This window comes from Zea mays, chromosome 8 (genome assembly GCF_902167145.1).
Source record: "Zea mays cultivar B73 chromosome 8, Zm-B73-REFERENCE-NAM-5.0, whole genome shotgun sequence".
Classification (NCBI taxonomy): Eukaryota; Viridiplantae; Streptophyta; class Magnoliopsida; order Poales; family Poaceae; genus Zea; species Zea mays.
The window spans coordinates 12630089-12702177 of record NC_050103.1 but is presented as its reverse complement, the minus strand read 5'-3'; the positions used below and the strand labels follow the sequence as shown (position 1 = coordinate 12702177).

The 72089-nt window shown below is 45.7% G+C and overlaps 1 long non-coding RNA gene across 1 annotated transcript; it reads right to left on the bottom strand.

Annotated features, from left to right (window-relative positions):
- Window positions 1-40892: 40892 nt before the first annotated feature.
- Window positions 40893-43386, bottom strand: LOC103634792 (uncharacterized). Its single transcript, XR_002264407.3, has 4 exons — window positions 42915-43386; window positions 41682-42774; window positions 41378-41484; window positions 40893-41165 (listed from the first exon to the last, which is right to left on the bottom strand). It is a non-coding gene; the product is annotated as an uncharacterized lncRNA (long non-coding RNA).
- Between the last annotated feature and the right edge of the window lie 28703 nt (window positions 43387-72089).

Here is a 72089-nt window from a genome sequence, read left to right as displayed (position 1 = left end):
AGAACTTCTTCGGACGACATCTTGGTGTACCTAGGACTTTCACGAATATTGTTCACCAGATGTGGATCAAGTACCGTAAAGGACCTTAGCATTAGACGAACAACATCGTGGTCTGTCCATCGCGTGCTTCCGTAGCTCCTTATTTTATTGATGAGGGTCTTGAGCCGGTTGTATGTTTGGGTTGGCTCCTCGCCCCTTATCATCGCGAATCTTCCAAGCTTGCCCTCCACCAACTCCATTTTGGTGAGCAAGGTGACGTCGTTCCCCTCATGAGAGATCTTGAGGGTGTCCCAGATCTGCTTGGCATTGTCCAAGCCGCTCACCTTATGGTACTCGTCCCTGCACAAAGAGGCTAACAACACAGTAGTAGCTTGTGCATTTTTATGAATCTGTTCATTAATAAATATAGGACTATCCGAGCTATCAAATTTTTCATTCCATTCTCAACAATCTCCCATATGCTTGGATGGAGAGAGAACAAGTGACTACGCATTTTGTGACTCCAAAATCCGTAGTCCTCCCCATCAAAGTGTGGAGGTTTGCCAAGAGGGATGGAAAGCAAATGAGCATTTGAACTCTGAGGAATACGAGAGTAATCGAAAGAAAAATTCGAATTAATCGTCTTTCTTTTCTCGTAGTCGTTGTTGTCGTCCTTGTGGGAAGAAGTGGACTCGTTGCTGTCGTCGTAGTAGACGATCTCCTTGATGCGTCTCGTCTTCTTCTTCTTCCCATCTTTCCGTTTATGGCCCGAGCCCGAGTCGGTAGGCTTGTCATCCTTCGGCTCGTTGACGAAGGACTCCTTCTCCTTATTGTTGATCACGATTCCCTTCCCCTTAGGATCCATCTCTTCGGACGATTAGTCCCTTCGTGAAGAGAACGGCTCTGATACCAATTGAGAGCACCTAGAGGGGGGGTGAATAGGTGATCCTGTGAAACTTAAACTTAAGCCACCAAAATACTTGATTAGGCGTTAGCACAATAATGCCAAGTGGCTAGAGAGGAGTCTCAACAAAACACAATAACCACAAGAGATCAATCACAGAGATGGCACAGTGGTTTATCCCGTGGTTCGGCCAAGACCAACGCTTGTCTACTCCACGTTGTGGCGTCCCAACGGACGAGGGTTGCAATCAACCCCTCTCAAGCGGTCCAAAGACCCACTTGAATACCACGGTGTTTTGCTTGCTTTACTATATCCCGTTTGCGAGGAATCTCCACAACTTGGAGCCTCTCGCCCTTACACTTGAAGTTCACAAAGAAGCACTGAGTAAGGGAGGGATGAGCAACGCACACAAGACTCCATATCAGAATGTCAACACGCACACAAGTCGCAACAAGAGTTCGCAACACAACCCGATGAGTTCACAACTCAACTAGAGCTCTAGATGCTATCACGAATGAACAAATGCGCGAAATCGAAGTCTTGGTGCTTAGGAATGCTTAGTGTATGCTTGGTATTCTCCTCCATGCGCCTAGGGGTCCCTTTTATAGCCCCAAGGCAGCTAGGAGCCGTTGAGAGCATTCCAGGAAGGCAGATCTTGCCTTCTGTCGCCTCGCGCACCGGACAGTCTGGTGCACCACCGGACACTGTCCGGTGCGGATTTGTTTCCTTATTTGGCGAAGCCGATCGTTGTAGATTGAGAGCCGTTGGTGCACCGGACACTGTCCGGTGCACACCGGACAGTCCGGTGCCCCAATGTGACCGTTGGCTCGACCACGCGTCACGCGCGGAATCCTCGGCCGACCGTTGCCCCGGCTGACCGTTGGCTCACCGGACAGTCCGGTGCACCACCAGGCAGTCCGGTGAATTATAGTCGTACGCCGTTAATCATTTCCCGAGAGCGACGAGTTCGCCTGTGAACGGTTCACCGGACAGTCCGGTGCACCACCGGACAGTCCGGTGAATTATAGCCGTACACCGCCGTCGAAGTCCAGAGGGCAGCAAGTTCATCAGAGCCAGTCTGGCGCACCGGACATTGTCTGGTGCACCACCGGACACTGTCCGGTGCACCCAGACCGAGCTGACTTTGGCTGAACAGAGCCATCTCATTTCCAATTCAATTTTTCCTGTTTCCAGCACTTAGACACAATACATTAGTCCATAAAACAATGTACTAAGTCTAGAAACATACCTTTTGACATGATTTGCACTTTGTCCACCACTTTGCATAGATTAACACAAAAGCACTTGTGTTGGCACTCAATCACCAAAATACTTAGAAATGGCCCTAGGGCACATTTCCCTTTCAAGACCCAACATGTTGCATAAGTTGTTTATGTATCACTTGTTAATTATTCACTTTTAAATGTGGTTATTCACATGTACCAATGAGTAAAGGCAACACATATAGAGGAAATAATCTCGTTTCTTATGCTTTTTACAATTTGAGAATTACAAATCCTACCCCCCTTAAAAATAATCTCGTCCTCGAGATTTAGGAAGATCTAGGGAAAAGATGGGGAAAATCTATGCGAAGCTCTTCTTCTCTTTCCCAAGTAGCTTCATCCTCTCCATGGTGATTCCATTGTACCTTGCACATCTTTATCACCTTATTTCTTGTAACTCGAGTCAAAGTGTCCAGAATCTTGATTGGGTACTCAACATAAGTCAGATCATCTTGAACACTGAGGTCCTCCAGTGGTAGCTGCTCCTCAGGTACCCTGAGACATTTCTTCAGCTGAGACACATGGAACACATCATGTACATCTGACAGGTGATCGGGTAGTTCTAGCTGATATGCAACTTCTCCCACTCGCTTTAAGATCAAGAAAGGTCCAATAAAGCGAGGGGACAACTTTCCTTTAACTTTAAATCTCCTCATACCCCGAAGTGGTGACACCTTCAGATACACGTGATCACCCTCCTTAAACCCCAGTAGTCTTCTCCTATTATCAGCATAGCTCTTCTGCCTGGATTGTCCAATTCTCAAATTTTCTCTTATCATTCGAACTTGTTCTTTCTGCCTCTTGAATAAGTTTAGGCCCAAAGAACTGTCTTTCTCCAGTTTGATCCCAATACAGTGGTGTCATGCATTTTCTGCCATATAGAGCCTCAAATGGTGACATCTTCAAACTAGCCTGGTAGCTATTATTATAAGAGAACTCTGCATATGGTAAGCTCTTCTCCCAACTGCCACCATGCTTGAGAGCACAAGCTCTTAACATATCTTCCAGCACTTGATTTGTCCTCTCAGTCTGTTCATCAGTCTGAGGATGTGTAACGCCCCGAATTTTGCAGTTGAATTTTTTTTCTTTTCTTTACTCGCCAAAATTCGGGCGTTACCTTTTCCTTTTCTTTTTCCCCTCGCTAAACCTTGACCTTTTCCAAAGTTCTAGCGGGATTCGGTTTGGAATTCCCGTACGTATAAAAACCCTGAATACTTTATGTTGTTTGATGCACCATGCCGCCCTTGCATTTCTTTTGATTGCTTTGAAAGCGCAATTGCATTCATGTAGAAAGATCGGATTTCGAAAATGTGGAGAAGATCTTTTCTTTCTTTTTTCTCCCTCTCTTTTTCTCTCCTTTCTTTTTCTCTCTCTCCCGCGCCGTGGGCCGACCCCGGCCGGCCCAGCCGCCCCTGGCGCCCCCTTTGGGCCCAAAAAGCCCATGCCGCCCCCCCTTCCCTTTATTTTCCCCAAAACCCCCCAATCCCTCTCCCTCTCTCTCATTTTCTCTCCCTCTCCCTAAGCCGCCGCCCCTACCCCTGCCCTAAGCCGCCGCCGCCCCCTGCCCAACCGCCGCCCTCGGCCGCCCCTGCCGCCGGCCGCCCCTCGCCGTCGCGCCCCTCCCCGGTGAGCTCCCCCCTCCCCCTCTCCTCCCTCCCCCATCCCCTCTCCCCTTTCCCCATGGCCGGTTCGGCCGCCTCCCTGCCCGCCGGTTCGGCCGCCCCATGGCCGGCTCGGCCGCGCCGCCCCCTGCCCCGCCGGTTCGGCCGCCCCACGGCCGGCTCGGCCGCCCCCCGCGCCGCCCCCTGCCCCGCCGGTTCGGCCGCCCCACGGCCGGCTCGGCCGCCCCCTGCGCCGCCCCCTGCCCCGCCGGTTCGGCCGCCCCCTGCCCCGCCGGTTCGGCCGCCCCGCCCTCGCCAGCTCGGCCGCCCCTGCGCGCCCCGCCTAGGGCCGGTTCAACCGCCCCCCCCCTTCTGTTTTTTTTTTATTTTTTTTTTATTTTATTTTATTTACTTTCTGTGATCATAATTACTGTATTTTAAGTAGTCTAATCACTGTTTATGCTATGGGAAATAGGAAGTTTAATTTAAAATTCCGTTATGCTATTGATTCACGTAGTTAATTGTTTACCCTGTGCAATGTTGATCAACTAAAAGTGATTAGGTTTCCATCAGTATATATAAATATGTATAACAGAATTATTTTGTTAAAAACCAATTGTGTCATTAGTGCATAAGATTTAACCCCCTGCGAGACCTTTCCCGTTTCTTTCTAACCACAACAAATGCGTTATCGAATGTCATACTTGATGCATATTCGCTTTATTTGTTATCTTGTATGGTGTACTGTTCTTTTGTATTAAATATGTGGATGTATGTATGTATGTTTGCGCTCGCATAGAGAACGATCCGGTCGAAGAGCCCGAGGAATTCGCAGGAGAAGCCCCTGAGCAGCAGTCGTTTGGTGGAGGCAAGTGTCCTTTGACCTATCTATGTCCTATTCATTCTTTAATTCACCTCCCGCATTACACATTTATACCTAAGGATTGACTAGCTTTTGTTATCCATGTCCTTGTTTACCTATTTGGGTCGGATTATTACTACTTAGTCTGATGCTATTGCTCAACTCTAATCAATGAACATGATGTGATTATCTATGATACGCTGTTTTCCCGTTCTTCTTTATGATTATACTTGTGGTTTTCAAGGGGACTCGAGCGGTTTCTCGAGTGCCTCTCCGTAAGGACCTGTTCTATGGATGACCGCCCGGGAAAACAGTGCAACCATGAGGGTGGAATGGGGTGCCCTTAGCTGAATAATTAGAGGATCCGGGGTGTAGTTCACTTAGCCGTCGTGCCGTCAATGGGGCTCGGTGTATGCGGCTCGCTCTGCCAAGTTTGGGTTCGCCCCTTGGGGAGGAGTGCGGTGCATTTAGGAAACCTAACGGGTGGCTACAGCCCCGGGGAATCTTTGTAAAGGCTTCGTAGTGAATCCCTGGCCATTCACCTCGGGAGTGAATAAGGGTCTTGCAAGCCCGGGCCAGAGAGGGAATCACGGCTTGTGGGTAAAGTGCACAACCTCTGCAGAGTGTTATGAAACTGATATATCAGCCGTGCTCGCGGTTATGAGCGGCCAAGGGAGCTCCAGAGATTAGTGATACTTGATCAGAGACATTGTGGTACAGGTGGTTATGAGATTGATGGTTCTGGTTATGATTATGGTGCTGGTAAGTGGTATTCTTTCCGTTTGGAAAGGGTACATCGGGTTAATAACTTGGGTTAATGCTAAAACTTGGCTTTCTACTAGTAAGTAATAACCTGACCAACTAAAAGCAACTGCTTGACTTATCCCCACATAAAGCTAGTCCACTACAGCCAAACAGGATACTTGCTGAGTATGTTGATGTGTACTCACCCTTGCTCTACACACCAAACCCCCCCCAGGTTGTCAGCATTGCAACCACTGCTCAGGAGAAGATGAAGCTGTGGAAGGAGACTTCCAGGAGTTCCAAGATTACGACGAGTTCTAGGTGTGGGTTAGCGGCAACCCCCAGTCGGCTGCCTGTGAAGGCCGTGTTATCTACGTTTCTTTTCCGCACTTTGATTTATTGTAAGAACTATATGGACGTCTCAGACGTATGATGTAATCGACTATTTCCCTTATTAATACTATTTTGAGCACTGTGTGATGATGTCCATATTATGTAACTGCTGTGTACGTGAATAACTGATCCTGGCACGTACATGGTTCGCATTCGGTTTGCCTTCTAAAAACCGGGTGTGACATAAGTGGTATCAAAGCCGTGCTGACTGTAGGACCGCTAACCTAGAGTAGAATGGTCGTTCTAAGGATTATAGACCTCTGTCTCTTCCTTGACTTTGATATCCCTTCAAAAGTTGGTCCTACTGACCAAACCTATGTTCTACTATATATTATACCTTGCTGAAAATCATGTTTTATTCTAATCCTTCATCTATTCATGATTCATTATTTGCTGGTCATATTAATTCTGTTCTCACCCTTTTGCTTGCGATGTATTTTGTAGATGGCTCGACTTAGACACACTGCACGAAAGTCAGTCATCCCCTTCTTACCTTCCCGCCTTGCTGAGCGTCCGCTTCGCCGTCCTGTGGCCGGACAGTCCAGCCACTTGGAGAGACTGCACCACCGCCTGCGTGAGGAGCAGGAGCGTCGACGACAGGAGCAGCAGAGCTCTTCCTTCTCGCTCCACCAGGAGATAGAGTCTGTGAGGAGCTGCTCCCCTGTGCTTCCTCTGGAGCCGCCCCCTGCACCACCACTGGGCGCCCCAGCTTCTGGAGTAGCTGCTGGAGGAGACCCAGACGACGGAGGAGGCGACGACAGCTCGAGCCACGACACCGACTTCTCTGCTAACCCTGAGCCGGAAGAATGGGTTGCTCGACCCATCACTCGCGACGCTGCTCGCGGGTGTCACTTCCATGATGCGCTCGACACCCTGCTACGTCGGGCATTTGACCGGCATACTTGGTCCGTCGAGTATCGCTGTGTGGTCTACCAGCATAGTCGCGGGGTCTACCCGGACCGCTGGGAGGCAACTTGCTTGGTGCGCTGCCCGGAGGACAGTCTCCAGGGTGCAGAGGCCTGTTCAGAGCACTATTCTATCTCTGAGCGGGACTCAGCTGAGGCAGCCATGCAAGATGCTGCACGGCGTGCGCTTTCGCACTACTGCTCGGTTTTCGGTGGGGCAGCTGACGGTCTTGACCTGAAGTATTACCCCCGCCGTTCATCTGGCAGCACAGGAGGCGTGATTGTCTCACCTGTCGGTGAGGGCAATCCTAGGTTGAGCAGCACAGTCAACCTAGCCGCCGTGCTAAACACGGAGCTGGACCATGCACTAGACGAGCTGAGTAGGGCTCGTGCTGAGATCGCCCTGCTGCGGGCTGAGCGCGCGGAACGTCGTTTTCTGGACGGTGGTTCCCCCGCTCCCGTTGGGACTCAGCACCCGTACCGCTCACCTCAGCGTGGACACCAGTCTTATGGCAATCCCGCCTGCAAGACCAAGATAAACCTAGAACCATAGATCGTTAGAGTTGGATCTTGTAATTAATACGAAATAAATATATACATAGAAGCTTCAGTCTTAGCGTTAGTCTCGGTCTTAGTTAGTTTTAGTTAGACAGGGTAGTTTGCTATATCCTGTGCATTTATGTTTGTCATGATGAACTATGTTTGGTTTGGATCTTTGTAATGATTGTCACCAGAGTGTGGGTATCCCCTGCATTTTGGTTTGCATACTATGTCAATAAAGTTAGTTATATAGTTGGGAAACCCATTATTCTCCTTTCCTCTTTATCTGAGAAGCTGTGTGGTCTGTGTTGGAGATCAGTGAAGATGCTCATCTGTTCAGTGCTGTTGGAGAATTCTATACTCTTTTCTTATGCTGCAAGCTTTGCCAGATCAGTTCTGATGTGTGGTTGCGTTCTGCAGATGTCAGAGAACAGGCGTAGAGGAGGAAGGCGTGCTCAGCAGGAGCGAGCCGCTCCGCAGGATGAGGTGCCCCAGCAGCAGCACCTGCCGCCCCCGCCCCCGATGTCGATTGAGCAGATGTTTCTGATGCAGACTCAGGCAGTTCAAGCCATCGGTCAGACTCTGGTCGCCATTCAGCAGCAGCAGCAGCAGCAACAGCAGCAAGCACCACCCCAGCCTCAGATGCCTCAGATGCCTAGAGACAAGCGTGCTGAATTCATGAGAGGTCATCCACCAACGTTCGCTCATTCTTCTGACCCCATGGATGCTGAAGATTGGCTGCGCACTGTGGAGCGGGAGTTGCATACCGCTCAGTGCGATGACAGGGAGAAAGTTCTGTATGGTCCCCGTCTGTTGAGAGGAGCAGCCCAGTCATGGTGGGAGTCTTACCTCGCCACCCATGCCAACCCCGACACCATCACCTGGGAAGAATTCCGAGGTAGCTTTCGTCAGTACCATGTTCCTGCAGGTCTGATGACAGTGAAGAAGGAGGAGTTCCTGGCCCTTAAGCAAGGGTCATCGTCTGTCAGTGAGTATCGAGACAGGTTTCTGCAATTGTCTCGCTACGCTCCTGAAGATGTCAACACCGACGCCAAGCGGCAGTACCGTTTCCTGAGAGGCTTGGTTGACCCTCTGCAGTATCAGCTGATGAATCACACCTTCCCGACATTCCAGCACCTGATTGACAGAGCAATCATGACAGAAAGGAAGCGCAAGGAGATGGAAGATCGTAAGCGCAAGATCAGTGGACCCCAGCCTGGAAGCAGCAGCCGTCCTCGTTTCTCAGGCAATCAACCTCAGCAGTTCAGGCAGAACCAGCGTCCACCTCAGCAGCGTCAGCAGTATCAGCAGTTCCAAAGGCAGTACCCTCAGAATCAGTACCAGAACCGTCAGAGCAATCAGTCAGGAGGTCAGTTCCAAAAGCAGAATCAGCAAGCACCTCGTCTTCCTGCCCCAGCAAATCAGCAGAACAGTCAGGCAGCACCAGCTCAGGTTGGAAACAGGGCATGTTTCCACTGTGGAGAGCAAGGCCACTGGGTGATGCAATGTCCGAAGAAGGCAGCCCAGCAGCAGTCAGGCCCCAATGCCCCAGCAAAGCAGAATGTGCCTCAGCCTGGAGCAGGCAATCGCTCTCAGCAGCGCTATAATCATGGAAGATTGAATCACTTGGAGGCTGAAGCAGTTCAGGAGACCCCCGACATGACAGTAGGTATGTTCCCAGTCGATTCCCATATTGCAGAAGTGTTATTTGATACTGGAGCAACACATTCTTTCATTACTGCATCATGGGTAGAAGCACATAATCTTCCAACTACTACCATGTTAACCCCCATTCAAATTGACTCAGCCGGTGGTAGAATTCGAGCTGATAGCATTTGTTTAAATGTAAGTGTGGAAATAAGGGGGATAGCATTTCCTGCCAACCTTATAGTAATGGGTACTCAGGGAATAGATGTCATCCTAGGGATGAATTGGTTAGATAAGTATCAGGCAGTTATCAGTTGTGATAAAAGGACAATCAAGTTGGTGTCCCCACTAGGAGAGGAAGTGGTGACCGAGTTAGTCCCGCCTGAGCCAAAGAAAGGAAGTTGTTATCAGATGGCTGTCGATAGCAGTGAAGCAGACCCAATTGAAAGTATCAAGGTTGTGTCCGAGTTCCCAGATGTGTTTCCAAAGGATTTACCGGGTATGCCACCAGAGCGGAAAGTTGAGTTTGCTATAGAGCTTCTTCCTGGAACCGCCCCCATCTCTAAGAGAGCTTACAGAATATCTGGACCAGAGTTGGTTGAGCTTAAGAAGCAGATTGATGAGCTGTCAGAGAAAGGTTACATCCGGCCAAGCACCTCGCCTTGGGCCGCCCCTGTCTTGTTCGTAGAAAAGAAAGATGGCACCAAGAGGATGTGTATCGATTATCGAGCTTTGAATGAGGTCACGATCAAGAACAAGTATCCTTTGCCCAGAATAGAAGATCTGTTCGACCAGTTGAGAGGAGCCAGTGTGTTCTCCAAGATCGATCTGAGGTCAGGTTATCATCAGCTCAGGATCCGACCTTCGGACATTCCGAAGACGGCATTCATTACCAAGTATGGTTTATATGAGTTCACCGTGATGTCTTTTGGTTTGACCAATGCACCAGCATTCTTTATGAACTTGATGAACAGTGTATTCATGGATTATCTTGATAAGTTTGTGGTGGTATTCATTGATGACATTCTGGTTTATTCTCAAAGTGAAGAAGAGCATGCAGATCATTTGAGGATGGTATTGCAGAGATTGCGAGAGCACCAGTTGTATGCAAAGTTGAGCAAGTGTGAGTTCTGGATCAGTGAAGTCCTGTTCTTGGGTCACATAATCAACAAAGAAGGATTGGCTGTGGATCCGAAGAAAGTGGCAGACATTCTAAACTGGAAAGCGCCAACAGATGCTAGAGGAATCAAGAGTTTCATTGGAATGGCCGGATATTATCGGCGATTCATTGAAGGGTTTTCGAAGATTGCGAAGCCAATGACAGCGTTGCTAGGCAACAAAGTTGAGTTCAAGTGGACCCAGAAGTGCCAAGAGGCCTTTGAAGCGCTGAAAGAGAAGTTGACTACAGCGCCCGTCCTAGTCTTGCCCGATGTGCACAAGCCCTTCTCTGTGTACTGTGATGCTTGTTACACAGGTTTGGGATGTGTGTTGATGCAAGAGGGAAGAGTTGTGGCTTACTCGTCCCGACAGCTGAAGGTTCATGAGAAGAACTACCCAATCCATGATCTAGAGTTGGCAGCAGTGGTTCACGCACTGAAGACATGGAGGCACTATCTGTATGGACAGAAACGCGATGTTTACACAGACCACAAGAGTCTGAAGTACATATTCACTCAGTCAGAATTGAACATGAGGCAACGAAGATGGTTAGAATTGATCAAAGACTATGAGTTGGAGATTCATTACCATCCAGGCAAAGCAAACGTAGTGGCAGATGCTTTGAGCAGAAAGAGTCAAGTCAATCTGATGGTCGCTCATCCGATGCCTTATGAGTTGGCCAAGGAGTTTGACAGGTTGAGTCTCGGATTTCTGAACAATTCGCGAGGAGTCACAGTTGAGTTGGAACCTACCTTGGAGCGCGAAATCAAAGAAGCGCAGAAGAATGATGAAAAGATCAGTGAGATTCGGCGATTAATTCTAGATGGCAGAGGCAAAGACTTTCGAGAAGATGCAGAAGGTGTGGTATGGTTCAAAGACCGCTTGTGTGTTCCCAATGTCCAGTCCATTCGGGAGTTGATTCTCAAGGAAGCTCATGAGACAGCTTATTCGATTCACCCTGGCAGTGAGAAGATGTATCAGGATCTGAAGAAGAAATTCTGGTGGTACGGAATGAAAAGAGAAATCGCAGAGCATGTGGCTATGTGCGATAGTTGTCGAAGAATTAAGGCAGAGCACCAGAGACCTGCTGGATTGTTGCAACCGTTGCAGATCCCTCAGTGGAAATGGGATGAAATTGGTATGGATTTCATAGTCGGATTGCCTCGCACTCGAGCCGGCTACGATTCCATTTGGGTAGTAGTGGACCGTTTGACCAAGTCAGCCCACTTCATACCTGTCAAGACCAACTACAACAGTGCAGTATTGGCAGAATTGTATATGTCTCGGATCGTTTGTCTTCATGGTGTGCCAAAGAAGATAGTGTCAGACAGAGGAACGCAGTTCACCTCTCATTTCTGGCAGCAGTTGCATGAAGCCTTGGGCACGCATCTGAATTTCAGTTCAGCTTATCACCCGCAGACAGATGGCCAGACCGAAAGAACCAATCAAATTCTTGAAGATATGTTGAGAGCCTGTGCGTTGCAAGATCAGTCCGGATGGGACAAGCGATTGCCTTATGCGGAGTTTTCCTATAACAACAGTTATCAGGCCAGTTTGAAGATGTCACCATTTCAAGCGCTGTATGGAAGGAGTTGCAGAACTCCGTTGCAATGGGATCAGCCTGGAGAGAAGCAAGTGTTTGGGCCAGACATTCTGCTTGAAGCCGAAGAGAACATCAAGATGGTCCGAGAGAATCTGAAGATAGCGCAATCAAGGCAGCGAAGCTATGCAGACACAAGAAGAAGAGAGCTGAGTTTCGAAGTCGGAGACTTTGTTTATCTGAAAGTGTCACCGATCAGAGGAGTCAGAAGATTCGGAGTCAAAGGCAAGCTAGCACCCCGCTACATTGGTCCGTATCAAATTCTCTCAAAGCGTGGAGAAGTGGCTTATCAGCTCAGTTTGCCAGAGAATTTGTCTGCTGTGCATAATGTCTTTCATGTGTCTCAATTGAAGAAGTGCTTGCGTGTGCCAGAAGAGCAGTTGCCAGTGGAAGGTCTGGAAGTCCAGGAGGACTTGACCTATGTTGAGAAGCCAGCTCAGATCCTTGAGGTTGCAGACAGAGTCACCCGAAGGAAGACCATCAGAATGTGCAAAGTCAGATGGAATCACCACTCTGAGGAAGAAGCAACCTGGGAGCGTGAAGATGATCTGATGGCCAAGTACCCGGAGCTCTTTGCTAGCCAGCCCTGAATCTCGAGGGCGAGATTCTTTTAAGGGGGATAGGTTTGTAACGCCCCGAATTTTGCAGTTGAATTTTTTTTCTTTTCTTTACTCGCCAAAATTCGGGCGTTACCTTTTCCTTTTCTTTTTCCCCTCGCTAAACCTTGACCTTTTCCAAAGTTCTAGCGGGATTCGGTTTGGAATTCCCGTACGTATAAAAACCCTAAATACTTTATGTTGTTTGATGCACCATGCCGCCCTTGCATTTCTTTTGATTGCTTTGAAAGCGCAATTGCATTCATGTAGAAAGATCGGATTTCGAAAATGTGGAGAAGATCTTTTCTTTCTTTTTTCTCCCTCTCTTTTTCTCTCCTTTCTTTTTCTCTCTCTCCCGCGCCGTGGGCCGACCCCGGCCGGCCCAGCCGCCCCTGGCGCCCCCTTTGGGCCCAAAAAGCCCATGCCGCCCCCCCTTCCCTTTATTTTCCCCAAAACCCCCCAATCCCTCTCCCTCTCTCTCATTTTCTCTCCCTCTCCCTAAGCCGCCGCCCCTACCCCTGCCCTAAGCCGCCGCCGCCCCCTGCCCAACCGCCGCCCTCGGCCGCCCCTGCCGCCGGCCGCCCCTCGCCGTCGCGCCCCTCCCCGGTGAGCTCCCCCCTCCCCCTCTCCTCCCTCCCCCATCCCCTCTCCCCTTTCCCCATGGCCGGTTCGGCCGCCTCCCTGCCCGCCGGTTCGGCCGCCCCATGGCCGGCTCGGCCGCGCCGCCCCCTGCCCCGCCGGTTCGGCCGCCCCACGGCCGGCTCGGCCGCCCCCCCCGCGCCGCCCCCTGCCCCGCCGGTTCGGCCGCCCCACGGCCGGCTCGGCCGCCCCCTGCGCCGCCCCCTGCCCCGCCGGTTCGGCCGCCCCCTGCCCCGCCGGTTCGGCCGCCCCGCCCTCGCCAGCTCGGCCGCCCCTGCGCGCCCCGCCTAGGGCCGGTTCAACCGCCCTAGGGCCGGTTCAACCGCCCCCCCCCCCTTCTGTTTTTTTTTTTATTTTTTTTTATTTTATTTTATTTACTTTCTGTGATCATAATTACTGTATTTTAAGTAGTCTAATCACTGTTTATGCTATGGGAAATAGGAAGTTTAATTTAAAATTCCGTTATGCTATTGATTCACGTAGTTAATTGTTTACCCTGTGCAATGTTGATCAACTAAAAGTGATTAGGTTTCCATCAGTATATATAAATATGTATAACAGAATTATTTTGTTAAAAACCAATTGTGTCATTAGTGCATAAGATTTAACCCCCTGCGAGACCTTTCCCGTTTCTTTCTAACCACAACAAATGCGTTATCGAATGTCATACTTGATGCATATTCGCTTTATTTGTTATCTTGTATGGTGTACTGTTCTTTTGTATTAAATATGTGGATGTATGTATGTATGTTTGCGCTCGCATAGAGAACGATCCGGTCGAAGAGCCCGAGGAATTCGCAGGAGAAGCCCCTGAGCAGCAGTCGTTTGGTGGAGGCAAGTGTCCTTTGACCTATCTATGTCCTATTCATTCTTTAATTCACCTCCCGCATTACACATTTATACCTAAGGATTGACTAGCTTTTGTTATCCATGTCCTTGTTTACCTATTTGGGTCGGATTATTACTACTTAGTCTGATGCTATTGCTCAACTCTAATCAATGAACATGATGTGATTATCTATGATACGCTGTTTTCCCGTTCTTCTTTATGATTATACTTGTGGTTTTCAAGGGGACTCGAGCGGTTTCTCGAGTGCCTCTCCGTAAGGACCTGTTCTATGGATGACCGCCCGGGAAAACAGTGCAACCATGAGGGTGGAATGGGGTGCCCTTAGCTGAATAATTAGAGGATCCGGGGTGTAGTTCACTTAGCCGTCGTGCCGTCAATGGGGCTCGGTGTATGCGGCTCGCTCTGCCAAGTTTGGGTTCGCCCCTTGGGGAGGAGTGCGGTGCATTTAGGAAACCTAACGGGTGGCTACAGCCCCGGGGAATCTTTGTAAAGGCTTCGTAGTGAATCCCTGGCCATTCACCTCGGGAGTGAATAAGGGTCTTGCAAGCCCGGGCCAGAGAGGGAATCACGGCTTGTGGGTAAAGTGCACAACCTCTGCAGAGTGTTATGAAACTGATATATCAGCCGTGCTCGCGGTTATGAGCGGCCAAGGGAGCTCCAGAGATTAGTGATACTTGATCAGAGACATTGTGGTACAGGTGGTTATGAGATTGATGGTTCTGGTTATGATTATGGTGCTGGTAAGTGGTATTCTTTCCGTTTGGAAAGGGTACATCGGGTTAATAACTTGGGTTAATGCTAAAACTTGGCTTTCTACTAGTAAGTAATAACCTGACCAACTAAAAGCAACTGCTTGACTTATCCCCACATAAAGCTAGTCCACTACAGCCAAACAGGATACTTGCTGAGTATGTTGATGTGTACTCACCCTTGCTCTACACACCAAACCCCCCCCCCCAGGTTGTCAGCATTGCAACCACTGCTCAGGAGAAGATGAAGCTGTGGAAGGAGACTTCCAGGAGTTCCAAGATTACGACGAGTTCTAGGTGTGGGTTAGCGGCAACCCCCAGTCGGCTGCCTGTGAAGGCCGTGTTATCTACGTTTCTTTTCCGCACTTTGATTTATTGTAAGAACTATATGGACGTCTCAGACGTATGATGTAATCGACTATTTCCCTTATTAATACTATTTTGAGCACTGTGTGATGATGTCCATATTATGTAACTGCTGTGTACGTGAATAACTGATCCTGGCACGTACATGGTTCGCATTCGGTTTGCCTTCTAAAAACCGGGTGTGACAGGATGGTAGGCTGAGCTAAAATTCAACTTTGTATCCAAGCTCTCATGTAACTTCTTCCAAAACCGAGAAGTAAACTGTGATCCTCGATCAGACACAATCCTCTTAGGCACTCCATGTAGGCAAACTATCCGAGTCATATACAATTCTGCTAATTTGGCTCCCGTGTAATTAGTCCTCACTGGTATGAAATGAGCCACTTTTGTTAATCTGTCCACAATTACCCAAATAGAGTCATACCCAGCAGGGGTGCGGGGTAGTCCAACAATGAAATCCATACCAATTTCTTCCCATTTCCACTTGGGAATCTTAAGCGGGTGCAATAGTCCAGCGGGTCTTTGATGTTCGGCCTTGACTCTTTGACACACATCACACTTAGCCACATGTGCAGCAACATCTCTTTTCAGTCCATACCACCAATACTTTTGCTTCAAATCCTGATACATCTTAGTGCTACCAGGGTGGATAGAGTAATCAGAATCATGAGCTTCTTTCAATATAGTCTCACGAAGGCTTTCAATATCAGGAACACACATTCTGTCCTTGAACCATATAGTACCTTGCTCATTCTCCGTGAATTCCGGAACTCGACCTTCCGTAATCAGATCCTTAATCTCTTGGATTTTAGCATCACCAACCTGACCTTTACGAATCTCTTGCTCCAAGGTAGGTTCCAACTCGATGGTGACTCCTTCAGTGTGTGTAACAATTCCCAGGTTGAGTCTCTCAAAATCTTTTGCTAATTCATCGGGTAGCTGGACGACAAAAGCGGAGTGAACATGCTCCTTTCGACTCAAGGCATCTGCAACCAAATTCGCCTTGCCTGGATGATAGTGAATCTCCAAATCATAATCCTTAATGAGCTCCAACCAACGGCGTTGCCTAAGGTTGAGATCCTTCTGAGTGAATATATACTTCAAACTCTTATGATCCGTATATACTTGGCACTTAGTTCCCATAATGTAGTGTCTCCAAATCTTAAGAGCATGCACAACTGCTGCCAGCTCTAAGTCATGAGTGGGGTAGTTCAGTTCATGTTTCCTCAACTGACGAGACGCATAGGCGATCACGTGTCCTTCTTGCATAAGCACACATCCCAATCCTTGGCCACATGCATCACAATAAATATCAAATCCTTTCTGTAGATCTGGCATAATCAATACTGGTGGAGACATCAACCTCTTCTTTAATTGTTCAAAGCTTTCTTGGCATTTCTCATCCCACTTAAATTCTTTTCCTTTCTCCAGAAGCGATGTCATAGGCTTGGCAATCTTAGAGAATCCTTCAATAAATCTCAGATAATATCCTGCAAGCCCCAAGAAACTCTGAATCTTGGTAACTATAGTGGGCACTCTCCACTCCATTATCTCCTTCACCTTAGCAGGATCCACTGCTATTCCTCCATTAGAAATAATATGTCCAAGGAATGGCACCTTGTCAATCCAAAACTCACACTTGCTGAACTTAGCGTAGAGTTGATTATCTCGTAGCTTTTGTAGCACCAACCTTAGATGTTGTTCATGATCACTTTCACTCTTAGAATAGATAAGAATATCGTTGATGAACACCACGACGAATCTATCCAAATACTCCATAAACACCTTATTCATCAAATTCATGAAATAAGCTGGTGCATTGGTTAATCCAAACGACATAACAGTGAACTCATATAATCCATATCGGGTCGAGAAAGCTGTCTCGGGGATATCTGATGGTCTAATCTTCATCTGATGGTATCCCGATCGGAGATCAATCTTCGAGAATACCCTAGCACCTCTCATCTGATCAAATAAATCCTCAATACGGGGTAACAGATACTTGTTCTTCACTGTAACATCATTAAGAGATTTATAGTCCACACACATCCGTTGCGAACCATCCTTCTTCTGCACAAACAGCACTGGTGCTCCCCAAGGTGAGGAACTCGGACGAATGTACCCAGCCTCTTGTAACTCAGTTAACTGCTTCTTAAGTTCCTTCAACTCCTCTACGGACATCCTGTAAGGCCGTTTAGAAATAGGGGCAGTTCCAGGTAGAAGATCAATGACAAACTCAACTTCTCTATCAGGTGGCATCCCTGGTAACTCTTCTGGAAAGACATCCAGAAAATCTCTAACCACCCGGATGTTGTCACCAATGAACTCCTCAGGTATAAAGAACATTGCACGCTTGGATGAGGTGGTTACTGCAATATTAACTTGAAATGTTTCTCCTTTAGGACTAGTGAGCTCTATAGTACCTCTACCACATGCTATAATGACCCTTGCCTTCCTTAACCATGACATACCAAGAATCAGATCTATACTGCTGGCCTCTAATATTATAGCAGTAGCTCCAAATTCTCTTCCCATAATGGTTAATGTCAATCTACGTGTCATTTGATTTGCCTCAATAGGCCCTTTAGGTGTGATTACTATCATGGGTTTTCTCATATTTAGCAGTGGTATCTCATTTGTGTTGGCATAACGAGCAGACATGAATGAATGTGTAGCACCAGAATCAAATAATATGGTTGCAGGAATTGCATTAACATAAAACATACCAAGTACGATGTCCACACCATCAGGAGTAGCATCAACGCTGACTTGATTAACTCTGGCAATAGAATATCCCTTGCCAGGAGTCTGTTGCTTGTTCTTAGCTGGTGTACCAGAATTTCCCATTGGACAAGCATTAGCATAGTGCCCAATCTGACTGCACTTGAAGCATGTAGGGCCGGTCTTCTGTCCTGCAGACCTCGTCGGGGTGCTAGTGGGAGTGGCCTGACGAGTAGGAGGTGTACGTGGAGACCCCTGTGGAGCATACTGAACTGGGCGTGGTCCTCCTGGTCGAGTCGGTGTACCCTGTGGTGAAACGTAGCGGGGACGAACACTGCTGCTACCCTGTCCCTGTGAGATGGCCTTCCTCTTCAAATCACCCAGTTGAACACGCTTGTGTTCAATAGCAAGAGCCTTATCCAGCAGCCTTTGAAAGGATGGAAATGTGTGTGCAACCAGTGCATACTGTAGGGGTCCATTAAGTCCTTCAATAAAATGCTCCTGCTTTCTCTCATCCTCAACAACTTCCTCCGGAGCATATCTCGACAGCTGAATAAATTTATCTCTGTACTCGCTGACCTACATGTTGCCTTGCTTCAATGACAGAAACTCCTTCTTCTTGATCTTTATCATACCAGCTGGAATATGGTAGTTCCTGAACTGTGTACTGAACTCTGACCAAGTGATAGTATCAGCAGCATCATGGGCAGCAGTATAAGAATCCCACCAGTCAGCAGCAGGACCTGTCAGACGACCTGAGACATAAAGAACTTTCTCCCGGTCTGAGCATTGGGCGATGTTGAGCATCTTCTCAATTGACTTCAACCAATCATCTGCATCAAGTGGATCTGGCGAACTGGCGAAGGTTGGTGGCTTATGACTCATAAACTCCCGGTGCTTATCACGAGGTGGAACTGGTGGTGGTGGTGGGGGCAATGGTACTTGTTGCTGTTGTTGCTGTTGTTGAAGTTGTTGTTGCAGCTGCTGTTGTTGCACCCTTCTCTCCTGGCGCATCTCTTCTCTCTCCTGGCGCAACTCTTGGCGTATCTCTTCTCTTTCCTGACGCATCTCCTGGCGTTCTTGCTGCATCTGGGCACGCATATCTGCCATGGTGTCCACCATTTGCTACATCATACTCATCTGAGCAGCAACCAGTGGGTCAACTCCACCTGGTGGATGATTAGGAGGATTCATCTCTGCTGGTTGTGGCTGAGGTTGTCTATATATCCTTCGAGTGTGTCGATTAGGAGGCAAATCAATTCCACCACCCCTCCTGGTATTGACCATCTGAGTTAGATACATATGGTAAGAGAATGGTAGACAAGGCGAGTAATTACGAAGAATGTTATTTTGGGGGATTTGTTAGCTAAGCAGATTAATGTTTTACCTACCATAGCTAATTTATTACCTCATGGTGGCACATACTAAGATGTCCATATATACTATTTCAATCAATCAAAGAAGCAAATCAGACATTTTTCATCAGAACAATCAAACAACATTTTTAAATATAGGAAATAGTTTTGATTTTGTCTTAGGTTCCCTAACTCTTAAGAATGTCCTAGGGGTAAGGATTCCAAGGTGTGAAATCCATCTTGTCTTGGAGTAGAAAAGGCAAGAATGATCAGAGTAGAACCGTAGAAGGTGAGACAGGATCAAGATAAGTGTAGAAAGAATCAGAGTAAGGTAAGTATAGAATGAATCAGAATAAGATAAGTAGGTAAGGGTTTGTCCATTTCTATCTAGGTCTTGCCCTACAGTCAACATTTCCTCTGATACCACTTCTGTAACACCCGGGCTTTAAGGAACAAAGCCAGGTGCATCTCATACATGCGCCAAGAAGACAACATATATAATAACAGAGTGTATAGAGATAAATGTCACAATAAAATCAGAGTATTTATTACATAGCGGAAGTCTTGCAAAAATAAAATATGAATATCGCAGGAACTAAAATTTATCCTTGGCGCCAGAAAGCTGACTGGGAGACGCCACCTAGATCAAGTCGAAAGCCTCGGTATTAGGCGACTCCTCTTCGACAACCTGTTCTTCTCCTGTGGGGGGTTGTGAGACAGCAAGAGTGAGCTCACACATGTTCATCGCTCAACAAGTTGTGGGGAATAATGTGACATGAACTCACCAAAGGTGGGAGTTCATAAAGTGTAAGGCTGATCAATGAAATAAAGGCTGAAGCTGAGCATTGCTTTTATAAGTTGGTCAAAATTTTATTAGCACTTACTAAGTGTAAGTAAATACCAAACCATAGTAATAATAAGTAAAAGTAATAATAAAATAATCCCAAATGCAATGAAATGACAAATTAAGTTTAAGTTCCATAAGTTAATCATGTGAGTGTCCGAGCCACTCATGACCGTGAGCACGGCTAGTATACCAGTTTTACACTCTGCAGAGGTTGCGCATCTTTACCCACAAATCGTGTTACCCATTTGTCACGGAGTTGATCAGACTCCATACACCGCTACCAAGGAAGCGAGGCAGGGTACCACTACGAGGCCTTTACAAAGTTCCACTAGCTTCAGACTACCCGCTACAGTTTATAGGAAGCTCCAGTGCAGGAATCCCTCGCCTGACCGCCATCGCAGAAAAATCAACCCAAGGACCTCCCTACACTGACCACTCCCCTACTGCCCTTGCCCCTTTCGGGTAAGGTAGCCCTCCACTAGCTTTCCTAGTTAATCAGCCAAGGGCGTCCCATTAAACCCTTGTGGTAGCACTATTTTCCCGGATGGTTCTCCATGTTCCCATTAACATAATGATCTTATCATGAACATAAAATAATGAACAGATAACAAAAAGTGTAATCATGAGCACCTAGAGGGGAGGGTGAATAGGTGATCCTATGAAACTTAAAACTTAGGCCACAAAAACTTGGTTAAGCGTTAGCACAATAATCGCCAAGTGGCTAGAGAGGAGTCTTCAACAAAACACAATAACCAACAAGAGATCAATCACAGAGATGGCACAGTGGTTATCCCGTGGTTCGGCCAAGACCAACGCTTGCCTACTCCATGTTGTGGCGTCCCAACGGACGAGGGTTGCAATCAACCCCTCTCAAGCGATCCAAAGACCCACTTGAATACCACAGTGTTTTGCTTGCTTTTCTTAATCCCGTTCGCGAGGAATCTCCACAACTTGGAGCCTCTCGCCCTTACACTTGAAGTTCACAAAGAAGCACAGAGCAAGGGAGGGATTAGCAACTCACACAAGTCACAAAGATTACAGCAAATACGCACACACAAAACCCAGACTTAAGCTCAAAAGACTAGCACACTAGAACGGAGCTTAAATCACTAGAATGTCGATCAAGTGCGCAAGAACGGAGTGTGAGTGATCAAGAGTGCTCAAGGAATGCTTGGTTGTACTCCTCCATGCGCCTAGGGGTCCCTTTTATAGCCCCAAGGCAGCTAGGAGCCGTTGAGAGCAATCTTGGAAGGCAGATCTTGCCTTCTGTCGACTGGCGCACCGGACAGTCCGGTGCACCACCGGACACTGTCTGGTGCAGATATCCTTCCTTATTTGGCGAAGCCGACCGTTGGAGTCTGAGAGCCGTTGGCGCACCGGACACTGTCCGGTGCACACCGGACAGTCCAGTGCACCAATGTGACCGTTGGCTCGGCCACGCGTCACGCGCGGAATCCTCGGCCGACCATTGCCCCGGCTGACTGTTGACTCACCGGACAGTCCGGTGCACCACCGGACAGACCGGTGAATTTTAGCCGTACGCCGTTAATCGTCTCCCGAGAGCGACAAGTTCGCCTGTGAACGGCTCACCGGACAGTTCGGTGCACCACCGGACTGACCGGTGAATTTTAGCCGTACACCGTCGTCGAAGTCCCGAGAGCAGCCTGTTCGCCAAAGCCAGCCTAGCGCACCGGACACTGTCCGGTGAACCACCGGACAGTCTGGTGCACCCAGACTGAGCAGACCTTGGCTGAACAAAGCCATCTTATTTCCAATTCAATCTTTCCTGTTTTCAGCACTTAGACACAATACATTAGTCCATAAAACAATGTACTAAGTCTAGAAACATACCTTTTGACAAGATTTGCACTTTGTCCACCATTTTGCATAGATTAGCACAAAAACACTTGTGTGGGCACTCAATCACCAAAATACTTAGAAATGGCCCAAGGGCACATTTCCCTTTCAATCTCCCCCTTTTTGGTGATTTATGCCAACACAACATAAAGCAACTAGAACAAGTGCAATATCAAAGCAAATGAACACTCAATATTGTTTTGTTTCAATTTTGGCATATATGGATCATACTTTGCCACCACTTGGTTTGTTTTTGCAAATCAAACTCAAATTCCTATCTCTAAGTCAAATTCACTTGTAGAGACATAAAGAGAGGTATTCCAAAGGAAATTGATCAAGGATTTCTAAAACTCCCCCTTTTTCCCATAATCAACACTTCTCCCCACAAGAGGCCAACTTTTGACAAAAGAGACAATAAAAGAGTTTTGACAAACCAAAAGCTCTAATCTACTATTTTCAAAATTTCTCAAGTGGTAGCTGATCCATTTATTGCTTTGGCCTTTATTTTCTCCCTCTTTGGCATCAAGCACCAAAACGGGATCAATCTTGGCCCTTAAACTCCATTGCCTCACCAAAATCTTCAACTAAGAACATAAAGGCAATAAGAGTACATGAGATGAACTTGGAATACGTTACCCTCTCATCGGAGTGCAGTGGAAGTCTTTCACGGTCCAAGTCCACCTTTTCCCTTTCAAACCTCCTTTGAGACTAAATTAAGCAAACTCAAGCAAACAGTTAGTCTCAAAGGGTCAAGATGTAGCACAGCTCCCCCTAAATATGTGCATCATTTGCAACAAGGACTTATGAGGTCCAGGGAGTGTTTGTACAACTTGAGCACCACAAGTAAGCAACAAAATGCATAAGGAACATGATCAAAGGCATAAACACATGTATGCTATAAATCAATCCAAGTTCCGCGAATCTAGGACATTTAGCTCACTACGCAGCCTGCAAAAGGTCTTCTCATCTAAAGGCTTGGTAAAGATATCGGCTAGCTGGTTCTCGGTGCTAACATGAAACACTTCGATATCTCCCTTTTGCTAGTGGTCTCTCAAAAAGTGATGCCGGATGTCAATGTGCTTTGTGCGGCTGTGCTCAACAGGATTTTCCGCTATTCGGATAGCACTCTCATTGTCACATAGGAGTGGGACTTTGCTCAGATTGTAGCCAAAGTTCCGGAGGGTTTGCCTCATCCAAAGTAGTTGCGTGCAACACTGTCCTGCGGCAACGTACTCGGCCTCAGCGGTGGATAGGGCAACAGAAGTTTGTTTCTTAGAGTTCCACGACACCAGGGACCTTCCTAAGAATTGGCACGTCCCCGATGTACTCTTCCTATCGACCTTACATCCAGCATAGTCGGAATCTGAATATCCAATCAAGTCAAAGTTAGACCCCTTTGGATACCAGATCCCGAAGCAAGGCGTAGCGACTAAATATCGAAGAATTCGCTTCACAGCCACTAAGTGGCACTCCTTAGGATCAGATTGAAATCTAGCACACATGCATACGCTAAGCATAATATCCGATCTACTAGCACATAAATAAAGCAAAGAACCTATCATGGACCGGTATGCTTTTTGATCAACGGACTTACCTCCTTTGTTGAGGTCGGTGTGTCCGTCAGTTCCCATCGGCGTCTTTGCGGGCTTGGCGTCCTTCATCCCAAACCGCTTTAGCAAGTCTTGCGTGTACTTCGTTTGGGAAATGAAGGTGCCATCCTTGAGTTGCTTCACTTGGAACCCAAGGAAGTAGTTCAACTCGCCCATCATCGACATCTCGAATTTTTGCGTCATCACCCTGCTAAACTCTTCACAAGACTTTTGGTTAGTAGAACCAAATATTATGTCATCGACATAAATTTGGCACACAAAAAGATCACCATCGCAAGTCTTAGTGAAAAGAGTTGGATCGGCTTTCCCAACCTTGAAAGCATTAGCAATTAAGAAGTCTCTAAGGCATTCATACCATGCTCTTGGGGCTTGCTTAAGTCCATAGAGCGCCTTAGAGAGCTTACACACGTGGTCGGGGTACCGTTCATCCTCGAAGCCAGGGGGTTGCTCCACGTACACCTCCTCCTTGATCGGCCCGTTGAGGAAAGCGCTCTTCACATCCATTTGGTACAACCTGAAAGAATGGTGAGCGGCATATGCTAGCAAAATACGAATTGATTCTAGCCTAGCCACAGGAGCGAAAATCTCCTCAAAGTCCAAACCTGCGACTTGGGCATAATCTTTTGCCACAAGTTGAGCCTTGTTCCTTGTCACCACCCCGTGCTCGTCCTGTTTGTTGCGGAACACCCACTTGGTTCCCACAACATTTTGCTTGGGGCGAGGCACCAGTGTCCAAACTTCATTGCTCTTGAAGTTGTTTAGTTCCTCCTGCATGGCCAACACCCAGTCCGGATCCAGCAAGGCCTCTTCTACCCTGAAAGGCTCAATAGAAGAGACAAAGGAGTAATGCTCACAAAAATTAACTAATCTTGAACGAGTAGTTACTCCCTTGCTAATATCACCCAAAATTTGGTCGACGGGATGATTCCTTTGAATCGTCGCTCGAACTTGGGTTGGAGGTGCTTGAGGTGCTTCTTCCTCTTCAACTCAATCATCCTGTGCTCCCCCTTGATCATGCGCCTCTACTTGAGGTACCTGTTCGTCATCTTGGGTTGGGGGATGCACCATAGTTGAGGAAGACGGTTGATCTTGCTCCAATTGTTCCTGAGGCCGCACATCTCCAATCGCCATGGTGCGTATTGTGGCCGTTGGAACGTCTTCTTCATCTACATCATCAAGATCAACAACTTGCTCTCTTGGAGAGCCATTAGTCTCATCAAATACAACGTCGCTAGAGACTTCAACCAAACCCGATGATTTGTTGAAGACCCTATACGCCTTTGTATTTGAATCATAACCTAATAAAAACCCTTCTACAGCTTTGGGAGCAAATTTAGAAGTTCTACCTTTCTTCACAAGAATATAACACTTGCTCCCAAATACATGAAAATAAGACACATTGGGTTTGTTACCAGTTAGCAGCTCATATGAAGTCTTCTTGAGGAGGCGGTGAAGATAGACCCTGTTGATGGCGTGGCAAGCCGTGTTCACGGCTTCCGACCAAAAACGCTCGGGGGTCTTGAACTCTCCAAGCATAGTCCTCGCCATATCGATGAGCGTCCTGTTCTTCCTCTCTACCACACCATTTTGCTGAGGTGTGTAGGGAGCAGAGAACTCGTGCTTGATCCCCTCCTCCTCAAGGAACTCCTCCACTTGAAGATTCTTGAATTCGGACCCATTGTCGCTCCTTATCTTCTTCACCTTGAGCTCAAACTCATTTTGAGCTCTCCTGAGGAAGCGCTTGAGGGTTCCTTGGGTTTCAGATTTATCCTGCAAAAAGAATACCCAAGTGAAGCGGGAAAAATCATCAACTATAACAAGACCATACTTACTTCCTCCTATACTTAGATAGGCGACGGGTCCGAAGAGGTCCATATGAAGCATCTCCAAGGGTCTTGATGTGGTCATCACATTTTTGGTGTGATGAGAGCCTCCCACCTGTTTCCCTGCTTGACAAGCTGCACACGGTCTATCTTTTTCGAAATGTACATTAGTTAGACCTATCACGTGTTCTCCCTTTAGAAGCTTGTGGAGGTTCTTCATCCCCACATGTGCTAAGCGGCGATGCCACAACCAGCCCATGCAAGTCTTAGCCATTAAGCATGCATCTAGACCGGCCTCTTCTTTTGCAAAATCAACCAAATAAAGTTTGCCGTCTAGTACACCCTTAAAAGCTAGTGAACCATCACATCTTCTAAAGACAGACACATCTACATTTGTAAATAGACAATTATATCCCATTTTGCATAATTGACTTACAGATAACAAATTATATCCAAGCGACTCAACTAAAAACACATTAGAAATAGAGTGCTCAGATGAAATATCAATTTTACCTAACCCTTTTACCTTGCCTTGGTTCCCATCACCGAATATTATTGAATCTTGGGAATCCTTGTTCTTGACGTAGGAAGAGAACATCCTCTTTTCCCCCGTCATGTGGTTTGTGCATCCGCTGTCGATAATCCAGCTTGAACCCCCGGATGCATAAACCTGCAAGGCAAATTTAGGCTTGGTTCTTAGGTACCCAACTCTTGTTGGGTCCTACAAGGTTAGTCACAATTGTCTTAGGGACCCAAATGCAAGTCTTATCTCCCTTACATTTGGCCCCTAACTTCCTAGCAATCACCTTCTTATTTTTTTCTATAAATGGCAAAAGAAGCATTGCAAGCATGATATATCGTAGAAGGTTCATTAACTTTCCTAGGAATATTAACAACATTTCTCCTAGGCGTAATATGAACATCATTTTTCCTACCAACATTTCTATCATGCACGTAGGAAGAACTAGAAGCAAACATGGCATGAGAATCAAAAGCATCATATGCATTACAACTTCTATAAGTATTTCTAGTCTGTCTCCTATCATAGTTGAAAGGGAATTAGGCTTACACCTGGTTCCTAAATAATTTTGGTGGTTGAATTGCCCAACACAAATAATTGGACTAACTAGTTTGCTCTAGTGTACAAGTTATACAGGTGCCAAAGGTTCACACTTAGCCAATAAAAAGACCAAGTATTGGGTTCAACAAAAGAGCAAAGGGTCAACCGAAGGCACCTCTGGTCTGGCGCACCGGACTGTCCGGTGTGCCACCGGACATGTCCGGTGCACCAGAGGACTCCAACTCAAACTCGCCACCTTCGGGAAATTCCAGAGGCAACTCCGCTATAATTCACCGGACTGTCCGGTGTACACCGGACAGTGTCCGGTGCTCCAAGGAAGAGCGGCCTCAGGAACTCGCCAGCCTCGGGAATTCATTTCGGCTGCTCCGCTATAATTCACCGGACATGTCCGGTGTGCACCGGACTGTCCGGTGTAACAGCGGGGCAACGGCTACTTCAGGCGCCAACGGCTACCTGCAGCGCATTTATTGCGCGCCAGCGCGCGCAGAGGTCAGGCACGCCCATGCTGGCGCACCGGACACTCTACAATACATGTCCGGTGCGCCACCGGACATCCAGGTGGGCCCAGAAGTCAGAGCTCCAACGGTCGGAACCCAACGGCTTTGGTGACGTGGCTGTCGCACCGGACATGTCCGGTGTGCACCGGGCTGTCCGGTGCGCCATTCGACAGACAGCCTCACCAAACGGCTAGTTTGGTGGTTGGGGCTATAAATACCCCCAACCACCCCACATTCAAGTTATCCAAGTTTTCCCACTTCAACTACTTACAAGAGCTCTAGCATTAAATTCTAGACACACCAAAGTGATCAAATCCTCTCCAAACTCCACACAACGCCCTAGTGATTAGTGAGAGAGATTTGCTTGTGTTCTTTCGAGCTCTTGCGCTTGGATTGCTTTCTTTCTTCTCTGGTTCTTCATTGCGATCAAACTCACTTGTAATTGAGGCAAGAGACACCAATCTTGTGGTGGTCCTTGTGGGAACTTTGTGTTCCAAGTGATTGAGAAGAGAAAGCTCACTCGGTCCGAGGGACCGTTTGAGAGAGGGTAAGGGTTGAAAGAGACCCGGCCTTTGTGGCCTCCTCAACGGGGAGTAGGTTTGCGAGAACCGAACCTCGGTAAAACAAATCCACGTGTCTCACTCTTTATTTGCTTGCGATTTGTTTTGCACCCTCTCTCGCGGACTCTATTATATTTCTAACGCTAACTCGGCTTGTAGTTGTGATTATTTTTGAGAATTTCAGTTTCGCCCTATTCACCCCCCCTCTAGGCGACTTTCAATTGGTATCAGAGGACAATGCTTCATTAGAGCCTAACCGCTCGAAGTGATGTCGGGAGATCACACCAAGAGAGAGATGGAGACCGACGACAAGCCCACTACGAGCCACGGGAGCACTTCATCGGAAGAGTCCCGCACCAAGAGGAAGGAGAAGAAGAAGGACTCCTCCAAACGGAAGGAGAAAAGATCTTCTTCTTCACACCACAAAGAGAAGAAGGAAAAATCTTCTTCCCACAAGTCGCATCGGAAAGGCGACAAGCACAAGAGGATGAGGAAAGTGGTCTACTACGAGACCGACACTTCATCAACATCGACCTCCGACTCCGATGCGCCGTCTGTAACTTCTAAGTGCCAAGAGCGCAAGAAGTTTAGTAAGATCCCCTTACACTATCCTCGTACATCTAGACATACTCCATTACTTTCCGTTCCATTAGGCAAACCGCCAACCTTTGATGGCGAAGATTATGCTAGGTGGAGTGATTTAATGAAATTTCATCTAACCTCACTCCACAAAAGTATATGGAATGTTGTTGAGTTTGGAGCACAGGTACCATCCGTAGGGGATGAAGATTATGATACAGACGAAGTGGCCCAAATCGAGCACTTCAACTCCCAAGCCACAACCATACTTCTCGCCTCTCTAAGTAGAGAGGAATATAACAAAGTGCAAGGGTTGAAGAGTGCGAAGGAGATTTGAGACCTACTCAAGACCGCGCACAAGGGTGATGAACTCACCAAGATCACCAAGCGGGAAACGATCGAGGGGGAGCTCGGTCGTTTTCGTCTTCGCCAAGGGGAGGAGCCACAAGATATGTACAACCGGCTCAAAACCTTGGTGAACCAAGTGCGCAACCTCGGGAGCAAGAAGTGGGACGACCACGAGGTGGTTAAGGTTATTCTAAGATCTCTCATTTTCCTTAACCCCACTCAAGTTCAATTAATTCGTGGTAATCCTAGATACACACTAATGACTCCCGAGGAAGTAATCGAGAATTTTGTGAGCTTTGAATGTATGATTAAAGGCTCAAAGAAGATCAACGAGCTTGACGAACCCTCCACGTCCGAAGCACAACCGGTGGCATTTAAGGCGACGGAGGAGAAGGAGGAGTCTACACCGAGTAGACAACCAATTGACGCCTCCAAGCTCGACAATGAGGAGATGACTTTAATCATCAAAAGCTTTCGCCAAATCCTCAAGCAACGGAAGGGGAAGGATTACAAATCCCGTTCCAAGAAGGTTTGCTACAAGTGTGGTAAGCCTGGTCACTTTATTGCTAAGTGTCCATTATCAAGTGACAGTGACAGAGATAACGACAAGAAGGGCAACAGGAGAGAAAAGAAGAGGTACCACAAGAAGAAGGGTGGTGATGCCCACGTGTGCCGCGAGTGGAACTCCGACGAGAGCTCCACCGACTCCTCCGACGACGACGAGGACGCCGCCAACATCGCCGTCACCAAGGGACTCCTCTTCCCCAACGTCGGCCACAAGTGCCTCATGGCAAAGGACGGCAAAAGGAAGAAGGTTAAATCTAAATCCTCCACTAAATATGAGTCCTCTAGTGATGATAATGCTAGTGATGAGGAAAATAATTTGCGTACCCTTTTTGCCAACCTTAACATGGAACAAAAGGAAAAATTGAATGAATTAATTAGTGCTATATAGGAAAAGGATGACCTTTTGGATTCCCAAGAGGACTTCCTAATTAAGGAAAACAAGAAACATGTTAAGGTTAAGAATGCTTATGATCTTGAGGTAGAAAAATGTGAGAAATTATCTAGTGAGCTAAGCACATGCCATGACACTATTGCCAACCTTAGAAATGAAAATGCTAAATTAATTGCTAAGGTTGATTCTCATGTTTGTATTGATTCAACTTCCAATCCTAGAAATGATAATGTTGATTTACTTGCTAGGATTGATGAGTTAAATGTCTCTATTGCTAGCTTTAGAAATGAGAATGAGAAATTGATTGCTAAGGCTAAAGATCTTGATGTTTGCAATGTTACTATTTCTAACCTTAGAAGTGAAAATGATATATTACATGCTAAGGTTGTAGAATTAAAATCTTGCAAACCCTCTACATCTACTGTTGAGCATGTTTCTATTTGCACTAGATGTAGAGATGTTGATATTGATGCTATTCATGATCATATGACTTTAATTAAACAACAAAATGATCATATAGCAATATTAGATGCTAAAATTGCCGAGCATAACTTAGAAAATGAAAAATATAAATTTGCTAGAAGTATGCTCTATAATGGGAGACGCCCTGGCATCAAGGATGGCATTGGCTACCAAAGGGGAGACAATGTCAAACTTAGTGCCCCTCCTAAAAGATTGTCTAATTTTGTTAAGGGCAAGGCTCCCATGCCTCAGGATAACGAGGGTTACATTTTGTACCCTACCGGTTATCCCGAGAGCAAAATTAGGAGAATTCATTCTAGGAAGTCTCACTCTAGCCCTAACCATGCTTTTATGTATAAGGGTGAGACATCTAGCTCTAGGCAACCAACCCGTGCTAAGTTGCCTAGAAAGAAAACTCCTAGTGCATCAAATGATCATGACATTTCATTTAAGACTTTTGATGCATCTTATGTGCTTACTAACAAATCCGGCAAGGTAGTTGCCAAGTTTGTTGGGGGCAAACACAAGGGTTCCAAGACTTGTGTTTGGGTACCCAAAGTTCTTGTTTCTAATGCCAAAGGACCCAAAACCGTTTGGGTACCTAAAGTCAAGGACTAAAATTGTTTTGTAGGTTTATGCATCCGGGGGCTCAAGTTGGATACTCGACAGCGGGTGCACAAACCACATGACAGGGGAGAAGAAGATGTTCTCCTCATATGAGAAAACCAAGATCCCCAACGAGCTATCACATTCGGGGATGGAAATCAAGGTTTGGTCAAAGGATTGGGTAAAATTGCTATATCACCTGACCATACTATTTCCAATGTTTTTCTTGTAGATTCTTTAGATTACAATTTGCTTTCTGTTTCGCAATTATGTCAAATGGGCTACAACTGTCTATTTACTGATGTAGGTGTCACTGTCTTTAGAAGAAGTGATGATTCAATAGCATTTAAGGGAGTGTTAGAGGTCAGCTATACTTGGTAGATTTTGATAGAGCTGAACTCGACACTTGCTTGGTTGCTAAGACTAACTTGGGTTGGCTCTGGCACCGCCGACTAGCCCATGTTGGAATGAAGAATCTTCATAAGCTTCTAAAGGGAGAACACATTTTAGGACTAACAAATGTTCATTTTGAGAAAGACAGGATTTGTAGCGCATGCCAAGCAGGGAAGCAAGTTGGCACTCATCATCCACACAAGAACATCATGACAAGTGACAGGCCACTGGAGCTCCTACACATGGATTTATTCGGCCCGATCGCTTACATAAGCATCGGCGGGAGTAAGTACTGTCTAGTTATTGTGGATGATTATTCTCGCTTCACTTGGGTGTTCTTTTTGCAGGAAAAATCCCATACCCAAGAGACCTTAAAGGGATTCTTGAGACGGGCTCAAAACGAGTTCGGCTTAAGGATCAAGAAAATTAGAAGCGACAATGGGACGGAGTTCAAGAACTCTCAAATTGAAGGCTTCCTTGAGGAGGAGGGCATCAAGCATGAGTTCTCTTCTCCCTACACTCCACAACAAAATGGTGTAGTGGAGAGGAAGAATCGAACTCTATTGGACATGGCAAGAACCATGCTTGATGAGTACAAGACACCGGATCGGTTTTGGGCTGAGGCGGTCAACACCGCCTGCTACACCATCAACTGGTTATATCTACACCGAATCCTCAAGAAGACATCCTATGAACTCCTAACCGGTAAAAAGCCCAATATTTCATATTTTAGAGTTTTTGGTAGCAAATGCTTCATTCTTGTTAAAAGAGGTAGAAAATCTAAATTTGCTCCTAAAACTGTAGAAGGCTTTTTACTAGGATATGACTCAAACACAAGGGCATATAGAGTCTTTAACAAGTCCTCAGGACTAGTTGAAGTTTCTTGTGACGTTGTGTTTGATGAGACTAATGGCTCTCAAGTAGAGCAAGTTGATCTTGATGAGATAGGTGAAGAACAGGCTCCGTGCATCGCGCTAAGGAACATGTCCATTGGGGATGTGTGCCCTAAGGAATCCAAAGAGCCTCCACATGCACAAGATCAACCATCCTCCTCCACTCAAGCATCTCCACCAACCCAAAATGAGGACGAGGCTCAAGTTGATGAAGGAGAAGATCAAAATGATGAGCCACCTCAAGATGACGGCAATGATCAAGGGGGAGATGCAAACGATCAAGACAAGGAGGATGAAGAACCAAGGCCGCCACACCCAAGAGTCCACCAAGCAATCCAACGAGATCACCCCGTCGACACCATCCTCGGCGACATTCATAAGGAGGTAACCACTCGATCTCGTGTTGCACATTTTTGTGAGCATTACTCTTTTGTTTCCTCTATTAAGCCACACAGGGTAGAGGAAGCACTTCAAGATTCGGATTGGGTGATGGCGATGCAAGAGGAGCTCAACAATTTCACGAGGAACGAGGTATGGCATTTAGTTCCACGTCCTAACCAAAATGTTGTAGGAATCAAATGGGTCTTCCGCAACAAGCAAGATGAGCATGGTGTTGACAAGGAACAAAGCTCGACTCGTGGCCAAGGGGTATTCACAAGTCGAAGGTTTGGATTTTGGTGAAACCTATGCACTCGTAGCTAGGCTTGAGTCAATTCGTATATTATTGGCCTATGCTACTTACCATGGCTTCAAGCTTTATCAAATGGACGTGAAGAGTGCCTTCCTCAACGGACCAATCAAGGAGGAGGTCTATGTTGAGCAACCTCCCGGCTTTGAAGACAGTGAGTATCCTAACCATGTCTATAGGCTCTCTAAGGCGCTTTATGGGCTCAAGCAAGCCCCAAGAGCATGGTATGAATGCCTTAGAGATTTCCTTATTGCAAATGGCTTCAAAGTCGGCAAGGCCGATCCTACTTTATTTACTAAAACTCTTGACAATGATTTGTTTGTATGCCAAATTTATGTTGATGATATTATATTTGGGTCTACTAACGAATCTACATGTGAAGAATTTAGTAGGATCATGACACAAAAATTCAGATGTCTATGATGGGGGAGTTGAAGTATTTTCTAGGATTCCAAGTCAAGCAACTCCAAGAAGGCACCTTCATTAGCCAAACAAAGTATACTCAAGACATTCTAACCAAGTTTGGAATGAAGGATGCCAAGCCCATCAAGACACCCATGGGAACCAATGGGCATCTCGACCTCGACACGGGAGGTAAGTCCGTGGATCAAAAGGTATATCGGTCGATGATTGGTTCATTGCTTTATTTATGTGCATCTCGACCGGACATTATGCTTTCCGTTTGCATGTGTGCAAGATTCCAAGCCGACCCTAAGGAATCACACCTTACGGCCGTAAAACGAATCTTGAGATATTTGGCTTATACTCCTAAGTTTGGGCTTTGGTACCCTCAGGGATCCACATTTGATTTGATTGGTTATTCGGATGCCGATTGGGCGGGGTGTAAAATTAATAGGAAGAGCACATCGGGGACTTGCCAGTTCTTGGGAAGATCCTTGGTGTCTTGGGCTTCAAAGAAGCAAAATTCGGTCGCTCTTTCTACCGCCGAAGCCGAGTACATTGTTGCAGGCCATTGTTGCGCGCAATTGCTTTGGATGAGGCAAACCCTGTGGGACTATGGTTACAAATTAACCAAAGTTCCTCTTCTATGTGATAATGAGAGTGCAATCCGCATGGCGGATAATCCCGTTGAGCATAGCCGCACTAAACACATAGCCATTCGGTATCATTTTCTTAGGGATCACCAACAAAAGGGGGATATCGAGATTTCATACATTAACACTAAAGATTAATTAGCCGATATCTTTACCAAGCCACTTGATGAACAATCTTTTACCAAACTTAGGCATGAGCTCAATATTCTTGATTCTAGGAATTTCTTTTGCTAATTTGCACACATAGCTCATAAGTATACCTTTGATCATGTCTCTTTCATATATGTGCTATGACTAATGTGTTTTCAAGTCTATTTCAAACCAAGTCATAGGTATATTGAAAGGGAATTGGAGTCTTCGGCAAAGACAAAGGCTTCCACTCCACTCTACCACTCATCCTTCGCCGTTGTTCCGCATCACTCTCCATCTTTGGTAGACTCTTCACTCATATGTTTTATTTGCCAAAGGGGAGATAGTAGTTAGAAAAGGGCTTATATCTCACTCAAAGTATCCGTTTTGGCGATTCATGCCAAAGGGGGAGAAAGTATTGGCCCAAAGCAAAAGGACCGCACCACCACCCTAATTTTAAAATTAATGGTTTTCAATTGGAAAATTTCAAATTGGTATCTCTTTGTGTTCTAAAGGGGGAGCAAGTAGTATTTTCAAAACTTGATATCTTAAAACCCTCTTGAACACTAAGAGGAGAATTTATTTGAGGGGGAGTTTTGTTTAGTCAAAGGAAAGCATTTCAATCGAAGGGAGAAAATTTCAAATCTTGAAATGCTTCGTAAAAATCTTATTCATTTACCTTTGACTATTTGCAAAAGAACTTTGAAACGGATTTACAAAAGAATTTGCAAAAACAAAATCTGTGGTGCAAGCGTGGTCCAAAATATTTAAAATGAAGAAACAATCCATGCATATCTAGTAAGTAACATTTATTGGCTCAATTCCAAGCAACCTTTGGACTTACATCATGCAAACTAGTTCCATTATGCACTTCCATATTTCCTTTGGTTTGTGTTGGCATCAATCACCAAAAAGGGGGAGATTGAAAGGGAATTAGGCTTACACCTGGTTCCTAAATAATTTTGGTGGTTGAATTGCCCAACACAAATAATTGGACTAACTAGTTTGCTCTAGTGTACAAGTTATACAGGTGCCAAAGGTTCACACTTAGCCAATAAAAAGACCAAGTATTGGGTTCAACAAAAGAGCAAAGGGTCAACCGAAGGCACCTTTGGTCTGGCGCACCGGACTGTCCGGTGTGCAACCGGACATGTCCGGTGCACCAGAGGACTCCAACTCAAACTCGCCACCTTCGGGAAATTCCAGAGGCAACTCCGCTATAATTCACCGGACTGTCTGGTGTACACCGGACAGTGTCCGGTGCTCCAAGGAAGAGCGGCCTCAGGAACTCGCCAGCCTCGGGAATTCATTTCGGCTGCTCCGCTATAATTCACCGGACATGTCTGGTGTGCATCGGACTGTCCGATGTAACAGCGGGGCAACGGCTACTTCAGGCGCCAACGGCTACCTGCAGCGCATTTATTGCGCGCCAGCGCGCGCAGAGGTCAGGCACGCCCATGCTGGCGCACCGGACACTCTACAGTACATGTCCGGTGCGCCACCGGACATCCAGGCGGGCCCAGAAGTCAGAGCTCCAACGGTCGGAACCCAACGGCTTTGGTGACGTGGCTGTCGCACCGGACATGTCCGGTGTGCACCGGACTGTCCGGTGCGCCATTCGACAGACAGCCTCACCAAACGGCTAGTTTGGTGGTTGGGGCTATAAATACCCCCAACCACCCCACATTCAAGTTATCCAAGTTTTCCCACTTCAACTACTTACAAGAGCTCTAGCATTCAATTCTAGACACACCAAAGTGATCAAATCCTCTCCAAACTCCACACAACGCCCTAGTGATTAGTGAGAGAGATTTGCTTGTGTTCTTTCGAGCTCTTGCGCTTGGATTGCTTTCTTTCTTCTCTGGTTCTTCATTGCGATCAAACTCACTTGTAATTGAGGCAAGAAACACCAATCTTGTGGTGGTCCTTGTGGGAACTTTGTGTTACAAGTGATTGAGAAGAGAAAGCTCACTCGGTCCGAGGGACCGTTTGAGAGAGGGTAAGGGTTGAAAGAGACCCGACCTTTGTGGCCTCCTCAACGGGGAGTAGGTTTGCGAGAACCGAACCTCAGTAAAACAAATCCACGTGTCTCACTCTTTATTTGCTTGCGATTGGTTTTGCACCCTCTCTCGCGGACTCTATTATATTTCTAACGCTAACCCGGCTTGTAGTTATGATTATTTTTGAGAATTTCAGTTTCGCCCTATTCACCCCCCTCTAGGCGACTTTCAATAGTACATAAAAGCATGGTTCTTTTTGGTACTACTAGCCATAGGGGCCTTTCCTTTCTCCTTGGCGGAGATGGGAGCCTTATGGCTTGTTAAGTCCTTGGCTTCCCTCTCGAAGCCAAGTCCATCCTTAATTGAGGGGTGTCTACCAATCGTGTAGGCATCCCTTGCAAATTTTAGCTTATCGAATTCACTTTTGCTAGTCTTAAGTTGGGCATTAAGACTAGCTACTTCATCATTTAATCTAGAAATTGAAACTAGGTGTTCATTACAAGTATCAATATCAAAATCCTTACACCTAGTGCAAATCACAACATGTTCTATACAAGATTTTAATTTACTAGATTTTTCTAACTTAGCATTTAAATCATCATTTATGCTCTTTAAGCTAGAAATTGTCTCATGGCAAGTAGATATTCCGCAAGAAAGCATATCATTTCGTTTAACTTCTAAAGCAAGTGAATTTTGTGCACTAACAAATTTATCATGCTCTTCATACAATAAATCCTCTTGCTTTTCTAAAAGTCTATCCTTTTCATTCAAGGCATCAATCAATTCATTAATTTTATCTATTTTAGTTCTATCCAATCCCTTGAACAAACTAGACTCATCGCTAGACTCATCGTCACTAGAAGAATCATAAGTGGTATCCCGAGTACATACCTTCTTCTCTTTCGCCATGAGGCATGTGTGACGCTCGTTGGGGAAGAGGGGTGACTTGTTGAAGGCGGTGGCGGCGAGTCCTTCATTGTCGGAGTCAGAGGAGGAGCAATCCGAATCCCACTCCTTTCCTAGATGTGCCTCGCCCTTGGTCTTCTTGTAATTTTTCTTCTTTTCCCTCTTGCTCCTGTGTTCCTGGCCACTTTCATTATCGGGACAGTTAGCAATAAAATGACCAATCTTACCGCATTTGAAGCATGAGCACCTAGAGGGGGGTGAATAGGTGATCCTGTGAAACTTAAAACTTAGGCCACAAAAACTTGGTTAAGCGTTAGCACAATAATCGCCAAGTGGCTAGAGAGGAGTCTTCAACAAAACACAATAACCAACAAGAGATCAATCACAGAGATGGCACAGTGGTTATCTCGTGGTTCGGTCAAGACCAACGCTTGCCTACTCCACGTTGTGGCGTCCCAACGGACGAGGGTTGCAATCAACCCCTCTCAAGTGGTCCAAAGACCCACTTGAATACCACGGTGTTTTGCTTGCTTTTCTTAATCCCGTTCGCGAGGAATCTCCACAACTTGGAGCCTCTTGCCCTTACACTTGAAGTTCACAAAGAAGCACAGAGCAAGGGAGGGATTAACAACTCACACAAGTCACAAAGATTACAGCAAATACGCACACACAAAACCTAGACTTAAGCTCAAAAGACTAGCACACTAGAACGGAGCTTAAATCACTAGAATGTCGATCAAGTGCGCAAGAACGGAGTGTGAGTGATCAAGAGTGCTCAAGGAATGCTTGGTTGTACTCCTCCATGCGCCTAGGGGTCCCTTTTATAGCCCCAAGGCAGCTAGGAGCCGTTGAGAGCAATCTTGGAAGGCAGATCTTGCCTTCTGTCGACTGGCGCACCGGACAGTTCGATGCACCACTGGACACTGTCCGGTGAAGATATCCTTCCTTATTTGGCGAAGCCGACCGTTGGAGTCTGAGAGCCGTTGGCGCACCGGACACTGTCCGGTGCACACTGGACAGTCCGGTGCACCAATGTGACCGTTGGCTCGGCCACGCGTCACGCGCGGAATCCTCGGCCGACCGTTGCCCCGGCTGAATGTTGACTCATCGGACAGACCGGTGAATTTTAGCCGTACGCCGTTAATCATCTCCCGAGAGCGACAAGTTCGCCTGTGAACGGCTCACCGGACAGTCTGGTGCACCACCGGACCGACCGGTGAATTTTAGCCGTACACCGCCGTCGAAGTCCCGAGAGCAGCCTGTTCGCCAGAGCCAGCCTGGCGCACCGGACACTGTCCGGTGCACCCAGACTGAGCAGACCTTGGCTGAACAAAGCCATCTTATTTCCAATTCAATCTTTCCTGTTTCCAGCACTTAGACACAATACATTAGTCCATAAAATAATGTACTAAGTCTAGAAACATACCTTTTGACAAGATTTGCACTTTGTCCACCATTTTGCATAGATTAGCACAAAAACACTTGTGTGGGCACTCAATCACCAAAATACTTAGAAATGGCCCAAGGGCACATTTCCCTTTCACTTATCATGAACATAAAATAATGAACAGATAATAAAAAGTGTAATCATGAGTCATAAATATCTCTATACCCAAATCCACATAAAGCAATAGCATGTACTAACCAAAACTTTAGTAGTAAAACCAGTGGTGAGACAAGGTATAAAGATAGTCAAATCTAGGGTAACCTATTGGGTCCCAGCAAAATTAACCTATGCAGATCATTATGATTAATAAGAACATGAATGGGTAAAAGAAGTGATCAAGGGCACAACTTGCCTTCAACGAGCTCCTGCTCAGCAGTCTCTACCAGCTGAACCCCAGAATCCTCTGTAGCTTGCTCGTCTACTCGCATCAACACAATACATACATAGTATAGCAAAAATTAACATTACACCAAACATGTAAATAAAATACACAGTAATAATCTAGACATTAAAATGAGATCATAGGGACTGGATTTATTAATTTTGGAGTTATAGATTTTAAGTTATGAATTTTCCAAGGTTTTGTGTATTTAATACATGATTAAGTGATAGATAAATTTTATGTGACTTTCATGCCAAAACAGAGGCACAAATGGATAGACGATATTATTACAAAAATTTAGGAACTGGAATGGGTCAATTTGGAGTTCATATGGATTTTCTAGGAATTTAACAAGTTCTAACATTTATTTATGCACTAAAACTAATTTCTGTTTTATTTTCTATGGTTTTACTGTGGTCTGGACTGGGCACAATAATACCAGAAAGAGCAGGGACGACCTCGCAAAAATCCCAAGACACAACCCACAGTGCGTGGGACGGCGGGTTAATTCCGTAAATCTAAAGGGGCTCATTTGACAAATGTGTATGCGCGAAGGGGTACGCGCCGATCTGGATCGTCTGATCGAAAACCGACGCATCAGATTAGATCAGCGATTATAAGATAAGTAACTCGCCCCGACCGTCGGATGCCAGATCCGCGGTACAGATCCGATAATGCCCTCAATCCTACCGACTGTCCGATCTCCATCCAACACACAGCGCACGACTTTTATACGCGAGCACGCAGGGCATTAGGATTCAAGATCGATGGTTCCCAGTGATCCGCGGTAGCTAAAGCTAGGGGTCCTAATCGTGGCCGTCCGATAGTGCATCGACGGCCAGCACGCAACCCTCCCCCAATTCCGACCGAGACGGCGGCGCGCATACAACCGCGATGAGAACTCCGGCGAGGTTAGCTAACTAAGGCGCGGGTGCCTAAGTCGAACACAGGTAGGTGCTGCGCTAAGACTAGGACTCAGTGAATTAAGCGAGGCAGACTTACCGGCTAATCGTGATGCTAGAACCCACCGCCCACGACGAGGCGCGGAAGCAGGGTGACGATCCCCCACCGGCGAGCAATTGAGAGGTGAATGGCTGGGTCCCGCCCTTCCGAAGTGGTCATACACCAACGGGCGATTGGGCGAATCCCCGGGACAGTACTCCAAGGACACGGCGACGGTGTAGCGAGGGGGGTCGACGGCAGCTGCGCTTTCTCCCACACTGGACACAATCACACGCGACGGCTAGCACTCAAGGACCAATGGAGGCTTGGTCTGAGGGTTATGGGCATCGCAAGAGCACCGATTTTATGGCTAGAATACAGTCGGGTCGGCTAGGGACGCGGTCAGCAGTCACCGCGCAGCGGCAGCGGTGATTTCGGTCGGTTGTTGCGCAAGCTAGGAGGAAGATCCACAGTAATCGGGGTCCCACTAGCCAGCCGCGGAGATTGGAATCGCGGTCCCAGGGTCCACGATCTAGCGAATACCGATGGCTCGTGGGATGCGGCATTCGGCGGCGGAAGACCCGGAGAAATCGCGCTATTCAGTTTTGAGCTCACCGAGAGTTGGGAGATAGATCTTACAAGGTGGCCCCACAAGTCGGCGTGAAGGCCAACATACCCTGACCACGCGTGCACAAAGGGGAGGATCGAGCTGTGGGCCTAGCACGTCAGCCAAAGCGGACGGCGCTGGATTCACTAGGCCGGAATTTGGTTTTGCTGGGCTCAGCGCGCGGAGAAGTCAGGATGGATCGGCCGGTGATTTGGGCCCATGTGGCGCTTTCTCTTCTTCTTTTTATTTTTTCCTTTTATTTATAACTCTTTTGAATCCAAATTTTGAATGCAACCTCAAGTGCAAATTTAACCCATTTTTACTATGCATGTTGGTCTCACCAATTATGAGGATGTTATTTAATTATAATATTATTTTATATTGGACCTTATTTCCAATTCCTAAAGTGCACCATTTTAGTTAACTTCAAATTCTCAACTTGAGTATTATTTATATTGTTATTATTATTATTTTAAATGCACAAACAAATAAGAGACCCAACATGTTGCATAAGTTGTTTATGTATCACTTGTTAATTATTCACTTTTAAATGCGGTTATTCACATGTACCAATGAGTAAAGGCAACACATATAGAGAAAATAATCTCGTTTCTTATGCTTTTTACAATTTGAGTATTACAACGAGAAAGAAACTATGAGCCGCTAGAGATACGGGAATCAAAGCCTCTTTCCTCTTTCGTGGGGTTTTCGGTCATATGGCACATGACCGACATCATGCCATGCTCAAGCTCAACCACAGTATGGTCTTGTTGTTTGGAGCCTAGCAACATAAGACAAAAGACACCTCTAAACCTAGTAGCCTTTCTCTAAATAAGTGGGACATGTACAGCGCTGTGAGGAAGGTGGTACATATTCTTGCTACTCACCTCAGAACTCCGTCGCTCATCTCTCTTTTTGTGGTACAATGGAGTCTTTTTGTGGGTATGTGAGTCACTTTAGGTGGTTGTGGTGCTCTAGAAAGATCACTAGAGATGTCAAGTGAATTGTCAAGTGGGTTATTAAGATGATTGGGTATGATAATCTAAACTTACATTGAGGTGGCGCTCTCAATGGTTCCTCAAACACTTCATCTGACCTGCTATCAGTCCGCAAACCTATTTTTAGAGTTGATAGACCTATTATTAGTTCGCAAACTGATTTTTGGAGATGATAGACCCAATAAGTTAATGAACCCTCGGTGTATTTAACTTATTAAAAAAAGCGAGCAGGTAGAGAAAGGTTGCTATGCACGAGATTTAAACTGACGTGAACCTGAATACGTGGATGTAGCTGCTGTTGGTGAGAGCAAAGGGCAACAAGGAGACCAACGGTGGCAAGCTCGAGTGATACATACATGTGTTTGGTTGCCGATATATGAAGAGTCAGACTTTTCGACCTATATTTGGTTCGCTGTATCTAGCACGCACGTACCGATACAATCTAGATTTATTTGTCTGCATCCACAGATACATAGAAATTGGCCGTACAAAACAGGCTCATGCGAGCTTGGCTACATACGCCCATGCATCCAATCACACGGAAAGTGCAAATTCTTCTCCGGCCTCTACACCTGCGACGACATCCTCAGCAAATGCGACCAAGCCTATAAAAACAATCATCATTTGTAACCCCAAACAGTCCTCTTATGTTCAATGTTCAGTGCTTCAGCGCTTGATCGAATATCCAAAGTATTGTATATGCTACTGCCAGCGCTTACTGTGAATCAGATCTGCGTTCGTTTGGTGACGAATTGTGGATGCCGGATAAGAAAAAAAGGGTTATTTAGAGGACTCATCCCAGATCAATAAGCTTTACCTTCAAGAGGTATATAGGAGTCAGGCAGTGGAGAACGATCTTGTGTTTTAGGTCACGTGATGCGAATAACCGGAATTCATGAGCTACATATTCTCCAAGCCTCCATCCTACATGAATAGAAGGACATGAGATGAGCAAATGGCACAACGGTAGGGTTAGCAAACTATGAAGAGTATCAATGTCGAAACATTCACCCCTAAAAACGTTAGAAAAATGCCAAATAACCTCGACCCCATAGTCGGTACCAAGCTCCACGAGAAAGAAACTGTGGGCCGCTAGAGATATGGGAATCAAAGCCATGTACCCCGTCAAGCAGCTCCAGTGCACCGACACCTTCCTCGGCATGTGTGCTCCACCGTGCAAGACGAATCGACACTTTCCTGGGTTCAACATGAACACATGAGCTCACCTCACGCATATGTATTCCACATTACAAGCCATCAGTTAAGCCACTAAAGCCGCTACTACGGCTTCCATCCATCTATATGTATAGAATGTATGTATGTGCGTCCCTGATAAATCGAGAATGGGTGAACAAAAAACAATCGTCCTTTGTATGTAACTCCAAAGGACCCTCTGATGTTCAATGCTTCAGCGCTTGATCGAATATCTAAAGATATTTCATATGCTACTGTCAGCGCTTACTGTGAATCAGATATACGCGTGATCGAGTATCACAAGAGTTCAGCCACATGCTCATACTAGTGTGCCAACTGTCTGGCATATAACCAAGAACACATCTCCTCCAAGTATCATAAAAGCCAAATGAACTAGAGGCCAATCCATAAGATTAATTATTACAAAGAAGCATGATGTGTCACCTGTTTGGACAGATCTCCTTAAAGCCAAACCTATGTATCTATATATATGAGGAAGAAGGATTTCGACTAGAAAAAAAATGCAAAAAAAAAAATCACTTTATTCTGGAGAGGATCCTTGGGGTGACTGAAACACCGTTGCTACATATGAGTTCCCTCTTTTTTTTTCTGTCTTTGGGAACAACAAGATATCTCTGTAGCACAGGCAAGAGAAATGAAGTTTAGGTTGAGCTTCGAAGACGAGATACCAGCAGCATGATATGATAGTAGCAGTATCGCACATTCGCACTCGGGGCTACCTAGGCTAGGCTAGGCTATACGCTGGCATCTGATTCAGCATACGGGACGGCCCACGGCAGCCGGGCCTCAACATCTCGAGTAGCAGCAGCCACCAGCCAGGCAGCCGGCCGGCCAGCCCTCGCTCGCTGGCCTAGATCCGGGACCGGGAGGGCGTCGCCGTCGCTTTCGCCAAATCTGAATCCATCCATCCCCGTCAAAAGAAGAAAGAAGATCGATCCATCCTCTGATCCTCCTCACTGATGTAGTGATATTAATTGTCTCCCCGACTCCCCTCCAAAGCTGCAAAAGAAAAAAAGAAAAGAAAAGGAAGGATATAAACATGGAGAAAAATCACCGGTAGTGCAGCGTTATTAGTGCTGATCTTTTTTTTTTCAGAAGCTTGTCACCGGATCCGGATGGAGTGAGAGCAAAGCGACCACCTGACAAGCACAGCGGGTCAAAGACGGAGGCGGAGATCCATGACGGAGCCAGAGCCAGGCACGCACGATGCTCTCCAGTCTCCACTCCACACCACACCCTTGTCCTTGAATATGATTGGATTCCTCGCCACAACGCACACCATGTAAAAAAAAAACAATAATTAATTAACAGCAATAATGCAGGCAGCAGCGCCGCCCACAGGCCTCTCCACTCGTCCCGTCCTCCCGTAGTCCAACTTGGCTGGCTGGCTGGCTGGCCTCGGGCCTCCTGTCTCTGTGTCAGATTGACAGAGGTGGTGCTCAGCGGCAGCGTCACACTGCTCCGCTCAGCAGCTGGTTGCGCGGGGTGAGAGCGACTGGCGCTGCAGACAGCGACATCCTGCTCCCCCCATGGAAAACGTCCAGAAACCGGGGCGGAACTCCCCATGCCCGCCAGCTGCCAAGTCTTTCAGACGCTGTCGCCTGTCGTGGAAGAAAACGCCTTTGTCCCGGCTCGCACTGGACCCGGAGCAATGTATGTACCGCACCGGGATGGCTGGATCCCGTCTACTAGTACTTGTCATTTGGACCGATTTTTTTTATTTTGTCTCTTTCTTGTAAAAAAATTCACCCGTTTGAATTAAAAAAAATTAATATCATTTTTTAACCTTTGCTCGGCGCCATAGGCTATGGCGCCAAGGTAACACATCTCGGCGCCATAGTCTATGACGCCGAGGTACATGCTGCGCTGGCACAACCCGTACGACGTGGCGCCGACGTGGCACCGAGCTCGGCGCCAAGATCTATGGCGTCGAGCACAGTTGTATAATGATAAAGCTCGTTTAGCTCAGTCGGTAGAGTGCAAGACTTTTAACCTTGAGGTTGTGGGTGTTCGATATTTTTTTGTCTTTGTCACTAATTTGTTTTTTTATCCATATTTTTAATTTATATCGCTGATTTGTCCGTCCAGATTTATTTTTCATCTAGATTTTTTTGTTTTTGTGACTGATTTATTTATTCATATAGATATTTTTTATTTTTGTTTATTCAAACTCCGTGACGCAAGGACCATGCACATAAGTAACCCACCCTATAGAAGTATATTTATATTTTGGACTCTAAAACTCCAATAATCTAATGTATTCGAAATTAGACTTTTTAATATTAATTAAAATTTATCATTATACATCACTAGTAATGTAAAATTAACATAGTCATTTGTTTATGATATAAATATTTTTAACATTTTAAATGGTGTACTTCAGTTTTTCCTACATGAATATTTGACCGGATCAAACCCTAGCTATATATAAAGGGAGCTGTTTCCCCGCAGCTTTCATTCGCGCATGGATTTAGCGATGATCCCTATTGTGTTCAGCTGATTTTACAAAAAAAATAAAAAAATAATGTAATCAAAGGAGCAGATATAAGGAGCGGCATAAACAAAAAATCTCGACAAAAAAAAAACAAATCAGCGATAAAGACAAAAAGTATTGAACGCCCATGGTGGGGCTTGAACCCACACCTCAAGGTTAAGAGCCTTCAGCTCTACCGGTCGAGCTAGACGAGCTTTATGATTACACATCCGAGCTCGACGCCATAGATCTTGGCGCCGAGCTCGGTGTCACGTCAGCGACACGTCGTCCGGGTTGTGCCAGCGCAGCACGTACCTCGGCGCCATAGGCTATGGCGCCGAGATGTGTTACCTCGGCGCCATAGGCTATGGCGCCGAGCAAAGGGTCAAAAACGACATTACATTTTTTATGGTCTAAACGTGATTTTTTTCGAGAAAAGGACAAAATACAAAAAAATCGTCATTTGGAGCTTCTGTCCTCTTTCTCGGATTGATTCTATTCCATATGGATTAGATAGAATTAAGTCGGTTCAAATCCATAGTAAGGTCTTGTTCGGTTATTCTTATCCCACATAAGATTAAATGAGATTAGAGTTTTTTTGAAAGATTTGAATTGTTTAGAATTGAAAAAACACACAATCTCATCCGGTCCACATGGATTGAGATCAAAACGAACAATCCCTAAAGTCAAAATCCACATGGAATATAATTAGCAGCGCATGCGCGGGTGAGTTCGATACCTTCCTAGTCTTTGTCGCAGTACTCATACCAGTCACATAGTACATAGTTTACCCCTCGAAACCGCCTTAAAGCCAGCATTGGCTTTAGAGTCGACTTTGCCCCGGCCCATGATCCGTCGTACGGGGGGAGGGAGGAAGGAAAAAACTCCGAACAAGGTGGAAAGAGTGTGGAAGATCCAAGATGCGCGCCACGAGATTGTGTAGATTTTTGGTACGGTTCGATACGGGATCGGGATGTCATCGCATAAGGTTTTTCGAGACAAGTCATAGCTAGCCACCTTCCTCCGACTACAAACAAAGGCACGTTGGTCCGGTGCTCGGCTCCAATATCAAAACATTCAAAAGGACTGGTATGATCGAGAGATTCCTCTACTCAAAACCTAGACGGTCCGAAATTCCGAATTTCAACTATAATTTTCTCTGGATCCTTCAGTCGCAGCATCGAAGCCTGTGCACCAGATGGTCCGAAATTCCGAATTTCAACTGTAATTTCAACTATTCTTTTGAGCTCTTGCCTCTTGGATTACCTTTCTTCATTCTCATTCTTGTTCTCAAGTGACTTATAATCAAAACAAGAGACACCAAGTGTGTGGTGGTCCATGCGGGGTCTTAGTGACCCGTGAGATTAAGGAAGAAGGCTCACTCGGTCTAAGTGACCGTTTGAGAGAGGGAAAGGGTTGAAATAGACCCGGTCTTTGTGACCTCCTCAACGGGGACTAGGTTCTTTGGAACCGAACCTCGGTAAAACAAATCACCGTGTTCATTCACTTGATTTCCATTTGATTTGCTTTCCTCTCTCTCCTGGACTTGATTTTAGTTCTAAAGCTAACCCCGGCTTGTAGTGTGTGTTTAAAGTTGTAAATTTCAGATTACGCCTATTCACCCCCCTCTAGGCGACTTTCAATTGGTATCAGAGCCCGGTGCTTCATTAGAGTCTAACAACTCGAAGTGATGTCGGGAGAACACGCCAAGAGGGAGATCGTGACCGGCGATAAGCCCGCAAGCTCGGGAAAAACCCTGTCAAGGGAGTCCGACCACAAGCATAAAGAGGAATCCTCTTCCTCCACCAAGACGCATCGGAAGGGTGACAAAAAAAAGAAGATGAAGAAGGTGGTCTACTACGAGACCGACTCTTCGTCACCCTCCACATCATCAAGCTCCGACTCGTCCGTCACTTCTAAGCGCCATGAGCGCAAGAAGTATAGTAAGATGCCCCTACGCTATCCTTGCATTTCAAAGCGTGCTCCATTACTTTCTGTTCCTCTAGGCAAACCACCATATTTTGATGGTGAAGATTATTGTATGTAGAGTGATAAAATGAGGCATCATCTAACCTCACTCCACGAAAGCATATGGGACATAGTCGAATTTGGAGCGTAGGTACCACAGGTGGGGGACAAAGACTATGATTCAAACGAAGTCGCCCAAATTAGGCACTTTAACTCCCAAGCCACTTCTATACTCCTCACCTCCTTGTGTCGAGAGGAGTATAAAAAGGTGCAAGGGTTAAAGAGCGCCAAAGAAATTTGGGACGTCCTCAAGACCGCGCACGAAGGGGACGAGGTGACCAAGATCACCAAGCGCGAGACGATCGAGGGGGAGCTCGGTCAGTTCGTCCTCAACAAAGGAGAAGAGCCGCAAGTCATGTACAACCGACTCAAGACGATGGTCAACCAAGTGCGCAACCTCGGGAGAACCAAATGGGATGACCATGAAATGGTCAAGGTTATTCTAAGATCCCTTATTTTTCGTAATCCTATTCGAGTACAATTAATACGTGGGGATCCTAGATACAAGATAATGTCTCCTGAGGAAGTGATAGGCAAGTTTGTGAGCTTTGAACTTATGATCAAAGACTCCAAACATATTGTCAACTTGGAGCAAGGCGCCACCTCCACACCCGAGGTGCAACCTGTCGCATTCAAAGCGACGGAAGAAAAAAAGAGGGATTCTACACCAAGTAGGCTTCCAATCGATGCCTCCAAGCTCGACAACGAGGAGATGGCGCTCATCATCAAAAGCTTCTGCCAAATCCTCAAACAAAGAAGGGGGAAGGACTACAAACCCCACTCCAAAAGGGTGTGCTACAAATGTGGTAAGCCCGGTCATTTTATTGCAAAATGTCTAATGTCAAGTGAAAGTGACAGAGACGACGATAAGAAGGGGAAGAAGAAAGAGAAGAAGAGGTTCTACAAGAAGAAGGGTGGCGATGCCCACATGTGTCGGGAATGGGACTCTGACGAGAGCTCCACCGACTCCTCCTCCGACGAGGACGCCGCCAACATCGCCGTCAACAAGGGCTTCCTCTTCCTCAACATCGGCCACAAATGTTTCATGGCTAAGGATGGCAAGAAAAAGAAGGTACACTCTAGAGCAACCCCCAAATATACAACATCTAGTGATGAGGGTAGCTCTAGTGAAAATGAAGATGATTTACCTACTCTTTTTGCCAACCTCAGCATGTAACAAAAGGAAAAATTAAATAAATTAATAGAAGCTATTCATGAGAAGGATGAACTCTTGGATAGCCAAGAGGACTTCCTTATTAAAGAAAACAAAAAATATGTTAAATTGAAAAATGCTTATGCTCATGAAGTAGAAAAATGTGAAAACTTAACTAAGGAGCTTAGCATTTATCATGATGCAATTTCTAGTCTTAGAAATGAAAATGCTAGTTTAGTTTCTAAGATTAAAGAATTGATTGTTTGCAATGATTCTATTTCCTGTCTTAGAGATGAAAATGCTATTTTAAATGCTAAGAAAGAAGAATTAAATACTTGCAAACCCTCTACATCTACTGTCGAGCATGTTTCCATTTGCACTAGATGTAGAGATATTAATGTTGAAGCTATTGATGATCACATTGGCATGATTAAACAACAAAATGATCACATAGCTAAATTGACTACTAAAATTAATGAGCATGAACTTGAAAATGAAAAGTTTAAATTTGCGAGAAGCATGCTTTATAATGGGCGACGCCCTGGCATTAAGGATGGCATTGGTTTTCAACGGGGAAGCAATGTCAAGCTTAATGCCCCTAAGAGATTGTCCAACTTTGTTAAGAGCAAAGCTCCCATGGTTCAGGATAGTGAAGGCTACATTTTATATCCTGCTAACTATCCTGAGCACAAAATTAGGAGAATTCATGCTAGAAAACCTCACACTGTTTCTCATCATGCATTTATGTATAAGAATGAGGCTTCTAGCTCTAGGAAATCAACTAATGTTAAATTGCCTAAAAAGAAAACTCCTGCTGCATCAAATGAATATAATATTTCATTTAAGACTTTTGATGCATCATATTTTTTAACTAATAAATCAGGCAAAGTAGTTGCCAAATATGTTGGGGGCAAACACAAGAGCTCCAAAACTTGTGTTTGGATACCCAAGGTGCTTGTTTCTAATGTCAAAGGACCCAAGACTGTTTAGGTACCTAAGAACAAGGCCTAAAATTGTTTTGCAAGTTTATGCATCTTGTGGTACAAGTTAGATAATCGATAGCGGGTGCACAAACCACATGGCAGGGGAGAAAAGGATGTTCTCCTCCTATGAGAAAAACGGAGATCCCCAACGAGCTATCACATTCGGTGATGGAAATCAAGATTTGGTCAAAGGACTTGGTAAAATTGCTATATCACCTGACCATTCTATTTTCAATGTTTTTCTTGTAGATTCTTTAGATTACAATTTGCTTTCTGTTTCTCAATTATGTAAAATGGGCTACAACTGTCTTTTTTACTAATATAGGTGTTACTGTCATTAGAAGAAGTGATGATTCAATAGCATTTAAGGGAGTGTTAGAGGGTCAGCTATATTTAGTTGATTTTAATGAGAACAAAGCTGAACTTAACACTTGCTTAATTGCTAAGACTAATATGGTTGGCTCTAGCACCACAGACTAGCCCATGTTGGAATGAAGAATCTTCATAAGCATCTAAAGGGAGAGCACATTTTAGGACTAACAAATGTTCATTTTGAGAAAGACAGGGTTTGTAGTGCATGCCAAGCATGAAAGCAAGTTGGCGCCCACCATCCACACAAGAACATCATGACGACTGACAGGCCGCTCGAGCTACTCCACATGGATCTATTCGGCCGGATCGCTTACATAAGCATCAGCGGGAGTAAGTAGTGTCTAGTTATTGTGGATGATTATTCTCGCTTCACTTGGATATTCTTTTTGCAGAAAAAATCACAAACCCAAGATACATTAAAGGTTTCTTGTGACATTGTGTTTAATGAGACTAACGGCTCCCAAGTGGTGAAAGTTGATCTTGATGAACTAGATGATGAAGAGGCTCCATGCGTCGCACTAAAGAACATGTCCATTGGGGATGTGTGTCCAAAGGAATCCGAAGAGCCTCCACAAGCATAAGATCAACCGTCATCTTCCAACCAAGCATCTCCACCAACTCAAGATGAAGAACATGCTCAAGATGATGAAAATGAAGATCAAGAGAATGAGCCATCTCAAGAGGAGGACAATGATCAAGGGGGAGATGGAGAGAATGAAGACAAGGAAGATGATCAGGAAATTTAGGGTCAAAGACCACCACACCCAAGAGTCCACCAAGCAATTCAACGAGATCACCCCATCAACTCCATCCTTGGTGACATTCATAAGGGGGTAACCACTAGATCTCGAGTTGCACATTTCTGTGAGCATTACTCTTTTGTTTCCTCTATTGAGCCGTACAAGATAGAGGATGCACTAAGAGATCCGGAATGGGTGCTGGCAATGCAAGAGGAGCTCAACAACTTCACGAGGAATGAGGTATGGCATTTAGTTCCACGTCCTAACCAAAATGTTGTAAGTACCAAATGGGTATTCCGCAACAAACAAGATGAGCAAGGTGTGGTGACAAGAAACAAAGCCCGACTTATGGCCAAAGGTTATTCACAAGTCAAAGGTTTGGATTTTGATGAAACTTATGCACCCGTAGCTAGTCTTGAGTCCATTCGTATATTACTTGCCTATGCTACTCACCATGGCTTTAAGCTTTATCAAATGGACGTGAAAAGTGCCTTCCTCAATGGACCAATCTAGGAAGAGGTCTATGTTGAGCAACCTCCCGGCTTTGAAGATAATGAGTACCCTAACCATGTTTACAAACTCTCAAAGGCGCTTTATGGGCTCAAGCAAGCCCCAAGAGCATGGTATGAATACCTGCGAGATTTTCTTATCACTAATGGCTTCAAAGTCGGTAAATTCGATCCTACTCTCTTTACTAAAACGGTTGCAAAAGATTTGTTCGTATGCCAAATTTATGTTGATGATATTATATTTGGGTCTACTAACAAATCAACTTGTGAAGAGTTTAGTAGGATCATGATACATAAATTCGAGATGTCAATGATGGGGGAGTTGAAGTATTTCCTAGGATTTAAAATCAAACAACTCTAAGAAGGCACCTTCATCAGCCAAACAAAGTACATTCAAGACATATTTACAAAGTTTGGAATGAAGGATGGCAAACCCATCAAGACACCCATGGGAACCAATGGGCATCTCGACCTCGACACGGGAGGTAAATCCGTAGATCAAAAGTTATACCGGTCGATGATAGGATCTTTAATCTATGTATGTGCATCTCGACCGGATATTATGCTTTCAGTATGTATGTGTGCAAGGTTCCAGGCCGATCCTAAGGAAGTTCACCTTAGGGCCGTAAAGGGAATCATGAGGTATTTAGTTTACACTCCTAAGTTTGGACTTTAGTACCCCAAGGGATCCACCTTTGATTTAATAGGATATTCCGATGTCGATTGGGCAGGGTGTAAAATTGATAGGAAGAGCACATCAGAGACTTATCAGTTTCTGGGGAGATCCCTGGTGTCATGGGCTTCAAAGAAACAAAACTCAGTAGCTCTTTCCACCACCGAAGCCGAGTACATTGCCGCAGGCCATTGTTGTACGCAATTACTTTGGATGAGGCAAACCCTCAGGGACTATGGCTACAAATTGAGCAAAGTCCCTCTCCTATGTGATAATGAGAGTTCAATCCGCATGGCGGATAATCCCGTTGAACACAGCCGCACTAAGCACATAGACATTTGGTATCACTTTCTAAGGGATCACCAACAAAGGGGGATATCGAAATAGCTTATGTAAACACCAAGAATCAATTAGCCGATATACTTACCAAGCCATTAGATGAGAAAACCTTTAGCAAAGTTAGGAATGAGCTAAATATACTTGATTCTCGGAATTTTGAATGAAACATTGCACACATAGCTCACTTATATACCTTTGATGATATCTCTTTCATTTGGTACACATACATATTTCTTATTCATCTTGTGCCAAGGCTACGACTAATATGTTTCCAAGTGTATTTCTATACTAAGTCGTAGATTGAAAGGGAAATGGAGTACTCGGCAAAGAACAAGGCTTCCACTTGTAACATCCTGAATTTAGGGGTATAAAATTTCTTTCTTATGATCATCCAAATTCAGGTCTTACTCTTCTCTATCTCACTCTAGATTCTCTATCTCTCTTAGTTGCTCAATCAATGCGGATAACCTTGGGAGCTAACTCAAATTAATGTGAGCAAGAGAACTTTTAGAGAGAAGAAAGGGGGCAAACAAATCGAGTGAAGATCAACATAAATGAACACGGCGATTTGTTTACTGAGGTTCGGTTCCAAAGAACCTAGTCCCCGTTGAGGAGGTTGTAATACCCAAATTGTAAACCAAATAAAAGGAGATAGTTTTCCTATATAAAATTTCTATATGTTGATATCACATGTGAACACCCTTATTTAAGTAATTAAATAACCAAAAACACATAAATAATATTTGCATCATGCTGGAGTTTATTTGTGTATGCATTAGTTAACTATAAAAATAATAAGTATAGAAAGACGTTGGTACCCAAATTTGAATTGAGAGTTAATTTACAATTTTAGAAATTGGAGAATAGAAGGAAGGCTAATATACAAAATAAAATAAAATATGGGATAAATAAAATCTTGCTATGAAGGTTTGACGGAATTGCACAATTAAATTGAGTTTAAATTTGCAATCAAGTTTGAATTCAAAATTTGGATTCAAAAGAACTAATAATAAGAGGAAAACAGAATAAAGGAAAAGAAAAATAAAGGGAAAAGCTACTTGGGCCGGGGATATCATTCTGGCCCACCTTGCTCACGCGCCGCACGACCCGATTACCACTCCACGTGCGCTGGGATCTCAGTTACCGACCGGCGGGCTATCGGTGTTTAGAGTCCGACCGCACACCCAGGGTTACCCCTTGCGGTGCTTTTGGTTAGGACGGTGCTGTCGACTGTAGCCCAATGGTTCGTGCTAGATGCACGAGAGAAGGACAAGCAATTTTCTACAGATTTGGGCCGCTTGTAGAGGCGTAATACCCTACTTCCTGGTGTGGATCTTTATATGGTGGGTTACAAGTGAAGTCTCCTGAATTGAGCAAAGCTAATGAGATAGGTAGATGGTCGATGGAAATGATGGGGTACCCCCTAGGCCTTATATACTCGACCGTGGGGCACTCCACGCGAACATGAGGATTATGTGTCTCCTAAATAAAAGTGAACCGACTAAACTGATCTTCCTACAATCTTGCCGACTTATCCCTAATCCACCCCGATATTCAAGGGCGCCATACGCGGGAAAGTCGGGCGGTTGTTGCGGATAGCGCACGAGTTTGACGGGTTGCTTGGGCCAGAGTCTGCTTCTTTCTCGGGTCGGCCCACTCCGTTAGTAGTTCTGAACTCGCCCACGAAGGGATAGCCTTGCGAGGTAACTGGCCCAAGGCCCCGCGCGAGGCCTTCTAGCCTTCTAGTGGATCCGGGGGATATCTGTCCCCCACACGAGCCCACGCTGTCGGCTTTCCAGGCGCGCAGACGCATTTCACTCCCGCTGCCGTCTGGGGCCCACATGTCGGGGTAGTCATCTTTAACAGCTCAGCCGAACTCCGCGCAGGTGATGGCGAAGCAGCCGACACGAAATCCGTGTGGCCGGGACGACTTTCCCTGAGCCTATAAGAGATTTGGGGGGCCATTGTTCCTCCTCTCTCCTCTCGACCGAGAACACTAGATTCTAGACACCAAATAGCGCCGTCGACGCCTCGCCACGGACATAGGGGAGATTGGTAGGCGTCGTCGTAGGGGGATTTGCCCTATCGCCATCGTTGAATCCTCAGAAGATAGACCGAGGGATTCACCAACGCGCGTGGAAGATCCCGTCAACCCGGGCTCGGCGTGGAAGCCGCTGGTGGACCGGCAATTCCTCGCCGGAACACCATCTTCACCGCGGACCGCGCTTCACCGTGGACGCCACGCCTACGTGCTCGATTCTTGGTATGGACCCCTTGGTCGTATTCGCCTACATCTCTGCAACGAGTAGAACTGTTTGATTCGAAGTTGGTGTGCCTTTATCGAGGATTCACCTCGCCGGCAATGGCGTCGTCATAGCTGTAACGCGGGTGCCGTTTTTAGTTTTGGGGGGGGGGGGGAAGAGGAGCGAAGGTGGGAAGACGGGTTTTGGACGGTTGAAGGGGAGATCAACGGTCCTGAGCGTGCCACTGCGTAGATGAAACCTAGGCCCTTGGATTCCGATCTGGCGGCATGGGAGTTGGGCGGCCTTCAATCTAATCAGATACGTAGGAATTAGATCGGACGACCGTGGATCATGCGTGCCCCTTCATCGAGTCCGTTTGTCATATGAGACCCTAAGGTTTTGGCGAATAAACTCGCGGTCCATCGCGTAGCAGTATGAGTCTTAGGAATAAATGCGCAGCGGCCCCTACACTCTCTAGTTTTTGTGCGCCCAGTCCAGAGAATTAGAAAAATCAGGGAAAAATAATTAGAAAAGGATTTTTAATGTAAAAATAAATCCCTAAAACTTGCTTAATTCATATAAAATTCATATTAAGTCCAAATTGACCCATTCCAATTCCTATAATTTTATAATAATATTGTCCATCACATAGTGTCTCTGTTTTGTCATGAACACATTATTAAAATTTATCTCTTAACTAATCTTGTATCAAATACTTAGAACCTTTGGAAATTCAAAACTTAAAATCCATAACTCCAAAATTAGTGATTTTTGTTCCTACGATCTCGTTACGCAGTGTAGAACATTATCGTGCATTTTGTTCTATTGTTTGGTGTGATGTTAATTTTTGCTATACCATGTATGTTTGTATTGATGCGAGTAGACGAGCAAGCCACAGAGGATCTGGGGGTTCAGTAGGAGGAGACTGCTGAGCAAGAGCTCATTGAAGGTAAGTTGTGCCCTTGATCAGTTCTTTTTACCCAGTCATTATCTTATTAATCATAATGATCTGCATAGGTTAATTTTGATGGGACCCTTTAGGTTACCCTAGTTTGATTATCTTTATACCTTGACTCCACTGAATATTTTGGGTAGTACTTGCTATTGCTTTATGTGGTTTTGGGTATGGAGATACATTATTCATGATTACACTTTTATTATCAGTTTTGTCGGTACCCTAAAACTAGGGTACCCTTTACTACTATATGAAGACGCAGTACCCACGTGGCTACCTTTAGTCGTGTGGTAAAAAGACTGTACGTGGGACCAGACCATGACTCGCCCAAGCGTCGGGCGACTACTCTGGGCCAGCAACAGCACCGACCTCACCACCTGGGCAGGTCCGGTACCGCCGCATGTCCAGAGAGCTGCATACTCTGGGGCATCACCAGCGGGCCCAGACCCCCATGTGGAGGTACTGGACCCCTGTATATACAGACCGGGTCTCCGGGTAAGGTCCAGGACCTCCACGGGCGCAAACCGGACCCCTAGGATGGGATTCGGACCCCTCTGTGTGGGGTCCGGGCCGCTCACAGCAAGATCCCAGGATCCTGGGACAGAGAATACCCAGGCCTTAATCAAGGCCAGGCGGGGGTCCGGAGCCGACACGTGTCCGGACCTTATCGTATACGCTTCTGCTCCCTGCCCAGGCGGAGACCCGATGCTGCCGCGTGGCCTACTGCACGTGAAGTAAGCCAACGGGTGGAGCCTGACGTAAGGCCTCTGGGCTATGCGGCCTCTGCATTTATTGAGGATAAGGCACGACGCCTGTCCATTCCACTGGCAGGCAGTGTGCCACCTCTGCATTTATTGAGACTTGTCCATTCCGCTGGCAGTTAGCGACCTGTCCATTCCACAGGCCGCGTGCCTGTCTATTCCACTGGCAGGCGGCACGCCCATACTACCGCGTTCACTACGCTCATCATTACTCGCATGTTACCAAGGAAGCAGTCGCCGCATATCAATACTGCGTGGACTGCGGACATCATGGCGCCTAGAGATTGCTCAGGCGTTACTTGCATTAGTTACTCCTATAATGTATTCCTTCCGTTATTCTCCTGGGCCCACATGTCGGGGCTCAGCATCCTTGTATGTGCCTCCCTTGATCTATAAAAGGGAAGGCACACAACGATATAAGACAGACCCTCAGACAGGCTCATAAGGTCTCTCAGGCTCACAGACTCAATACAACACACAGACAGTGGAGTAGGGTATTACGCTCCGGTGGCCTAAACCACTCTAAATCCTCGTGTTCACTCGTGTTCATCGACCATCTCGGGATATGGTGCATGAAGGGGCACATCTCGGGAGCGAGGAGCAAACGGGTGATGTTGGGGGCCTTCGGCTTCCGAAGGTCCTCAAAAACATGATTTAACAATGTTTCTGGAGTAAAATACATTAACAGGTATCTTCAGACTTGGATCAGAGCCACGGTATGAAGAAGCACAAGGAACACAAAGGTTGGCGCAGAGCCGAAGCTGTGTGTAGAAGAGCTTCGGGAGAACGGCGGAAAAGGAAACCGACTTAAAGATGAAAAACCAGATTAGACCTCGAAGAATTATTATAGAGTTATTGATAAACGTAAAGGGCATTAATGTAATTTTGCATGGGCTGCGACCCGTGCCTATAAATAGGTGAACAGTATCCCCGTACTGTTCACGCTGATTTGGCATTGGCTTTTGCGTCACACTTATACTTTTACCTTCTCACGAGCTGAAGGTACATTTGTAATTTGATATCATTTCTGTTTTTCCATCATAATAAAATAGAAATGATTTGTCAATAATACATAACCGTTTATGTTATCTTATATGTTTCATATGATTCCTTCTTCTTCATTATTATATTTTATGCTGATGAAGGTATGTCCTTCATAACCTTCGTCCGAAAATCATTATATCCTTAGGGAAATAATGCTTCGAAGGATGAAGGATATTAACATTTAACATTTTGTGTTGCCTTGTTCTTAATTCAAAGCATTTGAGAACAAGTCCCCAACATTGGCGCCCACCTCCGGTGAACTCACTTCCATTTTTTGAGTTTTGAACACCTTCGGCAAGCATCACCTTCGTCATGCCGCCGAAAAAAGCTTCAGCGACAGGGGCTGGTACTTTACAGCCGCTGGATCCCAATCAGGATGTCCTTTCTCTTAGAGAGGCCTGAAGCCAGAAGAGGAAGGTTGTTAGTCCAACACCTCCGGAGGATGACCTGGATCAGGAGATCCAAAACCTGGAGATCCTTCAGCAACAAGTGCAACGCAAGAAGGAGAAGATGGCTCGTCTAGCTGATCTTCAGAGACAGATAGACGAAGCCTCTGAAGAGGTTCGTCATCTTGTTCAAGATGATCAAAGCCGAAGGCCTCCACGCAGAGAGCTTCATCAGGAAGGCTTCCACAATGAGGATGACTGGTATGAAGATTTCCATCATGGAAACTTTGCTTTTGATGATGCTTCTCCTCTCTCAACAGAATTGCAGGCTACACCATGGCCACAGTCTTACAAGCCACCCCAGCTCCCCATGTATGACGGTCACACAGACCCGAAGCAATTCCTAATGAGCTATGAAGCAACCATATCTTCGTATGGTGGCAATACGGCAGTCATGGCAAAATCTTTTGTCATGGCCGTCAGGAGCGTTGCTCAGACTTGTTACTCTTCTCTTCGGCCAGGGACAATCACTTCTTGGCAGAAATTGAAGGATATGCTGATAACTAGCTTCCAAGGGTTTCAGACGAAGCCAGTCACCGCTCAGGCTCTCTTCCAGTGTACCCACGACCATGAAGAGTACCTTCAGGCGTATGTCCGGAGGTTTCTGCGCCTGAGGGCACAAGCGCCAACAGTGCCCAATGAAATTGTCATTGAGGCCATGATTAAGGGGCTTCGGCCGGGACCATCAGCACAGTACTTTGCCAGGAAGCCACCACAAACGTTGGAGAAGCTGCTCCAGAAGATGGACGAATACATTCGAGCTGACAATGACTTCCGCCAAAGAAGGGAGGAAGCATTCAGGTTCTCTGAAATGACCAGGGGCTTCGGAGGAAGATTTCACCCGAGGCATGTTAGGTCAATCCATAACTCTGCTCAAACTGATGATCGAGGGGGCCAGCAGCAAAGGCCACAACACTCTTCACAAGCTTCGGCCCAACAGCAGAGTTCTTTTCGGCCGCCAGCGCCAAGGGGCAGAGGCGCCAGGGGCTTCGGGGGAAGGTTTGGAGACCAGCCAAGAAAAATATATTGCCTATTCTGTGGTGAAGACAAGGGCCATACTACCAGGATGTGCCATGTTACCATCCAGAAGCAGAAGGAAATAGCGGAAGCAGCAGCGCAACAGAGTCAGCCGAAGCAGGTCATGCATACTGCTTCGTATCACTCACCTTATATTCTAGAATATGTAGGCAACCACCCTGCAGCTTCTGTTGCTTCGGCGAGCCAACCCCAAGCATCTTGGCAGCAACCTCCACCGCCACCGCTGACCCAGCGAGAACAACAGCCAGAAGGGAGTCAGCACAATCATCTTCAGAGGGATTTCAGAGAGGAGTCCGAAGCTCGCACAGTCAACAGCACTGTGCCAGAGTCGAAGCACATTTATTGACAAATATCCTACCTCAACAGTAGTTCTTTTGCATTTTCTACATTCACTATTACCCTTTTGTCAATAAGGAACAATTATGAAGAGTTTAAATGTCTTTTATTGAATTTCAATTCCTTGTAATACTTTCGTCTTTTACCATAATAAAATATGTTTTTTCCATAGGCTTGAGTTGCCGAAGCATACAAACTTATACTGATTTGGAGGACCTTTGTATCATCAAAAGTTTGATCTAACGGACACAGTGCAAATTGTTCGAAACAGTAAAAAGTCGTTCCTAAGGGAGCGCAGTGTAAGTTTTCTAAACTTACAGCGAAAAATAAACGCTGATTCCGCTGAAAGTAAAAGGCGAAGAAGCTCCTAAGGGAGGCTTACAGCGAAAAATAAACGCTGATTCCGCTGAAAGTAAAAGGCGAAGAAGCTCCTAAGGGAGGCTTACAGTGAAAAGTCAGCGCTGATATAAAAAGTGTGTGTGCTTTATTACAGGGACATTTATCTGCGGCACAAAAATCATTTTGCATAACATAACATCATCACATCATTTTTGCATAACATAAGCATCATACAGCATAGTGCATCTGGAACAAGAAGGGGATACAGTGTTAATCTTCGGAACATATTTTGGAAAAGAGAAAATCGTGCTAAGGCACAAGACGAATCGAGATGAAGAGTAGCCTCATTGGAGAGGCAACACAAAACTTTTTTATAGCTTCGGAGAATAGTTCACGAAGCTTGGATGTTTTTATCAGAGAAGTAAACAAATTCTTGTGATATAGAAAAGATTTTCTTCACGAAGCATGAAAAGAAGGGAAGGTGTTTTTTCGCCGAAGGCTCAAAAAAATGGTATGTATGCAAAGTTTCATGCATCGTAAAGAATTAAACTATAAATAGATTATATATTACACGTAAAATTACAATATATTACACATTTTATGTTTCAAATGTTTCTATAATAGCATTCAATTCTCCTTAAGCACTATCTCTGCAGCTTCATTCAATAGTTGGTTGACAACCTTGTCCATAATGGCTTCGGCCATTTTTCTAATTTCATCGTCCCCCTTCGGGTGGGGGCCCGGAGATGCCTCAGCAGGTTCTGAGGGAAGAAAACATACGGCTATATTACTATTACAAACCGAGAATAGAGTCTGGAATTAAAAATTACAGCATGATAAGAACCACTAATTAATACCTATTTGCCCTTCGGGCTCTGTACTTTTCTCGGCAGCTTCAGCTCTTTTCTAGCATCGTGGATGCCTTTTTCACTCCTTTGAATAATTTCTTGTGCCAATTCTCGACCACCGTTATCCCAGATATCGGTGAAGAATTTCCCACCAACCATGCTTGCTTCGGGTGAGGGGTCTTTAATGTCTTCAGAGGACAAGGTAGCTTCGGACTGCGCTAAGGATTTTACATGCTCGCAGCCTTTCCTCTCCAAAACAGCAGCAATCCCCCTAGCACCCGAAAAAGCGCAGATGTCACCATGACTATTCAGAATTTCCTCGAAGGCCTCTGCTTCGTGACTGATCCATTCCATTGGACCTTCAGGATTGCCTCTTGAAAAATTCTCTTCACTAGAGAATGCGCCAACGCTGGCGAAGCTAGATTTTATCTTTTTGACGCACTCTATGGATTTAACATAACATTTCCTCTGGGACGCACGAAGCTCTTTAACACTCATCTCTAAATGATTGGCCAGTTGATCACTAAGCTCGCGTTTTGTTTCTTCAAGTATACGCTCTTCTTTAGCTCTAGCTAGCTATTTCTGAAGATCTTTAATTTCGCGTCTTTGGGCTTCGGCCTGGGCCTTTGAGGCAGCTTCGTCCTTTTTTACCTTGTCCACCAATGTAAGCAGAATTTTATCCTTTTCCAGAGCTTCATTCCTCAGTTTAATAACTTCTGATCGCAAGTTGTTGAATGCAATTTCATAGCTCTCGTCTTCGGCATTCTTTTGTGCTCTCAATGCGTTGCTTAAAATTAAACCCTATTTGTAAAAAAAGGGGGTTGGTATAAGAATAAAAGACTGAGTTATGAATTGTAAAATTTGTAAACATCCAATTCCCATACCTTCAGGCTATTGTACGCAAGACTATCCGCAAGATCCTCCTTCGTCATAGCACATAATCCAGCTTCGAGCTTCGGAAACCCCATACTTCTAGACATCTCCCGACAGACGGATAATTCTTTATTGTCTGGGAGACAGTATAGGAAATCTTCTTCGTTCGTCCCATTGAACACTAGTGCCCCCTTCGGATATTTCAATTCTTTGGCCTAGTGATTAGCTTCAAAAACTTCTTCTTCAGATAACTTTTTCCCCGAAGCATGACGCACAATATAATCGTATATTTTGGAAGATGCTTCGGGGACAGCAGTATCAATTTCTTCAACCAAAGTAGGCTTTGACATTTTCATTTCTTCAGTTGCCCTTGCAGTTTTTGCTTCTTCTGCTGCCAAAGGTATTACCTTGGTTGGTTCTGAAGGCCCGGTTTCAACTTCAGTCTGTTGCTTCGGAGCCTTAGCAACGGATACTTCAGCAAGCACCTCAGAAGTTTCAACAGTCTTCTTTGGGGTTGTGCTTGTAAGTTTAATTGTTTCCAAAACATCTAACACATTAACCATTCTTTTTCTTTTTGGGGTCACTGTTGGCCCCTTTTTAATTTTTGCTGCTTTAATTTCTTCTGAAGGACTTAAAATTTCTGATATTTTCGCTACCTCAGTTGATGCTTTTGCTTCTTCCATCTTTTCCGTCGATGGCGCTTCGGCCAGCTCTTTGGTTTCTGGTAACAGAGTCTTTGGTTCCTCCAATTCTTTTGTTGTTGGCACTTCGGCCAGCACTTTGGATCCTGGCAGCGGAGTTGATTCCTTAGCTTCGGGGGCCGAAGATGTTTCACTACCGAATTCAGGCACTGTGGCTAGTTCAATGTAACGTGGCCGGTGTGTGAGAACTTTCACCCTTTTTCTCTTCGGCGCTGGCTCACTAGGAGCAGCTGAAGCAGTTTCTTTCGCAGAAACCGTACCTTTCCTTTTCTGCCCCCGCACTGGATAATGGTAGTCGGGGTACACGAACCCAATTGCATCAAAAACTCGGTTCAGTCTTTTCTTTCTTCGGCCTCCGAAGGCTGCTGACATTGCAGTATCTTCGGCCTTCGAATATGCCCCAAGCAATTCATCACTTACAGTTTCAATGCTCTTTAACCAATCATCATCTGGTTCAACGAATTTGTCTCCATACTTGAATGTATACTTTAGCCTGACTAGCCCACCTTCGTCAGTTTCTTTAACAGTTTCTTTCGGCATTTCCCAATTATCTGCAAGAGGCCATACTCTGAAGGCAATGTGTTCTTGTGTCAAATCCCTTGTCCCAATAAAAGAGCAGACTACGCCGAAGGCCCATTGGCATTCTTCGGCTGCTTCATCCATTTCTACCTTCGATTTCCGGAGTCCGAAGCGCTGCCAGATGGGGCACATGATGACATCCTTAATATCCTCTCGAACCTTCAAATCATTTTTTACATAGAACCATTCTTTCATCCATTCTCCGGGCCATCTCTTACGAAAGGTGGGTACGGGGCAGCTTGACCCAGAGCGAGCGCCGAAGCTGTAGCAACCAAAGTTGTTATGATATTGCTCTTTACCCCAGGGTTTCGTTTCGTATAACAACTCATGAATATTGCAAAAACTTTTTGCACTTGGCTCTAGGCCCTGACTCTTCACAGCCCAGACGAAGATTCCCATTCTTATTATTGCTTCAGGGGTAAGTTGATGAAGGTAAACTTGATATATTTTCAGAACTTCCACCACAAATCTGCTTATAGGGAATCGTAGCCCAGCTTTTAAAAAGCTTCGGAAGATAACGACTTCATCATCTCCGGGAGTCGGCATAGTTTTTTCTCCGACATCTGCTCTTACAATAGACATATCCCTAAAATACCTCCCCCTCATGTTTTCAAGGTGACTTTGCCCGATAGTTGATTTCCCGAAGACTGAATGGCTTGGTCGCCATGGCCGATCTTCGGAATCTTCACCCCCACTATCTGCGTCATAACTGTCACTATCACCAGTATCTTCAGATAAACCTTCTAAAATCTCCCTTGTAATCTTCTCCGTGTTCGTCTTCGCTATTGACTCAAGAAAACCCAGATGCATCTCTTCAGAAAGGCTCAGCTTCATCTCGGCAGCAACCTTCTTCTCCTCAGACATCTCTTCGGAATTCTTGCCTCTCGTTTCCGAAGCTTAAAACTAAGGAGAAAACCAAATATTTGTGGGCAGAAAGCTTTTTGAGCAGGCAAAACAGATGGCAGGAGAGCGTGCCAAATAAATTGTGGCGAGCCCCTATTTATAAACCCATTATGTCGGAGACTGGAGGGTCCCATTTGCCAATGACTGTTGCTATTCTAGCAAGAGGAAGGTGTTTTTTTGGACCTTCGGCTCATAGCCTTCGTCCATTTCGCAATCTGAATTTATTATTCTAACAAATTAATATTGCGAGGGGCTACTGTTGGGGGCCTTCGGCTTCCGAAGGTCCTCAAAAACATGATTTAACAATGTTTCTGGAGTAAAATACATTAACAGGTATCTTCGGACTTGGATCAGAGCCACGGTATGAAGAAGCACAAGGAACACGAAGGTTGGCGCAGAGCCGAAGCTGTGTGTAGAAGAGCTTCGGGAGAACGGCGGAAAAGGAAACCGACTTAAAGATGAAAAACCAGATTAGACCTCGAAGAATTATTATAGAGTTATTGATAAACGTAAAGAGCATTAATGTAATTTTGCATGGGCTGCGACCCGTGCCTATAAATAGGTGAACAGTATCCCCGTACTGTTCACGCTGATTTGGCATTGGCTTTTGCGTCACACTTATACTTTTACCTTCTCACGAGCTGAAGGTACATTTGTAATTTGATATCATTTCTGTTTTTCCATCATAATAAAATAGAAATGATTTGTCAATAATACATAACCGTTTATGTTATCTTATATGTTTCATATGATTCCTTCTTCATTATTATATTTTATGCTGATGAAGGTATGTCCTTCATAACCTTCGTCCGAAAATCATTATATCCTTAGGGAAATAATGCTTCGAAGGACGAAGGATATTAACATTTAACATTTTGTGTTGCCTTGTTCTTAATTCAAAGCATTTGAGAACAAGTCCCCAATAGGTGACCCAAAGAGACTGACTATCAGCGTAGATTGTCATCAGTCTCCAGCTGGCGCCTAGCTAGCTCATGCACATATGTAGAGATGTTCTGGCACATGGAGAATAGAGCTGCAATCCCATGAGCTAGCCGAGCTCCCAGACCGCAACCACGACCACAACATATTCCTTGTCCACCCTTGTCCATAGGACGTGGAGTGGAGGCTGAAAGGGGAATGGCCTAAACACTTTCTATAATCGATTTTAGTGTTTGACGTTCATCACAAACCTTACGGACTAACTAGTTTGCCTAGTTGATATTTTTCTCAGGTGCATGAAGTTCATATACACATATAAAGAAAATGACCTTGGGGGCAATTCTACAAGTTTGGAACAAAACAAACTTGCTGCAGCCAGTGGCGCACCAGACAGTGTCCGGTGCCCTGGCTAGAGCACTCCGCGAACTGGCCGCTCTCGGGAGTTCTCAGCGCTCGTCCACTAAAAATCACTGGATTGTCCGGTGTGACCACGAGCAACGGTCATCTTCGCCCAACGGTCGACTGCGGTGGACTGCTCCGCAGTCCGCAACTTCAGAAGTTAGAGGACAGTCTGCGACGACAGGTCGTACCGGACTGTCTGATGTGCCACCGGACTGTCCAATGCTCCACAAAGACAGAAGACTTTAACGGTCAACAGCTCCATACCCTAACGGTCGACTGATGTGGCACGCACCGGACAGTGAACAGTGTTGTGTCCGGTGTGCCACCGTACTGTCCGGTGTGCCTATCGACAGAGCAGTCAGCCAATGGCTAGAATAGTGGTTGGGGCTATAAATACCCTACAACCACCACCATTCAAGCCATCCAAGCATCTCACTCTCTTCATTCAATACAAGAGCAAAGAGTACACTCCAAAGACATATTCAAAGCCTCCAATCCTCTCCAAGTGCCAAAATCAAGTTAAGTGCTCTAAAGTGTTTAGTGACTTGAGAGAGGGTGATTTATGTTTCAATTGTTGCTCTTGTTGCTTGGTTGCTTCTTCCTCCTCTAAACTTTCTAAGTGTTTTGTAAAGCAACCAAGAGACACCTAATTTTGTGGTGATCCTTGCGGGGTCTTAGTGACCCGTGTGATTAAGAAGAAGCAATCGACCAGTCTTCCGAACCGAACCTCTGGAAACAAATCGCCGTGTCCACTCGTGTTGATCTTCACCATTCGATTCGTTTCTTCCCTCTCCTCTCTCTCTCTCTAAAGTTCTCTTGCTCACATTGTTTTGAGTTAGCTTCCAAAGTTATCCGAATTGATTGAGCAACTCATTGCAAGGAGAACTATCTTCCGCAATCCGAATTCATAATCATTTATTTCTAACCCTAACCCTGGATAAAGTGAGTGTTCAAAGTTTATAATTTTCAGATTTCACCTATTCACTCCCCTCTAGGCGACTTTCAGAGGCACCTCGAGAGGAGGAAGGATTGGAGGGATCAACAGGGGTTGGCTCACGAGAACCAGCTAGAGAACCATGCCATGTCGGGGCGCATGGGATCCAATCGGATAGCATCACGCCAATACGCCACCGTGGCAGGCGGCGTCCACTCGCCTCCTCCCTTCTCATCCATAGCTTGCGGTCAAGGCGCCTGCGCGGGGTCCTCGGTCAAACCGAGCCACAAGATGCAGCCTCATCGGCAACCTTATCTCCATCGTGCCCGGAAGAGGCACTGGCAAAGGGTTCAGTCCCCGTGCCTGCGCGCCGCGCCGAGGATGGTGGTGGATTAGAGCGGGCGCCGAAATCGGATCAATGGGGCACACACGTTTCGATCCGTGTGGCGGTGTCCGGCCGGTCTTTCTTTCTTCTTGTGCATAGTGCGGAGACTTGTGAGCGCAACTGCGCAAAGACAAGTACATGTACAGTACAGCCTGTCGGTGGCCCACCGGTCCTCCCCCATTAGCAGCCGCAGCGGTGGCCGAAAGGACACCTTGGATGCGACAAGCGCGCAGCATGGGTGGTGTTGAACTGTTGAGACATGTACCCACTGCCTAATACCCACACCGAGTCACACGGCTCTCACCACACCGGGACTCATGGACGCGCCGCAGAATGCAGGTGCCGCATGGCAATGGCACAACAGCCTTGGGTCTCCACTGTTCGGTCACAATTTACTAGAGCTCTGCAAAGCACTATTTTATACCCCCAATATAACCTACCCGTTTAAACTTTGTAAAATTCATCCAACAAAATCACCTCCACACTCATAACTTCCCCTAAATCTAACGAATAAATTGCACGCACACATAACACACCTTCAAAATCAATAGTTCAGATAGCTGGATAAACCTGCTATCTCTTACCCACTCAAATCCAATAACCAATGTTATTTAGATCATCATGCCTCTCTCATCCCTCGCACACACAGTAATCCACTGCCCCCTCCCTTGACCCCGTCGCCCTCTTCTCCTCAGTCATGTCACCACCGTCGATGGCCCCTCCCCTCTCCTAGAAATCGTAGTGTTAGCACGAGGTTTCTCCGCTTGTACTCAATAAAACACCTAGTGATGCATTTGTTAAAATGTATCAAGGTTATAAAACACCCTTAAAAACAATGTGTCGTCAGGTTCATAACAGCAATCATAGTCTTCTCCCTATGCAACTTGACTAAGAGAAGGTGAAAGGAAAATGTGCCCTTGGGCCATTTCTAGTATATTTTGGTGATTAAGTGCACAACACATATTAAAGTGAGTAATTATGTGCCAAATGATGAATCAAGTGCAAATCAACAAGAAGGTATGATTCTATACTTAGTACATTGGTTCTTGTGTACTAATATATTTGTCTAAGTGCTTGAATCAGGAAAAGAAAGGGATTGGAAAGAGTTGGCTGTGTACAGCCAACTGCTGCTCAGTCTGGGTGCACCGGACAGTGTCCGGTGCGCCAGACTGGCTCTGCCGAACTGGCCACTCTCGGGAATTCGTCGGCGGCGTACGGCTATAATTCACCGGACTGTCTGGTGGTCCACCAAACTGTCCGGTGAGCCAACGGTCGCCAGAGCAACGATCGGCCGCGCAATCCGCGCGCGACGCGTGGCCCCAGCCAACGGTCGGCTGGGGGCACCGGACTGTCCGGTGTGCACCAGACAGTGTTTGGTGCGCCAACGACTACGATTCTGCAACAGTCGGTTGTGCCATTTTAGGAAGGAGATCCGCACCGGTCAATGAACAGTGGATGTCCGGTGGTGCACCGGATTGTCCGGTGCGCCACACGACAGAAGGCAAGAATTGCCTTCCAAGAATGCCTCCAACGACTCCTAGCTGCCTTGGGGCTATAAAAGGGACTCCTAGGCGCATGGAGAAGTAACCCAAGCATTCATTGATCATTCCTAAGCACCAAGACTTCATTCTCGCGCATTCGATTCTTTGAGATAGTGACTTGAGCTCCATTTGAGTAGAGAACTCTTTGAGTTGTGTTGTGAGCTCAAGTTGTGGCTTGTGTGCGTGATTGTGCTCGTACTTTAAGTCTTGTGTGTATTGCTTTTCCCACCCTTACTTCCGTGCTTCTTTGTGATCATCCTTTGTAAGGGCGAGAGGCTCCAAGTTGTGGAGATTCCTCGCAAACGGGAAAGAGTAAGGGAAAGAAAAACACCGTGGTATTCAAGTCGATCATTGGATCACTTGAGAGGGGTTGAGTGCAACCCTCGTCCATTAGGACGCCACAACGTGGAGTAGGCAAGTGTTATACTTGGTCCAACGACGGTGTTGGGGGCCTTCGGCTTCCGAAGGTCCTCAAAAACGTAATTTGACTATGTTTTCCAAAAGAAATATGTGAACAGGTACCTTCGAAGACAGATTGCGAGTATACAAGAACATGGTTAAGACGAAGCTTGGCTAGGACGGCGATCACGACGAAGGAAAAGACAATCACGAAGCTGTGTGCAGAAGAGCTTCGGTATAACGGCAGGAAGAGGAAACCGACTTAAAGATGAAAAGTCGAATCAGACCTTGAAGAATTACTATAGAGTTATTGATAAATGTAAAGGGCATTAATGTAATTTTGCATGGGCTGCGACCCGTGCCTATAAATAGGTGAACAGTATTCCCGTACTGGACACGCTGACTTGGCATCTACTTTTGCGTCACACCTGTATTCTTATTCTTTAAAGCCGAAGGTACACTTGAAATTTATTATTGTTTACACAAGTGATATAAATAAAATAGGTTGATAATTATGTTTATCTAAATTATGCTACTCTTTATACTTCGCATGAATATTGTCCATTTCTTTATCATGATCATGAAGGTATGCCCTTCATGACCTTCGTCCTAGACTCAATATATCCGAAGGGAAATAATGATTCAAAGGACGAAGGGCTTTGATATTTAACATTTTATGTTGCCTTGTTTTTAATTCATAGCATTTGAGAACAAGTCTCCAACATTGGCGCCCACCTCCGGTGAACTCACTTCCATTTTTTGAGTCTTGAACACTTTCGGCAAGCATCACCTTCGTCATGCCACCGAAAAAAGCTTCAGCGACAGGGGCTGGTACTTTACAGCCGCTGGATCCCAATCAGGATGTCCTTTCTCTTAGAGAGGCCCGAAGCCAGAAGAGGAAGGCTGTCAGTCCAACACCTCCGGAGGATGACCTAGATCAGGAAATCCAAAACCTGGAGATCCTTCAGCAGCAGGTTCAACGCAAGAAGGAGAAGATGGCTCGTCTAGCTGATCTTCAGAGACAGATAGACGAAGCTTCTGAAGAGGTTCGTCATCTTGTTCAAGATGATCAAAGCCGAAGGCCTCCACGCAGAGAGCTTCATCAGGAAGGCTTCCACAATGAGGATGACTGGTATGAAGATTTCCATCATGGAAATTTTGCTTTTGATGATGCTTCTCCTCTTTCAACAGAATTGCAGGCTACACCATGGCCACAGTCTTACAAGCCACCTCAGCTCCCCATGTATGACGGTCACACAGACCCGAAGCAATTCCTAATGAGCTATGAAGCGACAATATCTTCGTATGGTGGCAATACGACAGTCATGGCAAAGTCTTTTGTCATGGCCGTCAGGAGCGTTGCTCAGACTTGGTACTCATCCCTTCGGCCAGGGACAATCACTTCTTGGCAGAAATTGAAGGATATGCTGATAACTAGCTTCCAAGGGTTTCAGACGAAGCCAGTCACCGCTCAGGCTCTCTTTCAATGTACCCAGGACCACGAAGAGTACCTTCAGTTGTATGTCCAGAGGTTTCTGCGTCTGAGGGCACAAGCGCCAACAGTGCCCAATGAAATTGTCATTGAGGCCATGATTAAGGGGCTTCGGTCGGGGCCATCAGCGCAGTATTTTGCCAGGAAGCCACCACAAACGTTGGAGAAGCTGCTCCAGAAGATGGACGAATACATTCGAGCTGACAATGACTTCCGCCAAAGAAGGGAGGAAGCATTCAGGTTTTCTGAAATGACCAGGGGCTTCGGAGGAAGATTTCACCCGAGGCACGTTAGGTCAATCCATACCTCTGCTCAAACTGATGATCGAGGAAGCCAGCAACAAAGGCCACAACACTCTTCACAAGCTTCGGCCCAACAGCAGAGTTCTTTTCGGCCACCAGCGCCAAGGGGCAGAGGCGCCAGGGGCTTCGGGGGAAGGTTTGGAGACCAGCCAAGAAAAATATATTGCCTATTCTGTGGTGAAGACAAGGGCCATACTACCAGGATGTGCCCTGTTACCATCCAGAAGCAGAAGGAAATAGCGGAAGCAGCAGCGCAACAGAGTCAGCCGAAGCAGGTCATGCATACTGCTTCGTATCACTCACCTTATATTCCAGAATATGTAGGCAACCACCCTGCAGCTTCTGTTGCTTCGGCAAGCCAATCCCAAGCATCCTGGCAGCAACCTCCACCGCCACCGCCGATTCAAAGAGGTCAACAGCCAGAAGGGAGTCAGCGCACTAACCTTCAGCGGGACTTCAGAGAGGAGTCCGAAGCTCGCACAGTCAACAGCACTGTGCCAGAGTCGAAGCACATTTACTGACGAATATCCTACCTCAACAGCAGTTCTTTTGCGTTTTTTACATTCCTTACTACCCTTTTGTTAATAAGGAACAATTATGAAGAGTTTTAATGTCTTTAATTGAATTTCAATTTCTTGTAATACTTCCGTCTTTTACCATAATAAAAATATGTTTTTTCCATAGGCTCGAGTTGCCGAAGCATACGAACTTATACTGATTTGAAGGATCTTTGTATTATCAAAATTTTTGATCTAATGGACACAGTACAAATTGTTCAAAGCAGTAAAAAGTCGTTCCTAAGGGAGCGCAGTGTAAGTTTTCTAAACGTACAGCGAAAAATAAACGCTGATTCCGCTGAAAGTAAAAGGCGAAGAAGCTCCTAAGGGAGGCTTACAGCGAAAAATAAATGCTGATTCCGCTGAAAGTAAAAGGCGAAGAAGCTCCTAAGGGAGGCTTACAGCGAAAAATAAACGCTGATTCCGCTGAAAGTAAAAGGCGAAGAAGCTCCTAAGGGAGGCTTACAGCGAAAAATAAACGCTGATTCCGCTGAAAGTAAAAGGCGAAGAAGCTGCTAAGGGAGGCTTACAGCGAAAAATAAACGCTGATTCCGCTGAAAGTAAAAGGCGAAGAAGCTCCTAAGGGAGGCTTACAGCGAAAAGTCAGCGCTGATATAAAAAGTGTGTGTGCTTTATCACAGGGATATGTATCTACGACACAAATATCATTTTGCATAACATAACATCATCACATCATTTTGCATAACATAAGCATCATATAGCATAATGCATCTGGAACAAGAAGGGGATACAGTATTGACCTTCGGAACATATTTTGGGAAAGAGAAAATCGCGCTAAGGCACAAGGCAAATCGGCATGAAGTGTAGCCTCTTCGGAAAAGCAACACAAAACTTTTTTACAGCTTCGAAGAATATTTCACGAAGCTTGGACATTTTTTATCAGAAAAGTAAGCAAATTCTTATAGAGAAGATTTTCTTCACGAAGCATGAAAAGAAGGGAAGGTGTTTTTTCGCCGAAGGCTCAAAAGATGGTATGTATGCAAAGTTTCATGCATCGTAAAGAATTAAACTATAAATAGATTGTATATCACATTTAAAGCTACAATATATTACACATTTTTACATCTCAAATATTTCTACAATGGCATTCAATCCTCTTTAAGCACTATTTCTACAGCTTCGTTCAAAAGTTGGTTGACAACCTTATCCATAATAGCTTCGGCCATTTCTCTAATTTCATCGTCCCCCTTCGGGTGGGGGCCCGGAGATGCCTCAGCAGGTTCTGAGGGGAGAAAAGATACAGCTATATTACTATTATAAACCGAGAACAGAGTTTGGAATTAAAAATTACAGCATGATAAAAACCACTAATTAATACCTATTTGCCCTTCGGGCTCTGTACTCCTCTCGGCAGCTTCCGCTACTTTTCTAGCATCATGGATGCCTTTTTCACTCTTTTGGATAATTTCTTGCGCCAATTCTCGGCCGCCGTTATCCCAGATATCGGTGAAGAATTTCCCACCGATCACGCTTGCTTCGGGCGAGGGGTCTTTTATGTCATCAGTGGACAAGGTAGCTTCGGTCTGTGTTAAGGATTTTACGTGCTCACAACCTTTTTTCTCCAAGACAGCAGCAATCCCTCTAGCACCCGAAAAAGCGCAGATGTCGCCGCGGCTATTTAGAATTTCCTCGAAGGCTTCTGCTTCGTGACTAATCCATTCCATTGGACCTTCAGGATTGCCTCTTGAAAAGTTCTCTTCACTAGAAAACGCGCCAACGCTGGCGAAGCTAGATTTTATCTTTTTGACGCACTCTATGGACTTAACATAGCATTTTCTCTGGGAGGCACGAAGCTCTTTGACACTTAACTCTAAATGATTGGCCAGTTGATCACTAAGCTCTCGTTTTGTTTCTTCAAGTATACGCTCTTCTTTAGCTCTAGCTAGCTGTTTCTGAAGATCTTTAATTTCACGTCTTTGGGCTTCGGCCTGGACCTTTGAGGCAGCTTCGTCCTTTTTTACCTTATCCACCAATGTAAGCAGAATTTTATCCTTTTCCAGAGCTTCATTTCTCAATTTAATAACTTCGGATCGTAGGTTGTTGAATGCAATTTCATAGCTCTCGTCTTCGGCACTCTTTTGTGCTCTCAATGCGTTGCTTAAAATTAAGCCCTATATGTAAAAGAGTTCATATAAGAATAAAAGAATGAGTTACGAATTGTAAAATTTTCAAACGAACAATCCCCATACCTTCAGGCTATTGTACGCAAGACTGTCCGCGAGATCCTCCTTCGTCATGGCACTTAATCCAGCTTCGAGCTTCGGAAACCCCATGCTTCTAGACATCTCCCGGCAGACGGATAATTCTTTATTGTCTGGGAGGCAATATAGGAAATCCTCTTCATCCGTCCCATTGAATACTAATGCCCCCTTCGGATATTTCAATTCTTTGGCATAGTGATTGGCTTCAAAAACTTCTTTTTCTGATAACTTTTTCCCTGAAGCATGACGCATAATATAATCGTACATTTTTGAAGATGCTTCGGGGACAGCAGTATCAATTTCTTCGACCAAAATAGGCTCTGACATTTTTATTTCTTCAGTTGCCTTTTCAATTCTTGCTTCTTCTGCTTCCAAAGGTTTTACCTTGGTTGGTTCTGAGGGCTCAGTTTCAACTACGGTCTGTTGCTTCGGAGCCTTAGCAACGGATACTTCCGCAGGTGCCTCAGAAATTTCAGCAGTCTTCTTGGGAGTTGTGCTTGGAAGCTTAATTGTTTCCAAAACATCCATCACATTGACCATTCTTTTTCTTTTTGGGGTCACTGTTGGCCCCTTTTTAATTTTTGCTACTTCAATTTCTACTGAAGGACTTAAAATTTCTGATATTTTTGCTCCTTCAGTTTCTACTGAAGGACTTAAAATTCCTTTTGCTTCTTCCATCTTTTCTGTCGATGGCGCTTCAGCCATCTCTTTGGTTTCTGGTAATAAAACCTTTGGTTCCTCCAATTCTTTTGTTGTTGGCGCTTCGACCATTTCTGCGACTTCTGGCAGCAGGGTTGGCTCTTCA